This window comes from Momordica charantia, assembly GCF_013281855.1.
Source record: "Momordica charantia cultivar OHB3-1 chromosome 4 unlocalized genomic scaffold, Mcharantia_2.0 BLBB01000004.1, whole genome shotgun sequence".
NCBI lineage: Eukaryota > Viridiplantae > Streptophyta > Magnoliopsida > Cucurbitales > Cucurbitaceae > Momordica > Momordica charantia.
Window position 1 is genome coordinate 4,836,227 of NW_028275162.1, and position 60,948 is coordinate 4,897,174.

Genomic DNA, 60,948 nt, shown 5'->3' on the forward strand with positions numbered 1-60,948 from the left:
CAGAACTTGATGGCTCAACTCTGAACCGTGCCACCACATCGGACGTCCCGCCCATCTTGGCCTCAGGATCGTCCACCCGATTTGCGAAGCTCGCAGGCAAGACCCCACGAGCTCCGACCTCCAAGGGGGAGGTGGTCTTCTTCTTCTTCCTCCTTCGCTTCAGAGAGACTTCCTCCCCCACCTCCTCGCCCAAGGGCGAGACGTCCACCGTCTCGGTCTGATCCCTAGGGCGCTTCTCCCTCGAAGGACCCTCAGAAGACTCCAGCTCGATCACTGGGACTGGATCTTCCGAGGCTGGCCCTACCACAGCAGGAGTGGCAGGTTTCGAACTCTGGGCAGTCTCAAGAGCATTGGCTCGACCCTTGGACTTGCGCTTCACGTTGCTTGCAAATCCGCATACCATAGCTGCAAAATAAAAACAGGGGTCAACACAAGGTTAGAGGAAAAATGGGGGAAGCAAGCTCGGCATACCAAGTTCGGAGTTCGGCCTTGAGGATTCAATGGGACGAACTGCGGGGTTGTAATCTAGCAGCCCGGACTCAAGCAGCAGCTTGTCAGTCACCAAGGTTCCGACCTTCCTACCCCTCGGAAAATGCTCCTTGTAATATTTCAGCGTGTCGAAGGAGGCTTGCGTAAGCTCGGGGACTGGTCGGATTGAAACTGCACAAAGACAAAATTTGAGTCAGACCTGAATAAGAAGAAAGAAAGTTATCACAAGAAGTAAGAACTACTCCGTACCTAGGTTCCCAAACCTAGTGGGAACATCAAAGAAGGAACGACCTGACTCGTCTTTTGCAAGCCATTCCCCAGAAGCGTAGAACCACTTCCTCACCCATCCCTTGATGGAGGTCGACCCCTTAACTATACCGCCTGCGCCTTTCCTTGCGCACATATAGAACCGACCAGGCTTCTTAGCTATCCTTTTCGCTTCGAAGCACGCGAGGAGCTGGTCTATGTCTAACAGCTCGGCCTCTTCACTATCCCGAGCTCGTAGCCAAAAAAGGATGGCCAAAGCGAAAATGACACCCCACCCATTGAGGGCCACTTGAGCCGGAGCCAGCCCAGTTCGGAAAATAAACTCTTGGACGAAAGGGTGAAGGGGAAGTCTAAGGCCGTACTCAAACATTTTGAAGTAGAGAGTGACTCATCCCTCTGGAGGATTGTCAGCTCTCTCACCCTCCTCCGGAATCCTAAGGAGGATGTTCTCAGGGATAGCGAACCCCCTACGAAGGGATCCGAGGTAGTGCTCAGGTATCCTAGAAGGGTATTCCAAACCCTGACCCGAGGTGGAGGCATCACTATCCTCCCCGTCATCGGAGAACCTAAAGTTTTCTATCTCCTCGAGCTCGGACTCTAACCTACGAGCTAAATCCTCATCGGATCCTAAGTTGTTGCTAAAAGAGGACGACATGACAACTACGTTCGAAAGAGAAAGTGAGGGAAGAGACCGACCTAGCAAGGGTTCAAGCTACCTTCAGATCGAACTCCAAGAATTCATGGAACGTAAGGTATGACCTGAAGGATTGGGGGTATTTATAGCTCGTCGGAAAAATTTCCCCACCGTACACGTGTAATCAGCGAGCGGCTAGGATCCTCCCTGAGATCCGAAGCGTCGGAACATTTGAATATTCCGACGATAAATCTACCGCAACGGTTATATTTTCCCACGAATAGGAAGTCGCCACGCGTCCAAATCAAGTCGAATGAACTTCTCTGCCAGGTCGAGATCGGACCAGATAGAGAGGGGGCCAATGTTTGGGGAAGAGAATACCCTGGACACGTGGAGGACCCCTATTGGTGCTCCAAGATGACTCATGAGTCATGCCCAGCTCGGACAGCCGAGATCACCACCACTAGCGTTGACAGATGCTAAGTATGAGGGCCGAGGTGAACCTGGCCGAGGTCCGACCTACCGGGAAGCTCGGTGGGGGCCGATGTGAGCTACTGTCAGCGGCGTGATTATCGGGTATAACCGTCGGTCTCGGGATTACCGGGTGTAACCGACGGTCCCGAGATTACCTGGGTGTAACCGTCGCGAGATTAGCGGGACTACCACCCATAAGTAGAGGACTTCACTCCACGATCAGGTACGATGATTTCTGACCTCGAACTAAATTGGGAATCCGACCTATACTGACTTGATCGTCGAAGTGGTCACCTTTTTGTGCAGGTCCGCCCAAGTATTCAGATCGGTCCGGAGGCCGAGTTCGAGCTGCAATCTGATATACACTGTTGTGCATATCCTTGCATAAACAGAACTTAACATTTTTGTATCATCTAAAAAACGTTGTTAAAAATAAAGTAAGTATCCTCAAAAACTTATATTTCTCAAAAAAACAAAAATAAAAACAAGAAACAAGAAATATCACGTTAGTGAACCAACCTTAAATTTCCTCTTTCAAATTCTTAAAAAGTTGGCACAAATTTTTATTATTTTTTCTTGGGTGACCTAACTCATCATATAAATTTATTTACTAATATCATGTCATCTAAATGTAGAACAATATTTCTCTACATACTTATATTACAGTAAAATGTGATAAAGTAAAATATTTTTTTTAGTACGACATATGGAGAGGAATGAAGATTTGAACTACCGACCAACAAAATAATTTACCACTCAATTCTACGGGGTTTGCAAATAAAAGGCCAATTTAGTCCATCATGTTTGACCTTCAATTTCAAAATTAAAGAGAAGAATTTTTTCAAAAAGATAAAAAAAAAGTTAAAAAGAAAAAAGAATTCTCATAATTTGTGGGGGCCCACATCATGGTTTAAATAACATGGCATGGTTTCCATATTCAATTTTTGACAGAGACATTTTTAGTGATAATATTCAGAGCAGTACGTGTATTTATTTCAGCCCAATCTAACCACCTTCTTTTGCTTACAACTCCCATATTCATTATATTTGGTATCTCTATGACATTGTTTTTTAAGAAAAAAACACTACTTTCATTTGTATTAAATTAGTAAGAATTTGCAAACATGAATTGATTTTATTTTGATAGTAATTGATTTGAGATTAGAAGTTGATTTGGCCAATGGAGATAATTGTTCCTACATTGACTAGGGGAGAACATGATCCATGGTATATAAACGAGGACAATTATCTCATTGGTATGAGACATTTCAAGTGAAACCAAAAGCAAAATCGGACAACATCATACCATCTTTAACAGAACTGTAAATATTAGTTTAGGACTTTTTTTTTATCTTATTAAATCACTATTTGGTGGGAATTCTTTTAAATGAATAAGTTTTTAATTGCAACTCATGGGACATTTTCATATAGCTAACACATTCTTGGATTAGATGCTAAACATGTTTTAATGGTGGGTTTGGTTGCTTAGAATTTATGGATTTCTAAGTAATTTTGTACATTGTCATATTATCATATGAAAAAAGTGATTTAAAATCTTATATGATCTCAAATCATGTGGTCAAGTTAAAAAATATCCTAACCAAAACCATTAAATTTTATAGGAGTTCGTACAATGTAAATTATTTATTTCAACATATCATATTTTAATTCTCAATTAATAAATTAAAGCTAAGATTAAAATCCTATATCAGTAAAATTTCTTATTTTCTTTTTCTTTTCGATCAACATTCAAATAAAAAAATTTAATTACATGTATTTCAAATCATTCTTAACTCAAATAAGACAAAAAGAAAAATTTTAATTATTTTTCGTTCTCTTCTTGAACTTTCAAGATAACCGAACAGAGGGTAAAATACTTGAAAAATAAGATGTACTATAATCAAACTTAAGACAGGTAAAAACGAATAAGATTTAAATAATTAACAGCCATTATATTACATATAATTATGGTGGTTTACGTTCCAATAACTATTAGTGATATATAGATTTCAAATAAATTCCATTATTGTTATTGTTATATGGGTAGAAAAATATAGAACGGACAAAGCGACGAAAAGGGAAGTCGTCGAGGCCAACTCAGATCGACCCATGGTCGGCGTCGAGGTGTTCTTGGCCAAAAGGCCGAGAATCCTAATTCGATTCCCCTGTGCAGTCGAATTCGAAATCCTAGCTGATCTCGACTCTTGATCCGACATTAGGTCCACAACGAAATACATGGACTCAAAAGTCCAGATCTCCTAAAAATAATAGGGTTCGACTTCTGTAAATCCTACGGAGATTAGGATTCAACTTCTATAAATAGGGAAGGAAGACAAACCTTATGATAGGCTCACAAAACTCTACACTTTATACCAAATATCTAACTTAAGCATCGGAGCCTATATGGCAAGAGCCACACCGGTCTTTGATACTATTATATTTTGCAGGTCTCGTCGATCCCTTTATTCTGGAGGATGGGTGCGAATTTTGAAGAATCCCAATAGGCCAAATTTATGCATCAACAATTATTATGCATGAATTTGAATATCTAAAATCTGATGTGATCTCAAATTATATTTTCAAGTAAATAATTTTTTTAACCAAAATGATCCAATATGTTCCATAATAGGTTAAAAAATACTTTTGGTTATGTACTTTCAGTGAAGTAAAGATTTAGTTCCTGAATTTAGCGTGTAACCATTTAGTTCATGTATTTTTAAATTTGTAACAATTTGGTCCTTAAACTATGGTGTGTAACAATTTAATCTCACTAGTTTTAAATTTGTAAAGAGTCCTATCGAGAAAAATTATGTTAAATTTCTTGTAGGTTTAGATCGAAAAACCAATGAAGAACCAAATGTGTTTATAAATTACAAATATTAAATCGTTATAATATAAAAATCGATACTTAATTTTAGCAAATATTTTCATAGTAGGGACTAAATTGTTACAAATTTTAAACTATAGGGACTAAATTGTTACATATTAAAGTTGATAGGCTAAATTGTTACCAATTTAAAAGTAAGATCGTTATAATTAAAGTTTGAGAACTAAATCGTTACTTTAACAAAAGTATAGCGATCAAATATGTTTTTTAACCTATTTTTTAAAAGAAAAATATATTTGTCTGTGTAGCGGTCACAACCCATCTATGCTCACTGTCATTAAATTTTCATGTTAAATTTATTTTTGCATGACCATGATTCAAGCAAAGCAACTTAATAATTCACTAATCATTTCAAATTTGTTCATTCCAACCAAGAAAAAAATAATAATCATTTCTCGAAATTTGACAGATTAAGAAAATACTTAACTCATCCCTCATTGGAACCAATAACCTAACCACTATTAAAAAACTTGACTGATTATTTTCTTTTCTAATGAAAAAGATTTATTTCTCTCCATTATCAAACATTTCAATAACCACTATTGAAAAAAAATTCTGTTAATTTCTTCTTTTATCGAGAAAAATTCATTTATCTCAATTATCAAATATTTAATGGTGATTAGAATAAAATTAGCTTAGGGCAAGGACTAAGTATTTGTCCCGAAACTAAAAACCCACATTAAATTTTATTATTATTTTTTTTCTGCTTTCTTAATTAATATAAAAATTCAATCACTATAGAGCCGACACACAGTACGGAATTAAAGAAAAAGAAAAGAAACCACATTCACATTTAATGCGCTTTAATTGGGGACCAGCGCGGCATAAGTTCTCATCTCCGTCACCTTCCTCGCCGGCGGACGGCGGTGCTCGGCCGGATCTCCGTAGAGGTACGAATTCCCCTTACAGGGAATGTAGCTCACAGACTTCTCATAGGAGCAGTACTGAAGGTTGGAGAAGAAATGGGTGCAGTCGTCCTCCGACCTCTGCTTCGGCAGGCCCAGAATGCAGTTGCCGGAGACGTCGAGAACCTTCTTCCAGATCAAACTCCGGCAGACGGGGCCGACCTGGGTGAAGAAATTGTTGCGGAGGGTCAAGTTTCCGAGGCTGGGCAGCTTGCAGAGCACCTCCGGAACGGCGCCGTAGAGGCGGTTGTCGGCGAAGTTGAGGAGCTCCATTTTGGCGAGGCAGCCGAAGGAGTGGGGGATTGGGCCGGTGAGGTAGTTTTTGCTCGCGTCTAGTAAAATGGCGTTTTCGAGAAGTCCGGCCTCCATTGGTAAGCAGCCGGAGAGATTGTTGCCGGAGAACAGGACCTCGATTAGATTCTTCTTCGTTTTTCCGATTCCGATGCTTTTTGGGATCGGACCGGTGAACTCGTTCCTCGTGAAAGTCAGGAACCTGTTATTTCAAGGACAAAAATGGAAATTGTTATTTATTTTAGAGTTGTTCGAGAAGGACAAGAATACCCAAATATAAGATAGTTCACGATGGTGTGATATTTTTTGCTTTAATCATAACTCTCATAAATTTACTATTGTTTTCATCGAAAAGTCTCATATTAATAGATATAATTGTGTTGATGTATGCATGTTATTCCATAATCGATATAAAATTTTGTTCGTGTTCACTTTACCTATCTAACCCTGAAATAGATTTGAGTGTAGGTATTTAATTTGCAAACATGAGTTTTGAGTAGTGTGAGATTGGATGGATTGGTAAGAAAATGTTTTGTACTGAAATATGATATTTCCAAAGTCTCCTTATAAAAAATAGACATTATCAAAATTTAAAATTTAAAGTAGATCTCCTATGTAAACAATATGAAATAAATATGTATTTTAGAATTTAAAATTATATAAAAATAATATAATCCAAATAATTTGTAATGTGAAAAAAAAGTACATTTATGCTATATTGAAAAAAGAAAAAGAAAAGTTATATATATATATATATATATATTTTATAATACATGTTAAATTGATGCTGTGGAGTGAGATTTATATCTTTTAAAAAAATTGGTTATATTACACTTTTATTTTTTGAATGTTAAATTGACGTAGTGTTTTTTAAAAGTAATGTTTTTGTGTATGTATCTTTTTATGCTCCATGCTGGTTAAAAAAATAGAAAAAAAAAGTACGGAAAAAAGACGTAGTTAAAAAGTTCCGGCTAAATACCGGGCAGGGGTGTTGCCGAGGTTGGCCGGAATCTGCTGGTTAAATTTGTTGTTATTGAGGAAGATGGCGGAGATAATGTCCATATCGAAGAGCCGTGGGGGGACCGGGCCGTAGAAATTGTTGAACCGGAGGTCCAAGAACGTCAGATTGGTGGCGCCGAGGACTTGGCTGGGAAACCCGCAGGCGAATTTGTTGTTGCTAAGATCGAGCTCGTAGAAGTATCTGAGATTGGCGATGAGTTTGGGGACTTCGCCGGAGAAGTTGTTGGAGTTGGCGTGGAAGAAAGCGATGTCCGGCAACCCGTCGATGAACGTATCGAGGATGAGTTTACGACCGCCTAAGTTTTTGTTGTTGAAGCTAACTCCGGCCACCGCCTTGTCCATGAAATCCGGAACTTTGTCGCAGAGGAATCCTTCGTAACCGCAAACATTCGGCCCTTTCCATGTTTTTGTGATATTAAATGGGTCCTCCTCGATTCTGAGTTTGAAGTTCTGGATCGCTTTGTACGCAATTGCGATTCGTTTGCTTTCGAACTTAAGCGGCGGCGGACGTCGCGGGGGTGGCGGCGGAGGCGGCGGTGGTGACGGTGGCGGTGGTGATGGCGGAGGTCGCGGCGGCGGTGGAGGAGATGGGTAGAATACTGGCTGAGGGGGCGACGGTGAAGGTGGCGGTGGTGGTGATGGAGTGGCACAATAAGGCGGAGGAGGCAATGGCGGGGGCGGCGGAGGAGGAATGGTGGTGCAATCGGGAGATTGCAATGGTGGAGGATAGATCGGAGGACTATGCCAATAACCAAAATAGAAAGTATTGGTGTGCTTCACTTGTGGATCGTTTGCGACGACCGTCGCATCGGACGAAAAAGAGAGAAGAAAAAGATTAAAGACAAGCAAAAGAGCAGAAGAGTAGGCCTCGGCCATTTTGATCCTCTTGGCATGCAAACTTTGTGGTACGATTTTTCTAGATGACATGAAAATTATATAAAGGGGAGAAAAAAGAAAGTACTAAACTCCTATTTAAATATAATTTAATGGATTAAAATAATATTAAATTATACTTTGAAAAGTCATAAATTCAATATGGGACCATTTCTAACCCTAGTGTTTTGCTTTACAACAATAAAAACTTTTTGTTATGTACATTTAAAAAGAAAAAAAAAATCCATAGCTTCTAATTAACCCCAACTAAAACGACATGTCAAAGTTTGCATATGAATAGTTTGATAGTTGGGCACATTGAAAATGGAATTAATCATGATTGCATTTAGATAACAAATGGTTGGTTGGACGAAACAATAACGACAGTTATCATAATTTATTGTATACCTATCGCACACGATCTTTCACTAAAAGCAGTCGATTGACACATAAGTGTTTAGATACGTCCCTAAACCAATAATTTAATTACAAGTAAACAACTTTTTGTTAGCATATTTTAACAATTTTTTATGTGTACTTAATTAATTGAAACCTTTTTAACGATAAATGTTATGGATGAGAAAATCCCCATTGGCTTAAGGAATTCAAAATGAGAAGATATCCGCGAGATTCAAGAGAATATATCATGATGGTGTCAAGATTCTCCATAGATTCAGATAAGATCAATACCCTACTCTCTATATTCGATTTCTTCGAGAAGGCCAAATTTCTACATCAACAATAAAGATTAACAATCGAAAAAAATTAGGAATATTTAAAAGTATGGTGGACTATTTTGCCTTTTACGATATTTTTATAATAGACAATTTATGTGGCATGGATGATGTTGGATAAAATATTTAAGAAATATCAGAAGTTGATAGGTCCATAGTGACAATTTCATTTATTGCTTTTACCAACCAAGACAATTCAGTGTCATGGTTTCTACTTTAACCACTTTATTAGAAAAGTAGACAGATCCATGATGAATAAAATGAAAATATTATAAATTTGAATGTTACTCGACTAATAATAATTAAGAAAATATTTAAGTACTAAATATTGATCCTTGTTAAATTGAACAGAAAAGAGAGGCAAACGTAAAAATAGTTTTTTTTTTTTTAAAAAATACAATATACTTACTTTTTTAATGGTGATGAATCTAGAGATAGTACTTATTCGGTCAATACTTAAATAATATTTAAATAATTAACCCTCTTAAAGCTATCTCATGACATTGAAAGGAAAAAAGAAAATTTTAATTTTTTATAAGTTGAAAATTTAAATCTCCTTCCTACCTTTGGAATAATTGATGTAATTGATGTGTGAATGCTTTTTGAAAGAACGTTTTTAGTAAAATTCTTTCTCAAAAGTTACTTAAATGATTTTTCTAAAGGCACTTTGATTTTTTTTTCTATTTTTTATTATGAGAATTAAAAAAAATTATTCAGTGGTAATTTTTGTTACTCTTTAAAATTTTAACTACCGTGGACTTTAAAAGCATGCTAAACCATAGATTAAGTTATGTGGTAAGTTAAGTTTTATTTGATAGTGATTTGGTTTCGATTATTTTAAAATTTTGTAGAAAATGAAATTTACTCACTATTAATACATTTGGTTTAATAAAATTTGGTTTCGATTTTTCTTTTAATAACTTTTCACTTTTTATTAATACATTTGAATTTTTTGTTTAATTCATAAAATATAAAATAGGTTTCATTTTGTTATCACTCATATATTTCTTTGTTTTGCATATGTTTTTGGATACTGTTTTCAAAATCTAAATCAAATTTAGTAATTTTCAAAACTTGTATAAAATTTGTCTAAAAGTTTAAATATATTTTTACTGAGGTGAAAATATAACAAAGAAGTTGTGACCATGAAATCAAATGTCTGAGGCGTCAATTTTTTTATTCTTTTTCGCTTTTTTTTTCTTTTTTTTACTGCTTTTTAATTTCTATTATTAAATCTATTTTTTTTTGTTAATTTAAAATCTACCCAATTGTCATGAATCAAACTTTCCAATCAAATTTACACAACTTTCAAAAACACATTCACTCAAATTATTTTTATTTTCATTTTTTACCTACTTTTCTTTTCAATTTTAAATCTACACAATTTTTAAATATATTTCCATAAGTATCATCACCACTAATATGATTAAATTTTATTTTTCAAGTTTTCTGCGATTATCTCATCTTTTATACTTGATATTTAACATATCTTGTTCAATTAGGTAAATAAAGACTATATTGTATTAGAAATTATCAATAAAACATAATAAAGCAACGTTAAACTTTAATTTACTCATTCAAATAATTTCTATGTATGTATACATGATTTTGTTCGACGTTTTCATCACAACGACATTTCCATAAATACATTACTTATATATTTTGATATGATGGTAAAAAATGATCAATAATAGACTAATTAAGCTACAATTAAAGTTTTATTTACTAATTCAAAAAATTTACATCAATATCCAACATTTCGTGATTTTTCTCCAAATATCACATCGACATGTTCGTAAATCGAAACCTCGATATTTTCCATTCAACCGAATAGAAATGTGCCTTTCAAGACAAGGTGTAAGTGGGTTGGTTCATTTTATTTTTTTATTTTGTCATAATCGACGTTAAACTGAAATTCAGTTCCAGAAAATAAAAAATTAATGTCAAAATTGAGTTTTTGAAATTTGAGACGACGACCGCTCAAAGCAAAATTTGGTGAAACAAAAAAAAAACCTTTAGAAATTTATTTCTAAAAAATATTGTCATATGAATATATAATTACATTTAAATTCAAATTGCTACAAGAATTCAAATAAGTTGTTTAAATATAAAATTTCAGATGTTTTACAACTTAAGTTGAGTTAAAAAATACCTAAATCTAACCAAAAGATTTTTTTTCTAGTACAACAATTTAGGGATATGAGGATCGAACATTTGAACTCGAGGGAAGAAACATATTGAGTTATGTTCATGGAATCTAATTAAAATAATTTTTTTTAAGGAAATCAAACTAAAATATTAAGACTTCAAATCTCCTCCCTCACATATTTTTTTATTAAAAAATTGTATTTTAACATATAATTAACAGCTACATTTGTTGGTACTCATAAATTCTTTAAATAGTAAAATTCTTTAATTATAACAGCACATAAACAAGATTTTGTGAATCTAAAGAGAGTAGTCACGTGGCATCCCACAATGGCTGTCCAACTCCAATATTAATGTGAAAATTAAATGCTATTAGTTTGGTTTTTTTTTTTCTTTTTTTGCCAAATACCTCCAACCAAGGTGTCGTGAGTTCGATCATTCATCCTCACAGATTGTACTAAAAAAAAGTTTGAGGTTTTTTAATTTAAGTTTGTGTTATTTGAAATTTTTAGGCATAAATAACTTTTTGATCTATATTTTATTACTAGAAATAAGTTATTAGGTTTCTCATTTATTAAAGATATTATTATATCAATAAAATTCACCGAATTGTTGCATTCTATCTTAATTTTCCTTACGTTGTATTCACAAAAATTTCAAGTAGGGTAATATTATAGTGCGAAAAAAAAAAGACAGATATTATAGCAAAATTTTTATACCACTACTATTCATTATTGTAAGCTATATTAATTAATTACATGTCTAAATATTAAAGGTAAGAATAAATTATAAGAATAGATTTCAGAAAATATTAGTTCCTTTTTTCCTTTTCTTTTTCATACGAGCTAAAGCTTTCACCATTAAGACGTTAGGTGAAACAACTATTGCAAAATGGATGGCAACCAAAAGCATCATAGAGATCCTCCCATTTCAATGGAAAAGAGAATTCAATACAAAACAACAAAAAGGTAGAAAAATTTTAAATCAATTTTTTTTTAATCACGAGAGTGAATAGATAAAGTACTAATTACTTTTTAATATATATATATTATATTCAAAAACTGACTAACATTGGTTTAAAATTATAAATTAATAAGAAAAAAACTATTTACAAAATATGGTAGAGTAGAATGTAGAGAAATTAAGGAAACATGAAAATAAACCTTCTGAACCCAATAGTAACATTATTTCCTTAAGATAATTTTGTTCTCTGCACAGTGTTGAGGTTTCACAAATAATTGTTTCTCATCAAACACAAGACTCAGTGAACTCTTAATATTTAATAAATAATACAAAGAAAATAGAAAAAGAATTTAGATAGAAGATTTTTGTGTACTTTTCCAAACAAAGAATGAATCTCATATATATATTATTTATGGCCATTAAAATATTAATATATTTTTATATAAAAGTTTTTTTAAAGTACATATTCTTTCTTATTATTCATTTTTATTAAAAATAATTTTATTCATTAATTTCAACAAAGTACTAATTTATATTAACTTTTTATTTATCCCTTCATCGTCCTTTTGGAATTAAAAAAAAAAAAAAACTTAGTAGCTCGCTTAATTAAACTTTCCCTCCTTGATTATTTAGATAAATTAGCATGTCACCTTAATCAACCTAACATTCCATAAATAATTCTCCATCCGTTTATATTATTAATACTTTTTTAAAAGTAACCATAGATTAAACTAAATGAATTTTTAACGAATGGTTCATTCTTAAAAATTTTTATATTTATTTAAATTTGGTTAAGTTATATTTTCATTGTTTTAACTTTTACTTTTAATTATCTTACTATTAGTCTAAATTTTTATGATTCAATCCCCTTTAAAGTTAGTAATTCATGTGTATTATGTACAATTAACCAATGGCTAATTTTTTTTTTTTGAAACAAGACTTCATTAAAAGAATATTAAAACGAAGTAAAGGCCACAGATTTTGCTTTCTCATATTCTACTAATTGGACAACTAACCAACCATCCTGGGTGGTTCATCCTATCTTTTTCTCTTGTCTCATGGATCCTTTCATAATAAGTACTTTTATTGCTTATATATATGCTTGTAATATACATTTATATCATATGTATAAACAATTAAATTACAGCCATGCAATATGAGTACAACTTTGACAACTACTCTCATTTTTATAAGGTCGGAGGTTCAAATCTCTATACCTCAATTTGTTTTAAAAAATAATAATAAAGAAAGAAACATTAAAATTGATTAAAAAAACAAAAAACCAAATTTAGAGAGAGTAGTAGGGAGTAGTTGTGTGCATATAAGATTCTTAAAATTTCTCTTATCTTTGCATTTTTGTAATATTCTTAAGAAAAACATAAGATTCTAAATTACGGAAATTCTGGATATACATAATAATAATAATAGTAAAATCTAAGCAGATATTAAGGCCCAGTGTGCTCAAGATTCTACCAGTACTTCAAGGCTCAAGCCCAGCGTCCATTTCAATCCCTCTTTGGGCCAAAATTACTTCCCTTCTCATCGAAAACTTTGTGAAATTAAAAAATAGATTATTAGATTGATAGCCTATTTAAGAATCATAATTATATAAAAGAATTGAAATATATAAAATTTACGCTTTTTCATCGAACAATACTAATTAGGATGGTACCCATCACACAAATTACTAGTATATTCTTTTAAGGATCCACCTCAATATTAAATAATTTTTTAAATCTAGAAATGGTAAATTGGAAGGTTACAATTTAAATGTGCTTAATTATACTTTCTAAAATAAAAAAAAATCCCAAAACCCCAAAAATTCCCAAAACCATCCATTCTCTAAACCTCTTTCTTCTTCCTCCGACCGTTCATTTTTCTTTTCTTCCTCCGACCGTCCGTTTCTGTCTGCCTTCCTCTCCGATCGGCTCCGTTTTTCTCCGTCGTCTGTCTCCATTTATCCCGTTTGAAAGGAGATTTCCATCCTTCCTTCTTCTCCGGTCGTTTTTGCCTGCCTTTGTCTCCGACCGCCTCCGTTTTTCTCTGTCGTCAAAGTAGTTCGTCTCCGTTTATCCCGATCGAAAGGTTTGCATTCCAATGGTTGTTTTCGATTTCTGATTTCGTGTGAACTATTGTATATATGAGGATATATATTATAATGAGTTTGATTAGCATATATCTTATAACTCAACTTGTATATATGTGGATATATACTATAGTGATTTTGAATGTATATATGCAGATATATAAGTGGATATATCTTATAATTCAATTTGTATATATGCGGATATATACTGTAGTGATTTTGAATGTATATATGCGGATATATAAGTGGATATATACTGTGATTTTGAATATATTTTTTGAATATGTGGATATACGTTTATTGAGATTTCAAAAGATGTTTGTGTGATTTTGAATTGTCGTTGAAGATTGAGCACCAATGTGAGAGTGAATTAAGGAAAAATCAATCTTTTTGAGGGGTAAATTAAGGGATTTGAAGGATTGAATTAAGGGATTTGTGTTGAAAATTATATGGGGCCCACAATAATTAAAAGATTATGATAATAATTTATGGAATTAAATCTTTTATATTTAAATAAACAAATAACTATAATAAATGTAAATGCAATAAATAAGGGTAAAATCGAAATTAAAATAAAATCCTATAAGTAGAAATAAAATTAGAAGATTTTAAATATTTGTGTAAATAAGTTTCTAAAAAAGCGCGGAGACATTATCTCTCAAAAAATTGATTTTAGAAAAGTCTAAAATCAATTTAAATTTATTTTTAGGTACCACGTGCAGGTTTGAAAATTCAATTATACTCAAATCTCTCTTTTTTTTTTTTAAATATTTATTCTACCATCAATCTCAAGTACACCTTCAATTAATTGACAAATTACACTTCTGATGGTAGAAATTTTGATTTAGTTTCTATTTAGTCTCTCAAATTTCAAAAATGAAACTTTTGATTTGTGGAATTTGAAATTTGTTTTTAGTCACTAAAGTTTCAAAAGAATCACCTTGGGTCCATAATATTAGGATTTAATTTCTATTGAATTTTTGGGTTAGACCAAAAGTTTCAAAAGAATCACTTTTTACCGCATAATATTTTGATCTTATTTCTATTAAATTTATGAGTTTGGTTGACAATTAATTGATTTAATGGAAAAATGATGTGACAGCCAATAAGATGAAGAAACTTCTTTCGAGCCGTCTTTAGTGGGTTGAGAATGATAACACCAAATAACATGTCTTTTTTCAGTACACACTAAATACTAGTTACTTCATATGATAGTTCATGTCAGCATATATTAACTACCACATCATCATTTCAAGTCAAATGTCACTTCAAAGCTAATATTATGTTTGGTTTTTTTTTTTTGGTTGAGAGAATTATATTTTTTATTCTATTGCCAAAAAGAAAAGAGAGTTTGATCTCATAATTTGTGGGGGCCCATCATGGGCAAAAATACTAAAAGACATTACATTGGGTTCCACTTTATTTTTTGTCCAGTGGACTTTTGCATAAGACATTAGCAATAAGAACATAATGATTATAATGGGTAAGTAACATTTTTACTGGCCGTCACTAAATTTTTAATAAATAGGAAGGTAGAAAATAAGACATTTTTCTTGTATTCGTAGAAAAATAAAGTGCTCTCAACTTTTTAGTAACTATCAACAAGAAGATATATTGATACTGACTAGTAAAAATCAAAATATTATTCTTAACAATAATATTTAACCTATAACCTATAGACACACATATTAGTTTTTTTTTAATTACTTTTTCTTTTTTTTTTTATTTCAACAATCTGGAAATTCGAACTTGTGACCTATATATACTTTAACTAAGAGCCATACTTGTGTTGTCTTTTTTTTCATTACTTATAGTTCTATTCACCTACAAAACTTACAATTTTTTTTAGTAGAACAACTCTAAGGTACGAGAATTTGAATCTTCTGCCTCAAAGAATAAATGATAAAAAAAAATTTTGAATTTGAGATTCTTTCTTTATATCTTGTTAAATAACTTTCTACTAAAATTTTTCAAGTGAACAAGTTTATTGGAAAAACATTACTTTTGGATACTTTCTGAAACATAGCATTGTTCCTATAAATCTGACATTCATTTAATATAATTTGTTTGAGGTGAAAATCGTACTGGCACGTGGAGGACAGAGAAATGTCTAACTTTGGAGATCTTCTCTTTGGTGGTCGACCTGAAGAGCTCCATTGAGAGCCAACCTGAAGGGCTCCACTGAAGGCCGACCTGAAGGTCTTGCCTTGAAGAGCTCCCTGAAGACCGACCTGAAGGCCTTGCTTGATGGCCGACCTGAAGACCTTCCCTGAAGGCCGATCTGAAAGTCTTCCGTGAAGATCATTCAAGGGAGGAACGACTTTCCATACTTAGCCAAATGCCAGATGACAAGAGTATGAATTGGAATAGCTACTCCCGATAGGCCGACCTTGGTCCCGACATGCTCAACCGCTGGTCAGATTCATTGTCGGGTACCTCAACCTATAAATAGGGCACTTCACTATTCAGTCAGGTATCGTATTTTAGCTCGACCTCCATATTAAGGTCGGACTCAAAATTGATTTGAGCGTCGGAGTGTTTGTTTCCTTGTGAAGGTCTTTCCTCGCCAAGTGGCCTTTCAACTTATTCCTGACACCAGCTCATCCCAGTTAGCCGACCTTGACCCTTTGAGCTGGTCATCCCTTTCCAAGGATACTCAAGCTCTTCTCGCAGTCATACCTGGAGCAGGTCAAGCTCTCCTGACGGTCATACCTAGAGCAGGTCGAGCTCTTCCCCTAGCTGACCTTGACCAGGTCATACCCCATCATATTATTTGTATAAACAGTTGGCGCCGTCTGTGGGAAGAGCTCGACCTCGACAATTTAAACCTAAATCAATAGAGAGTTAAATAATATGTTAATCAACTGATCTATGTATCATTGACGATTAAAGAGAAAACTTGACTTCTTACCCTTAAAGTCACTATTAAATATTTGATAACTCATTATTTTTTTTGTAATTTTTTATTTTTGTATTTATCTCAAATATTTAATGATTAGGTCGAATTTTTTTCCTAAAGGAATTGGACTTATAACGTGACAAAATAATGCCATGTGCATGCAAGTTGATGCTCGTTGGTGCTCACTTGACATGACAATGAAACTAACAAAAAAGACGTCAAAAAACTACAAATAATTGTACGGGATCCTAAAAACAATTTTATTTTCTTAAAATAGTAAGAAGTGATAATTATCCATCCCAACAAGTTCAACTAGAAATTAAAGTAAGAAAAAAAAAAGGTGATAATTCAAACTTACACATAAATAAAAGATAGAACGGAATACAAAGTGTCTTTAATTACTTGACTAAAATCAATTAATGTGGTACCAGAGCGGCATAAGTTCTCATCTCCGTCATCTTCCTCGGCGGCGGAGGGCGGTGGTCGGCCGGATCTCCGTTCAGATACGGATTCCCCTTACAAGGAATGTACCTCATAATCTTCTCATTGGGGCAGTGCTCAATTGTGGAGAAGAAGTGGGTACACTCCTTCGCCGATCTCTGCTCCGGCAGGCCCAGAATGCAGTTGCCGGAGACGTCAAGGATCTTCTTCCACATCAGCTTCCGGCAGACGGGGCCGACCTCGGTGAAGAAATTGTTGCGGAGGGTCAAGTTTCCGAGGTGGGGCAGCTTGCAGAGCACCTCCGGGACGGCGCCGTGGAGGCGGTTGTCGGCGAGGTTGAGGAGCTCCATTTTGGCGAGGCAGGCGAAGGAGTGGGGGATTGGGCCGGTGAGGGAGTTTGTGCTGGCGTCTAGTAAAATGGCGTTTTCGAGAAGTCCGGCCTCCATTGGCAGGCAGCCGGAGAGTTTGTTGCCGGAGAACAGGACTTCGATTAGATTCTTCTTCGTTTTTCCGATGCCGATGCTTCTTGGGATTGGACCAGTGAACTCGTTCCTCGTGAAAGTCAGGAACCTTTTTGGGAGAAGATGTGACGTGTTATTTCATCAATATCATTTTAAATGAGTTCTAAAAGATCAAAATTTTAAATGGAAAATAATTCAAAGTAAAAATTTCTCAACCGTCATCTCACCGATCACGAGTCTAAGTATTTTAATTTTTAGATCTCGTATTTATCCACTCGACATATCTTAATATTAATTTAAGCATTATTAGTTAAAGTATATACGTGGATAAGGAGGTAAAGAGACTAAATCTTGACCTAAAGAAAAGCTAAAGGACACATATCCTAAAAAGATAAAATAAAACTGGATTTTCCATCCCCATATAATTGAACTAAAAATGTAGGAGTTTCTCTCTCCATCTCTCCCTTTCTCTCTCGTAGTTGTCCATGTAGTTTGATGAGGTTGGTCTCCCTCGACAAAGAGTTAAGTATTTAAGCAAAGTATATATTTCGATTAAGAAGTATGAGGTTCAAATGTCGAGTTAAAAAAAAATTAATGGACTAAATTTCAAATAACAAAAGACTAAATCATTACAAGTTAAAATTTAGGGATTAAATTGTTACTGGAACTAAATCGTTAAGACTATAGTGTTATAGGACATATGTGTTTTTTAATTAAAAATTCTCGTTCTCTTCCTGATCCAAATTTATTTTAGATTGTAATCTTACATGTTTTTTCAAAGACCAATTATTATTATTACTTTTCAAAAGTGCAAAAATAGAAGCAGCTTCAAAAATTTCCCAAAAATGAAATAATCCAACATTTGAATGACCAAAGTGGAATGCATAGGAAGAGTCAAACAGGCCGGAGCCACAAGATATACATACCTCGCAGGGGTGTTGCCGAGGTTGGCCGGAATCTGCTGGCTAAATTTGTTGTTGTTGAGGAATATTGCGGAGATAATGTCCATATCGAAGAGCTGCGGCGGGACCGGGCCGGAGAAGCTGTTGAACCGGAGGTCGAGGAAGGTGAGATTAACGGCGGTGAAGACTTGGGCGGGAAAGCCGCCGGCGAAGTTGTTGTTGCTAAGATCGAGCTCGTAGAAGAATTTGACATTTTTGGAGGGTACTGTGGGGACGCCGCCGAAGAAGAAATTGGAGTTGGCGTGGAAGAAAGCGATGTCGGGCAACTTGTCGACGAGCCCAAAGAGGGTGAATTTTTTACCGCTGAAGTTGAAGTTGTTGAAGCTTGCTCCGGCCACGGCTCTCACTCCGAAATCTGGATGTTTGTCGCACGTGAATCCCCTGTAACGGCCGCAAACGTCCGCCCCTTCCCACGTTTTTGTCACGTTTAATGGGTCATTCTCGATTCTGCCCTTGTAATCTTGTATCACTTTCTGCGCAATTCTTATCCTCTCGCTTTCGAATCGTAGCCCCGGCGGCCGCGGCGAGGAACGGGTCGCTGGTCGCTGTTTCTTCGGCCGAGGTGGCGGCGACGGAGGGATTTTCACTGGTGGAGGTGGCGGCGGCGGCTTCGGAGTGATCGCTGGTGAAGATTTCGGCGGCGGCGATGGTGTTGGCGGAGGCGGAGGAGGAGGAGAGGAACAATTGGAAGATTCCGGCGGGGAGGGAGAGCCGCCGCCGCCGATGCCGATGCCGATACCGATATCGAGAGAATGGGAATGGTTGGGGAAGAAAGAGAGGAGGAGGAGATTGAAGAGAAATAAAAAGGCAAAAGCAGAGGCTGAGGCTGAGGCCATTATCTGAATCTGCAATTTTTTTGTGGTATGATGTTTTTGGTTCATATCGTCGGTAGAGATGACTGAAATTATATAGGGAGGAAAAAAAGGGGAAAGAAGACATTGCAACTATGTTGAAAAGTCAGATTATTGTAACTTTAGTATAGGACCAGTTATATTTGGATGTATATAGAGGACTATTTTAATACAGTTAAACTTGGTTCGTCTATGATGTCAAATTTTCAATAGTGGGGAAAACAAGATTTGATCTTCACTGTTGAGGAATAAGTGCTTTCTTTTTAATATGTTTTATAATATTATCAAAACGAGCATAATTCAGTAGTTATTGACGTATATAGAGCTTATAGATTTTGAATGGTGTCTATACAGGGTTGTTTTTAAATTATTACATCCAGGTTTGATTCATTAGAACCGAAAATTTTAAAAATGGTATACATATATATATGGAACAAATCAAACAAGATTCACACAAAAATTGAAAATTATAAAAATATGTATTAAATTTATGATATGTAATGAAATTTCTTTAAATTCTATTTTAGTCTTCAACTTATGTTTTAGTCTATTATTTATAGTTACACAGTTTTCTAAAAAAAGTTGTTTTTGCATTTGATTTTATCTATTTTGGTCCATGTACTCTTAAAATATTTGTTTTGACCTTTATAGTTCTTTAAAAGTAATAATTTTAATCACCATTGTAAAATTCTAACACAAATATTTTCTACACAATTAAAATTTTATATTAAGAAATTTATTGAGCGTAGTTGTGCTAAAATTTTTTTTTAAATGAGATAAACAAATAAAGGGATCAAAATGATCACTTTTAAAAAGTACAAATACTAAAATATGAACTAAAAATATGTAGACCAATTAAAATAGGATTTAAACAAAAAAAAAAAGCAAAGTCTTGCATTTGTTTACTACAACTTTATGTTAGATTTCCGACGTGTTCCTTTCTTTTAGGTATTTCATCGAAGAAATTAATCAAATCATAGTTCAATAGATAAAATACGTATTATCATCTCATCGTGGTTAAATGAAAACTTGAAGCAGTTCCATCAAATTATCTCACTCACGCCAAACAAAAGGAAATTGATCGTGATTATATTTTAACCATCAAGTAGAGATGATGGGTGAGATGAAACATTGATGATGTGGTTTGTCATTGTCCACCCTATATCCTATCATATATGGTAATATTGCACTGAAAATAACAAACAAATACAAATGTTACCAAATCATTTTATTAAAGAGATGAATATTTAATTAGTTGCAATTACTACCCGATGTCGAAGGTCAAAGGTCGTGAAACTCGGAATAGTGAGCCGTTGAATTAGGGACTTACAAATAAGAGTAAGAGCTACGATACTCGAGTAAGTACTTATCTGTATCTATGTTCGAGAGAGTATAGTTTTGCAAACTTGAAAAATGAGGTAGAGATCTCAATTTGTAGAGATGAGCTTCCGACGTGATATCCGACAATGTTATTACGGCTCTTAGACAGACAGCTTCAAGAATTATGATGCGTTGTCTGATATTTTGTAAAAGGTTTGTGCCTGTAGGTGCTCTTTAAGATCATCTTGTCTCCTATAGAAGGTTGGCTGAGGTATGAGATATCGGTCAACTTGGTGTTCAGTAAGGAATATCACACACATTGTGGTCGGTTCAGCTCGACATTTTGGAAGGTCAGAGCTAGTTGTGTCTTTCTCCGAAATTTGCTCTAGTGAACACTTATGTGACTCACTTTGTTGCCGATCTATAGAATGTCGACACATGGTAGATGAGAAATCACCTCCAACAATCCATTTGGACATAAATTAATGGATAAGGTACTTGTTACCTATTCTATATATAAAATAGGTTATAGAGAGAAACTTGTTCTCCCTATTTTACTCTTTAAGTTTAATCATTTTCATATTTATTTTAGGATAATTTTATCGTTCAATATAAAATTTTCCCTCTCATTCTTTCCTCTCTTTCTCTCCCACTCCCCTTCCTTTTTTTTGTAATTTATTTTCATTTCTTTCAAAATATTTTATCTCCGTCCTTACAAATTATAAATTATAATTAAGATATTTTTTAATTATAATCAGAAAAGAATTTCAAAAGTTTTATTTTGAGCAACTATATAAAAAGTTTTTCTTTTATTCTTTCTCCCAACTTTTTCTTCATCAAAACTTGAGCTTCTTTTCTCTTTCAGTATTTTTTTTTAGTCAATGTCCTGTGTTTTCTTATATTTAGTTAGATTAATAATTGTTATTTTAAATAATACTTGATTACCTACAATATATAAGTAATTTATTCAAAAAGTTTAGATGACATACTTGCTATTTTCTTTCTTTTTTATCATTTGTTTTCAATGACTCAAATAACAAATCAAAACAGAGTTTTATTTACTTTTATGCATTGTTATGTTTAGAGAAAGAAAAAGATAAAAAATTTATGAATATGTGTTTTTTTTAAAAAAAAATTTAAGTAATTGAAGGATAATATTTTTAGTCACACTCACCGGATCAGTGGATAATGAGAATTATTGAGACGTCGATTTTATAAGATTAACATAGAAAATACAAAAATACATCAAGACAAAAATTTTTGGTGAAATATGAGAGATAAAAAAGTTAAATTATTTTAAAAATTTTAACTATTTAATTAATTTTTATATCTTAAAGCATTGAAATAAAAACTATGAAATTTTACGTGCACTTTCTCGTCATCTAAAAAGATTGGATGATTCCATTTCCCACCTTGGAAAGTTAGCAGTTTCATAACTAAAATTTGAAGATTTGTGCCACACTATGCATAGCACAATTGAGGTTAAAATTAAAATCTCAAATAATGGAGGAACAAACAGAAAAAAGTTATTAATGAGCTGGAATTTTTGTTTTTATTCCTATTTTTATTTTTATTGAAGACACAAACAAGAGAAAAGCAAAGAAAGAGGGAAAAACAAGAACATCAGACTAAGGGCACATGTGAATTTCAAAATTTGTTTTAAAATGAAAAGAAAGATGAAGACATTAAATGTTCTGCTTTCATTATAGTATCTACAAATATTACCAAAAATCATAAATTTAAGACTAATTATTATTTCTTACTAAGAAAAATATAATTTCTTGCAAAGAACGTATTAATTATTATTCTATATCCTAAAACAGAAGACAAAATATTATTTTATATTAATTTAAAACAATTAAAAAAAATATTAGGTTGCAAAATACACTTAAAGTCTATGTAATTCATACACTTAAATATATTACAATTTAGTGTTCGTAGCTTAAAATGTGTAACAATTTTAATCCATAGATTTTATTGTGTAATGATCCAATCTCTATAGTCTAAACTTTTAAACGTTTTGATACTTGTAATTTAAAGTTTGTAATAATTTAATTCTTATCCTAAAAAATCTTGTTAAGTTGCTATGGGTGTTTATTTGCAATTCAAGACGGTGAAGGATTAAATTATTACATACTAAATATCAGTACTTTCTTGATACAAATTTTAAAATACAAAGTTTATTACATACTAAAATTTAATAATTAAAACATTACAAAATTTAAATTCCAATAGTTAAATGGCTACCGACTAAAGTTTAGAAACTAAATCCTTATTATTTGAATAGAAGTTTTGGTCTAGAATAGTTTGAAACATGAGTCAACCTTTTGCATTATCTTAATAGCATAAATAGATATTTTAGTTCCTAATTAATATTTAGACATGTTTCTTTAATAGAGTTCCTATATGGTTTAATAAGTTTAAATTAGTCCATTTTGTTTTTACATTTCTTTGATTTAGTTCCTCCTTGTCATTAAATATATAAATCGACATATATGATTGATAATACTTATAGTGGATTGGCAAAAATTTAAAAGAGGAAAGATTAAAATCTCCTACAAATTTCTAATAAATTGGTAAATATTTGAGTTTTCTTCTTTGGATCACTTTTAATTTGTTCTCCTCTAAATTTATGTCAATTCACTAAGTATATGCTAGCATGTAAATTTATTATAAATAATTTTAACATTCATAGGGACTAAATTGAAAAATAAGTGACTAAATTGAATTTTTTGTATTAACAATAGGGTACAAAATTGAACTATGTATTAGCAATTAAAACATATAGAAGCGCCAACATTAGCATAGTTAAACTCGTTAAAACATATATCCTCTTACTAAAAGAACATAGACACATTTGGTAACATTCCTATTTCTAGCAAATTTTATTTGTTTTTTATATTTAATTAATTTTTTTTTTGAAAAAATAAACAATAAGGTGTTTAATAACTATTTGTTTTTTGTTCTATAATATATGAAATTAAAAAAGTAAAGGTTTTTAATGAAAATTAGTTTTTAATTGAATACTCACAATTTTTATGTTATATTTATTTGTTTTATTTTTATTATAAAAAATAATACTTCTATTTATATTTAGAAAAAACTAAATACATAAATAAGAAATTTAAAGGCCCTCCACTAACGTTTCTGTTTCTTGTTTATCGTTTTTTTATTAAAATAAATTACCAAAAATTAAAAATAATAGAAAAACAAATAATAATGTAAACGGATAGATTTTTTTAATTCAATATGGAGGGGAGGGTTCAAACTTCAATTAAGGCTGAACAATTATGCGACATGGATGAGATAGGATAAGATATTTTGCAAGAAAGATTGAAAAAAAAAAAAGGATGGATCCAACGTGTCAGACAATTCAAAATTATTGCTTTCATTAAGACGAACCAAGACAATTCTTTTGCATGCATTTTTTAAAATTTGATTTCATTTTAGTGAGGGAATACTTTATGTCACATCAACAGAAATTAAAAAAATTATAATAAAAAAATGTGAAGCAACCTTTTTGTTAAGGCAGAAAGTAATAGTAGAGATTGCAATGTCAAAGGTACATTACTTTTGGAAGAATGGTAAGGTTCCATTATTTTGAAAATAAGTTTCAAATTAGTATTATTAAAAAAAATCAAAAGTTTTTATTTTTAAGGTTTTTTTTTTATTAACTAATATTTTTCTTTTTAACTAATCTATTTTTCTAGATTGTTAAAAATAATTCTTAAACTTTAGATAAAATTTCAAAAATAATTTTAAAAAAATAACAAAGAAAAAATAAAAGAAAAAGAAGCAGAAGAAAACAAAGGAGTTAAAATACTATTATGGTCCCCTAATTTAATTCACTTTATCTCTGTATTTTCAAAAACGATCTAGCACATGTCTGTCATGAACTTTATTTTTCGAAGAGAAGTGGAGGCTCAAAATTAGAATACGTTTGACCGTTTGCATTTTTTTTAATTAGTTTCAAACAAGCATTTTATAAAATAAGTTTAAAAAATAGCATTATTTAAAAAAAAATCTCCGGGTATTTGTTTTTGTCATCCATTATTACTTAATTTTCTGCTAACTTTAAGAATAATATTTAGATGTTTACGAGTAGGTATCATTTTACTTATTATTATTAAAAAAATTAACAGCTATTTATTATGTTATTGCTTGTTATGATTAAAAAATTGTCAGTTATTTATTCTATTTTCTCCCTCTTTATTTCTAAACCATCTTCTTAATTACTTATCAACTTCTAAACGGCAAACTATTTTAAAAATAAAATTTAAGAGTAAAACTTAAGTGTTTACTATGAGTAAATATCTTTTACTTACCCCTATTTTAAAAAATGACAATTAGGAGATAGGAATACATAGAAGAATAACTTTAAATAATTGTCAATTTCCACGAGCACTTTAAAATTTATCTATTTTTAATGATGGTAAATTACAAATGGTAAATTACAAATACCTATGTGTCGGTAAGGGTAAAGAAAAATTTTAAAATGAAAAAAAAAAAAAAAGAGAGAGAGAGAAAAAAGAGAATAAAAAAGTAAAAAGAAGATGACAAGAAAGTAGGGATGACAAGGATTTTGATGGAATTAGAGGTTGCCTTGAAGGTGGGGGAATTCTTGCTTAAAAATGGGGTCCTCAATCCTCATCAAAAAAAAGTTTCTCATCGTTTTCTCTTGGGACAGCCTCGCCCCAGCTCAATTTTTTTTTAATTATTTACATAAGTTTATATAATATTTAAAAAAAAAAAGGAAAAGAAATACAACAGTAAAGTTTTCACGTGAGAATTCTTCGAATCCAATTTTGATTCCCCCTAATTAGAAAATGGGCCATCCTAAATGAAACTTAAAAGTTGGGTACTCTATTTCTCTTTTTGTTTGTATTTGCTATCATTTATTATCACCTTTTTTTCCTCCCTAAAAATTTGTTTTTAAAAAATTCTGTGTCGGAATCAGCTAATTTTCTCTCGCTTTTTTCTTTCTTTCTATATTTAATCTGTCTAGTAACCTAATCCATCAGTTTCATCATCTCTTCTTTCATCGAATTTTGATTATAATATGTGGTATCTATATATTTCATGTGAAATTTTACTAGTTATGAGTTTTATTATAATAACGATGATAATAACAAGTAAATTGGTAATAGTTTATTATCATTATTTTTCTCGAGTAAACTTCCTGTTAAAGAGAATTTTGTCTATGTTACATTTTATTTAATTATATAATGATCATATGACGTAAATTTGTAACTAAGCAACGCAAGCTGGTGGTCCAACAACCCCCAAGCCACGCCACTGTGAAGAAGAAATAGTAAAAAACAACACCGTCTCTGCACATCACCCACTCCATCTCCGCCTTTGCCCATCGCTGCTACCGCAGAGTCTCCATCCTCGGCGATAGAGGTGTCGTCTCTTTGATGTCACCCTTCGACAACATGCCACCCGTTATAACCTTCTGCGACAAGTTGCGTAATTTTGGGGATCGAAGGAAGTAGAAGATGAAATGGTGTCAATTTCTCGATGAAAAGGGCACAATCTCGGACCGAGATTGGATTGTGCAACCCCAGTCTCGCATTAGTGTAATTTTGGGTTTTTTTCCCTTAATTATGTAATTTCGATCATTCATGAAATTTTGACTTTCCTTTAAAATTAAATTAAGGTATCTTGGGTCAAGATTATACAAATTGAATTTTCTATATTGAAAGAGTTTTTGAACCATTCAATCGGCTAATTTCGATTTTTCACAAAAATTCAATTTTTCATTTTAAACAGTTTTCCAAATTAGATTTGTTTGACCTATTGGCGCCCTTGGGGCTTTCTATTTGATTGTATCGAAAGACCCAATGAATTGAGATTTTCCTATTGGGCTAGGTATTTATGATGTAGAGGATGAGTTTCTAGAGGATGATTAGAGTTCTTGCAGAGTAAAACAGTGCACAATCTCGATCTTCTAAAAAGAACAAGGTTTTTTTCGATTTAAAATAGTCAATTACAAATCTTAAAAATAAATCTAATTTTTAAACTTGAAAAATCAATTATGAATCTACTATGGAAAAAGTCTATTTAAAATAAAAATTGGAATCATAGAGAATATAATAGTTTAATATGAAAAGTTTACGAAGAAAGTTAAGATTCTATACCTCTCGTGTAAATAGAAAAACTAAGTGGAATTGTGTGTATTCCGGACCGGGATAGAACCATCTCGGACTGGAGCACTATCCCGGTCTGGGTTATGCAATTCCAGTGCAGGATTGTTCTATCCTGGTCTGGGATACAGATCGTTCCAGTTTTTTTTTTCGCATTTATTGTGGCCCTGTTTGTCAATTAAATATTGAGCATTTAATGCAAGGTTCAACATTACTCTGTTGGATGATTTACGTGAATTTTATTTATTTATTGGAAGATTTTTGTAGATTTGTTGTGAGTTATAATCCCTAAATTAAAATATGATATCTTTTTTCTATTAGATTCAAATTAAAAAGAATCTGTGAGGTTTAAAGTGAGAGAGGGGTGGGGGAATCAACGTGGTGAAGAAGTTTACTTAAAAAAAGGAAAATTTTGGTAATTTTATAAAGACAAAAAAATTAGAAGATGGTCACAAATTATATTTTTTGTGATAGATGGTCAAAAGTCCAAATGGATTATAGAATGAGATTAGAAACCTCAATGTCTCCCAAATTTGTAAAGGGAGGGTCACGTATTAGAACTTTTTGAAATGTGGTTAAAAATCCAAATTGAAGTAAAGGAGGAGTAAATCCCAATTTTTCTTTATAGTATAAAAGAAAACAGCAACAGTGTAAAAAAAGTTAATAATAACAGTAGTTTTTTTTTTCCAGAAATATAACCGTAGTCATTAAAAATGGTACAAATGCGGGGAGACAATCCATAATTAAATTTAATATGTATTTTTTAAAATTGTTATAACATTTCTGTATTTTTTTAAATGACTTTATATATTTTTAAAAGATGTTATAATGTTTCTTTTTTTTCAAATACAACATAAATATTAATTTTCGTAGTATGGATTTGATTTGAATGATGCTATTTTTATAAAATATCAAAATTTCTACGATGTTTAAAAGTAATTATCTATTTTATGTTATTTATGTAAATATCTCAATGTTTTAAACTTTAAATAATTAATATCATTAATTTTTTTAATAAAATTAAATTAATAACTTTGAAATAAAAAATTAAAGTACAGTGTTTATTAGGAAAATGGAAAATCACAAGTTTCTTCCCTTGAAATTTTCTTTTCCTAATTTTAGTTTGAGTGAGGAGTAATTATAAATTAACCATGTAGAATATACATAAATACCATTAGTTTAATTTGTACTCGACTAGTGATTTTTTATTGGCCACAGAGTCCTTCTGGTCCCAAGTCAAATATATTTTCTTCATGTCACTTTACTAATAGATTCTTAAAAGATTAGGAAAATTGAGAAAAATTAACACGATATATCTTAAAAGATCAAATCCATCCTTCAACTTTCTTTAATAGATTCAAGTAAGTTTAATTCTCTTACCTTAAAAATGAATGTGTGGTTCAACTTTATGATTTTTAATTTTTCATACAAAAGTATGTCAGGTAAACAAAACAAAATAGGGTAAATTGCAAAAATCACCCCTAAACTATAATAGTTGTTGCAAATATACCCACAAACTTTTAATTGCAAAAATTAAACCCTCCAACTTAAATAATGGTTTAAATTAAACATCTATGTTAGTTAGTTTCCGTTAAGTCCTCATTTAAAAAAACAAATTCATGTTTTAAAAAATAAAATAAAACCCTTCATTCATTAGGTTACGCATAACAAACGCAATCTTTTCGATAGGGGGAGAAAACGAAGAGTTTTCATGATCTCTAGTAGAAGACAAAGGCAAAATCGATTTTAAACAAGATCACTACTTGAATTCTAGTTTCGATCATAATATATATGCTCGGCTTGAGAGTGTTCACTGGTAAGTAATCAACTTGAACAACAAGAATCGTGCATAAACAATGTTGTGACGTCGATAAACAAAAACTAATTTTGTGAGGTTTCTTCTATAAAAATTAAAAAAAAAATAGTAGTTTCATCTACTTCCACATATGAACCTCCAGTGAACGCACAAAAAAAATTCAGCAACCTTCCATCTCCATTTTTGCTATAATATTATGTGACTTAACAATAAAATTGAGAAGGAAAAGATAAAAACTCGGCCACATTCAAAACTCTACCACCAAACTTATGAAAAGGAGAAAATTTAAGAGGATGATACTCGATTCGATTCTGTATTACTTACCATTGAACACTCCCAAGCGACAATACATATTATGATTGAAACTGGAATCCAAGAAATCTTGAAAAAAAAAGATTTTTGTTTGTTAAGTAGTGATTTTGTAACTGAAGGGCTTTATTTTATTTTTTAAAACATCCGTTTGTTTTTTAAAGGAGAACTTAACGGAAAGTTAACTAACCTACCAGAGAGAGGTTTAATTTAAACCACTATTTAAGTTGGAGGGTTTAATTTTTATCATTAAAAATTCGTGGGTGTATTTGCAACAACTATTATAGTTTAGGGGTGATTTTTGCAATTTACCCAAGAAAATACTATTAATACTAATAAATAAACATTATTTTTAAAATCTACTCAGTTTTAAATTTTTATTTTAAAAATCTATATATGTTTAGTTTTTAACTTTTGCCTATAATTTTAAAGTGTTTTCTACATGTGGATTACAAAAAACTAAAGTCTAAAAAAGAAAAAAAATTGGAGATAAAATGGTTGTTTATAATTATTTTCTTATAAAATGGAATGTCTGCGAGGGTTTTAGATATTTAATTATACATTAACATTGTTAATCCAAACTATTTAAATAAAAGAAATTATCACATATATATATATACACACACCTATCAGAATAAAGGAAAAATTCAAAGTGCTTTGACGGTTGAGCTATCATAGCTAAGGTAAAAAGACATTATTATATATTATCCTTCCAAATATTCTCCATGTTCATCTCACCACACCAGATATTCTCAACCACATTATATTATATATAACTTACTCTATATATATATATATTTTATCAAAGAAACATTGTATTAAAAAGAAACATGACCACTAAGGGTTACATCAAGAAAAGTGGTGACAATGCACCACAAACAAAAGTCACAAAGAATAACAACTATCTAAAAGGATAGACAAACGATTATTATATTTGGCCAATGAAACAGATTGTCTGTTCAAATGACTAGGAATATGAACAAATTTTAGTCCACTAAAACTTTCTCTAAAGTTACAACATTTTCAACCTCATTTAATGATTTCGGGGGAGATTCATCAATTAATTGAGGGATATTGTCCATCTCTATTTAGGACTTGAAGGGAAATAATTGCCTCAAAAGTTGCATTATCCTCTACCATGATAGGTAACGAAAGATTAGGCAAAGAAAACAATTTGGCTAAGAATGAACTTCCTCCTTTAACATCATTAAATGTTTTACAACTAAGAGAAAGAAATGTGAAAATAAAAGAAAATTATAAAAACATAATGAGTTGTCAAACATTTAAAGGCATTAAGGAGAAAGTTTCTCCTTAACTTTAAGAACGAGTTTTTTTCTTAAGCAAATTCCCCAAATCACGCTGGTCATGGATCTCGATACAATTAACACTAATAGCCTCCATAGATTCCAAAACTGGTGTTGAGTAGACGGCTGCCATACCTCCATCGTCACCCACTTTCTGCTCCATCATCTTTGTCTCTGAACCATAGAAGTTCTCTGAAGCAAAATGCAACGAATTGAGATCTCAGGCGGGAGCCCTCTCCAATTTTGTGCCTGGTAACTCTCCAAAATGCATCGGTGATGGAACCATGGACCATACATAATAATGTTGACTTTGATTTTGTCGGCAGCAACAACATTATCAGTATTCAACACGGAGATCCCCAACACCCGACCACCGCCCGCCATCATAGACACTAGCGGGAAAGAATGATCCTCTTCGAAAGTCGCCTCCACAACAACAAGAGAGATCCTTATAATATCTCGATCCATGCTATTTACTACTTGAAAAAAAAACCACGAAAAAACTATAACAAAGCATAGAGGAACACCATTTGAGAAAAGCTCATCAATAGGACTGAGGGAAAACTCACACCCTTCACGGGAGAAGAATGAGAGGAGGGGAGTCGGCCACTAGCCATCCCCTCCCCATTTTTTTCGCTCTCCTTTGAAAGAACTCAGTCTTTGGGATAGGATAATTGTACTCTTGTCTTGGGATTAACTTACCACCAGTGTTCCAAATGTCGGTCGACACTTCGACATGTAGGTCGACGGTTCGACATTGAAACGGACGAAAAAATTGTTTTTCCCCATATCAATGATATATTAAAATATCGCTGAAATGTCACGAAAATATCGACATCTGGACGATATTTACAAATATCGTCTAAAAAAAATTAAACTAAAAGCCACATGGCCTAAACGAAAATAGGAAGGGGAGGTGGTTTTATAGAGGCCCCCGTCCCTTTCCGATGTGGAAGTGGGACGGGAGGGAGGATTTTCTTTTCTTTCTTTTTATTTCTAATTTCTAATATTTCAATTTTCACTATTAAGTATTAACCTATTTTTATTCTAATTGAATTTTTTTTTCAATTTTTCTTTTCAAATTTAATTACAAAATTTTCAAATTCATAATTCAATTTCTAATAATTCAAATATAATCGTGGTAGGTACATAGGTTTATATATATCAATATTTCATGTCTCATTTATGTAATAAAGCACTATATTTGGTTATAAATGGTTACTTATCAATAAAACATAATTAAGCAACATTGAATTTCAATTTACTAATTCAAATTATTTTCATCAGTCTTCGTTATCTTATTCCGACATTTCTATCGACATCGTCATTTTTATAAATAAGTTACTCATATTTTTACATATGATGGTTAGGAGTGATCAATTGTAGCTTAACTAAACTACCATTAAAGTATTATTTACTAATTAAAATAATTTTTATTATTTTCCACAATTTCCATGATTTTTCCCCAAATATCCATCGACATCGACATGTCCATCAATATGTTCCGTAAAATCGGGACCTCGACATTTATATCGACATAGACATTTTGAACCTTGTTTATCACCATATTTGTTAAGCTACAACGCAGAAAGAAATAATAATAAAACTTACCACCACCTTCAATCTTAAAAAAAATCAAAAATCTTACTACCACATTTATTTTATGTCGTTTACTTTTATGGGATATAAAATATATTATATATTTAATTACAAATGTTGCCTATATGATTTTGGGATTAGTTTCAACCTAATTTTTATAGTTTAGTGCGATCACACAAATTGTCATTAATGACACTATTGAATGTTGGATTTAATTTTTTTTTTTTTTTTTTTTTGGCAATGGGATGTTTTATATTTGGTTGAATGTAATAGTTAACTGTAGTTAGGGTCAAAGAAGGAATAAAAAGTGTGAATCTTAAGAGAAAAAAAAAATGGAATGAATTGTGAGGTTTAATAAAACTTCCTATTGGGAATACTATAAACATATACAGCAAATTAACTTTTAAAACCATTTTATCTTAATTGAAATTAAGTTAAAATCATAAAAATTAAATTTGTAATTTAATTCACAATATCAATATAGCTCAACAACAAAAACATATACTTCTAATTTCCTATCAATCCAAATTGAATCTTTGATTCAAGATATTAAGGGCTTGTCTAGTTGGAAACTCAGATTTTTTTCAGATTCACTGAATCAAATGGATTCGTCGTTTTTTAAAATTATTTTCGGATTCTCTTATCCAAACGGTAGAAATTTTGAAAACAACTCCTTTATATTTTAGTGTTTTCATATTCAGAATTTGACAAGATGCAGAATTACATTAAAAAAAGATAAAAACTCATTTTAAGTTTGTTAAAATTAAAATTCTAAATTATATAACCCTTAGGATAATAATTATACAAAATAAATTAATTAATATAAATTTAGATTAAACTAAATATTTAATTTGCAACTACTCCTGATTTATAAATATATTACTAAACACACAGATGTAATTGTAATTTCATGGCTCACAAGCTTGCTGAAGACAGTCCTCTTTTTTCTCGTAGATATGGGGTTTTAGCTTTTGGATTGTGGATGATGTTTTTTAATTCTTTCTTTTTGTGAAATAAACTTTCTTTCCAAATAATAATAATAATATAAAAATAAATAAATAAATAACTCTATACCCCTTTATTTGTCTACTACGTAATTTTAACCTACATTTCTTTATTAAATATATTATAAATAAACGTGAGAAGTTACCTAATAAGTTTTATTTTACATGAATTTGCATACCTATTTTATTATTGTCCACTTTCAAGTATTTTATTTTATGCCTTAAATTTTATATAGAAAACTACCTTTAACCTTGGACGCTTGCAAACTGAAAACCTAAAATTTAAGTTACGTTTAGTATGCAATTTTTATTTTCAAATTCATTAAATCAAAATGAACTCAGTAAATATATTTTTAGCGGATTTATTTATTGAAAAGTATTTTCGAATTCTTTTAGGAGTGTAAGTGGGTCGATTCGACTCGATTTTGAAGCAAAATCGAATCCGAACCGGCTAAAAATGGTAAAATTATAGAATTCGGAATTGAACTAATAGATAATTCGGTTTATCGGTTCAGTTTGACGGGTTAATCGATTAGACTATTTTTATTTACCCTCTTGCTGATGACGATGCCGGCCACTCGAAGTACTGGGGAGACAATGAAGGGAGTTGGAGAGAGACCTTCTTGCGGTTGCCAGTGCCGACTACTTGGAGCCGAGGGAGACGATAGAGGGAGTTAGAGACGGAGAAGCAGTTTTGTTGTTTTCAATTTCTACTATAAAAGGTGTGTTTGTGAGTGATGATAAAATTAATGATTTTAATCAAAGAGATTTAAGCTTAATTGATTTTCCAAACATGATCCATTGGAGTGATTTTGGAATGACAAAAGTGATTTTTAGCAATTTACTCACAAACGAATAAAACCTACTAATACTTTATTAGATACAAAAAGAAAAAAAAAATTTCAAAAACTCTAACCAAAATTTTAAAACTTTCTAATAACTGTTTTTATATGAGTATAATTGAGTTGATTAAGATAACAGTAAATATTAGAAAATTTTTAATGGTGTAAGTTTCAATCATCTCTATGATTTGAACTAGGATTTTTTTTTAATAATTTAGTTCGTTAAGATATCAGTAAATATTATAAAAATTTTAATGGTGTAAGTTTGAACCACCCCTGATTTGAACTAGAAAATTTTTAAGATAATTTAATTGGTTAAAAACTAATGTATATTTGTTTTTTTTAAAAAAGGGAAGCTAAATTTGGTATGGAACTGTTGGAACATTAAATTTCATCCCAAATATTGAGAGGCAGAGAAATGGGTCCAAGGCCTGTGGCCTGTCGTCCACCCCATGACGGCGAAAAGTGGCGTTTCATTTCAAACAGATTCGAACTTCCAAATATTCCCTGCAATTTCGGGGCTTCTTTTGCCAATCCCATCTCTCCTTCTCAAATTCCCCTATTTAATTCACAAATTCCTCTGATTTCTCCAATACCCATCGAACATGGCGATCTTCTCCTCTTTCTCCTTCCCCATTCTCGCTTCTCTTGCCCTCTTCCTCTGTTTCCTCTCGTTTTCTTCGGCTTCCGATTCCTCCAGCTTCTCCATCATCGACGAAAACGCCAAACACCACCTGGGTTTCCCCGACATTGCCGGTTCTGATGCCGGAACTCCCCCTCTGCGAACCCAGGAGCAGGTTGCGGCTTTGTACAAGTCGTGGCTGGTCAAGCATGGCAAGGCTTACAACGCGCTTGGCGAGAGGGAGAGGCGCTTTGAGATCTTCAAGGATAATTTGAGGTTCATCGATGAACATAATCGGGAGCCGCGGAGTTACACGCTTGGATTGACCCGTTTCGCCGATCTCACCAATGAGGAGTATCGGGCCAGGTTTTTGGGCGGCCGATTCTCCCCCAAGCCGCGTCCTTCCGCCGCCAAGAACGGTAGGTATGCGAGTTCGCTCGGCGGTGATCTGCCGGAGCATGTCGATTGGAGGGAGAAGGGCGCTGTTACGGCGGTTAAAGATCAAGGGCAGTGTGGTGAGTTTTTTGTTTTTTGAATTGTTCCGACGAAAACGATGGCTGGATTCTGTGTTTTCTTTTCGTTTTCTAATTTGGTCTTTGGATCCTTTGACTGTTTGGATTGATGCTAATTTTCCCAGAAAATTTATTAGGAGATCCTTATTTATCGGAAAAAAAGGATTGAAATAGACATTGGATATCGTCTTGCCCTGATTATAATCTGTATTCCGTTCGATTAATGCCCTTTTGATCGAAATAGCTTCGGCCAATCTTTGCCGATCAAATCAGAAAACTCATGGGAACTTTTCCGGGAAAATCTTGTTTTCCAAGAAATCTTTTAGATTGGAGGATTGTTTTAAACAATGGCTTTTCTACACCAGAATCTAGTTCTCTATGCATTGCTTGTACAGATTTTCATTGGTGATTAATTTAACTGGATTATTTCTTAAATGAAGGGAGCTGTTGGGCGTTCTCAACGATCGCTGCAGTGGAAGGAATAAACCAAATCGTCACCGGCGAGCTGATCTCTCTTTCGGAGCAGGAACTTGTGGACTGTGATAAATCATATAACATGGGATGCAATGGTGGTCTTATGGACTATGCTTTCCAATTCATCGTAGACAATGGTGGCATTGACACTGAGGAAGATTACCCTTACAAGGGTCGTGATGGTGTTTGTGATCCCAACCGGGTTGGTCTCGAACTGGTTCATTCGATTCATTTATCGTACCTGGTATCCTAATTTGACTTGGTTGCTAATGTTTTTGTCCACAGAGAAATGCTAATGTTGTAACCATAGATGGATATGAAGATGTTCCTGAGAATGATGAGGGCGCCTTGAAAAAGGCTGTGGCAAGTCAACCTGTTAGCGTTGCCATTGAAGCTGGGGGCAGGGCCTTTCAACTTTACCAATCGGTAATAAGAGCTTTGAACAACTTCTGAACTTTGTTTTGGCTAGCTGTTTCGAATGCTTATTCGAGCATATTCTGTTGTGTGCGTGTTTTGAAAGACAATCTGTGTTGTGTTTATCTATGCATCATTCAGGGAGTTTTCACTGGACGATGCGGAACCGACCTGGATCACGGTGTTGTCGCAGTTGGATACGGTACAGAAAATGGTTTAGACTATTGGATTGTGAGGAATTCCTGGGGCAAAAACTGGGGAGAGAATGGTTATATCAGGTTGGAGAGAAATGTGGCCAACATTACCACAGGCAAATGTGGCATAGCAATAGAGCCTTCATACCCCGTCAAGACAGGAAAGAACCCTCCGAAACCTGCTCCCTCGCCGCCATCACCTGTCAAGCCCCCGACCGAATGCGACGATTACTACTCGTGCCCTGAAGGAACTACTTGTTGCTGTATCTATCAGTATGGAAGTACCTGCTTTGGTTGGGGATGCTGCCCGCTCGAGTCTGCAACCTGCTGTGACGATCAGTACAGCTGCTGCCCCCGCGAATATCCCGTCTGCGACCTTGCCGAGGGAACTTGCCGTATGGTAAGTCACTCAAATGTTGTTCTAACCAAATGCTCATGAGATTCAAACTGTTTCTTGTCCAGTAAACTCATCCAAATTCATATCACATGATGTTACATTGAGAATCTGACCATTGTAAATGGATGAAACAGAGTAAGGGCAGCTTGATAGGAGTCAGTCTGCTGAAGCGCCTTCCTGCCAAACATAAGGGGGTTGTCCAGAAGCTCGGAAAGATGATCATCGGTTCTTGAGAGGCCTGCGATTCTCATCGTGGCCATCGGAGGGTTCGACCATTAGAGCACAGGATGGCAATACGGAAAGCTATGGAAGAAGAAGCTCGATGAGACCCCCATGTAGTTATCTCTGCTCTGGTGGGGGATTATATTTACCTTTGACATTATTGAACTCTGATTTGGTGTTATTCCTATTGCTTTTGAACAGTTATAATGACTTTGTACATTAAATCTCCTCCAAGAGATAACTTGTAACAAACTCCTCTCATTTGATTTGAATATAAAGGTTGGAAAAAACACATTTGTTCTCATTAATTCCTAATCTAATGATTTAGAATTTATCGGATAGAAATTTAGTGTTTATAATTTTTAAACACATTTATCTCTCACCGAATCTACTTATATACGAAAAGGACTAAATTATTATATGACCAAATGTGTATTTTAATATAATTTTTTTCAAAGGACATGTTGTTGATCCGTACAAGGGATATCAAGGTTTTTTTTTCCTTCTTTTATTTGTTCTTAAATATCTTTATTGCATCTTGGATTGGCTGGGAAGATTCGAGTTTATTATTTTAAAATATTAGTTTAGATTTAAAAGTGTCGTTAAAATTCAAATAATGAATGAGATCCATTTTTATATGTTTTGAGTTTTAAGTGACCATATTTAAATTTAATAACAACTAAAATCTGTTATATTTTTTCTATATTAATGAGAAATTTGAAATCTGTTATTTTTTTTAGTACAACATTGTGGGGGCGGAGGTTCGAACTCATGACTTTCTGGTTATAGGTGCCTAAATCATTTGAGCTATGCTCGGTTTAACTCGATTTGGTACTTAAATGGTCATTCATGTCTTTAAAATAAAAAAAAAAGATTATTCATGAATGTTAATTTGAACCTAACTTAGTAAATAAATTCAGGTTTCTTAATTTTCATTAAAATAATGATTTAGTCAACTTTAAAAAGTAACCATTTAATCTTTGAATAAAATGGTTAGTTGTATGGGTTGATTTAACCTAAGTTGGGTTCAAATCAATTTAGGGATTTTTTTAAAAAATTAGAAAGAATTGATGGATTCTCTCTTCCTCGCCACCGACCCGTTGCTCTCTTTCGCGTTTCCTTTCTTAAATCTTTGCTGCTTTAATCTCTGTAGTGTCGACCCTTTGTTTGTTTTACTTGCCTTTCACATTCTGTGCTCTTGATTTTCTTCCTTAGGCTCTTGTTCTTGTTCATTTTCAGTTGTATTTAATCTCACACAGTCATTATTTGGACAGAATGTTGGTGTTGCAATTTCGTTATGTTTCGACTAACTATTTTCTGCTACTTCATGTTTCGGAGTAGTTGTTGTTCGTCGCTAGGTCTACTACATGAACTCAATTTGGTTCTAATGCCTTGTTGACTCACTAGCATTACGTTTTTAAAATGATAAGGTAACTATTAGAGGTTTATATTGTTTATTTAGCAAGTTTGTTAATTGGGAGTTATTGTGTTATTCTTGTATTATTTAAATACACTTCTCATGTACAGATATTTGGTGAAATGAATGAGAAGAGATTTTTTACAACTAGTATCAGAGCTTTCTCGCTTTGCATGCCCTTTTCTTTGACATCTGGCCTCCATTTCTTTTCCTTTGAGGACAGCCGTCTCTTTCATCTTCTTTTTCACCTTCGTCTCCATGGCACCTGTAATCCCACCGATTTCGGTTCATTCTGAACCTTCAATTGATCCTCCTTCCACTGATTCACCTGAAATTTTGACTGCTTCACTTCCTTCTGTAATCGAAGCTGTTTCAAACCCATATTATCTGCATCATACTGATAATACTGGTATTGTTCTAGTGAATCAAGTCTTAACGGAGGAAAATTACAATTCGTGGAGCCGATCGATGTTGATTGCCCTTTCAGTCAAGAACAAGTTAGGTTTTATCGATGGAACTATTGTTCGTCCGACGGGTGATCTTCTACTGGCTTGGATCCGCAATAACCATGTGGTTATTGCATGGATTTTGAATTCCGTCTCCAAAGATATTTCGGCTAGTATTTTGTTCTCTGAATCCGCTCGAGATATTTGGCTAGATCTTAAAGAACGTTTTCAGAAGAGTAATGGTCCTTGAATTTTTCAACTCAAGCGTGATCTCGCCACACTCACTCAAGAACAGCAATCTGTAAGTCTCTATTTCACTAAATTGAAGACTTCTTGGGATGAGTTACAACAATTTAGGCCAATTTGTACCTGCAATTGTCTTTGTAGTGGTGCCAAGGAAGCTGCTGCTTTTCTTCAATTGGAATATATGATGACATTTCTCATGGGACTCAATGAATCATATGCTTCAACTCGTGCTCAGATCCTTTTATTGGATCCTCCGCCTTCTGTCAATAAGGCTTTTTCGTTGGTGCGGCAAGAAGAACAACAGCGCGCGATTTCAATTTCTGCTACTCCTGTTGTTCATTCTTCGTTTGCCATGGCAACCCAACATTCTACTACCAATTCTGCTTCGAAGAACAGTTCTTTGAAAACTCGAGGCAAGGATCGCCCTGTTTGTTCTCATTGTGGACTTTATTGGTCATACTGTTGACCGTTGCTATAAGCTGCACGGCTATCCACCGGGCTATCGCAATGGTGCCTCGCGTTCTTCGTCATCTGGAGCACAGTCTGCTACTTCTACTTCCAATTCAAAGAAGGCTATTGATTCCTCTGCCATGGCTGTATCTCACACAACCACTGATGTTGTGAACCAATGTCAGCAGCTTATCCAATTGTTACAATCGCAGATTTCGGTCGGCAAGTTGTCCTCTGATGCTGATGCTTCTGCTTCTCATACAGCAGGTACTCTTATTCAGCCTTGGATAATTTATTTCGGTGCTTCAACACATATATGCTGCTCCAGGAAATTATTTGCTGATTTGCATAAGATCTCTCCTGTTAGTGTGAATCTGCCAAATAAATCTCGATTTGTGGTTGATTATTCGGGTTTCATACGCATATCTGATGATCTTGTGCTTCATGGCGTATTGTACATTCCTGAATTTCATTTCAACCTAGTCTCCGTCAGCATGTTATTGAGAGATATGCCCTCATTATGTGTGGAATTCTCCAACTCTTATTGCATCCTTCAGGACAAGTCCATTTCGAAGATGATTGGCAGGGGTAGTTTGCATCGTGGCCTCTACATTCTTGACTGCCCATCGGTTTGCTCGCCTACTACACATTCTGTTTGTGTATCTGCATCTCTACATAGTTCTTTTGATGTTTGGCATAATCGATTTGGTCATCCATCTCCTAGTAGATTGCATGTTCTTAAGGATGTTTTACCCATTGATGATTGTTCTTTGAAGAATTCTGCTGTTGATTCTTGTAATGTTTGTCCGTTGGCCAAACAAAAACGTTTATCATTCAATTCAAATAATCATGTGTCTGATCACCCTTTTGACCTTATACATGTTGACATTTGGGGGCCTCTTGCTCATGCTACATATTCTGGGTATCATTTCTTTCTGACAATTGTTGATGATTGTAGTCGTTATACGTGGTTGTTTATGTTGCGTCACAAGTCTGATGCTCTCACTGTTATTCCTCGATTTTTCTCCTATGTTGAGACTCAGTTTGGTACTTGTATTAAGGCTTTTAGATCAGACAATGCCCCTGAATTATCATTCAAAGAGTATTTTCTTTCTAAGGGAGTAGTGCATCAGTTTTCTTGTGTAGAGAGACCTCAACAGAATTCGGTTGTTGAGCGCAAGCACCAGCATCTCCTGAATGTTGCTCGGGCTTTGTATTTTCAGTCTCGGGTTCCTATCAAATTTTGGGGGGAATGTGTTCTCACAGCAGCTTATCTTATCAATAGAACTCCTTCTCCTGTCCTTGCGTGACAGTCTCCTTTCCACGTTTTGTTTCAGTTTGCTCCAGATTATTCTCTGCTTCGCGTATTTGGTTCTTTATGCTATGCATCCACTTTGAATGCTCGTCGAACCAAATTTGAACCTCGAGCTCGACCTGCTGTTTTTCTAGGCTATCCCCCTGGCATGAAGGGATACAAGCTATATGATATTCAGGAGAAACGTTTTTTTATATCACGAGATGTGGTGTTTCATGAAACCAAGTTTCCTTTTCTGACCACTCCAGATTGTGATATTGAGTTGGACCCTTTTCCTGATTTGGTTCTTCCTAATGTTGTGGATTTTCATACTGAAATGTCAATTGGTCATCCAGAGTCTTCTGTTGTCACTCAGCATCCTCTTGGTGTAGACTTTGAACATCACTCTTCGGTTTTAGGAGATCATTCCACTATGGTTGAACCACCACAGGTCGGTTCCACTTTGGTTCATAATAATGAGGTTATTTCTATTCCTGTACAGCAGCCTATTGATACATCTTTACAGTCCTCTGTTGATCCATCAAATTTGGTCCCTCGACGTTCTACTCGAACCACAAAACTGCCTTCTTATTTGCGTGACTTTCATTGCAGTCTCTTGGCTCAATAACCTTCACCTATTACATATACTAAGCATCCCTTGGAGCAGTATGTTTCTTACTCCAAGCTTTCATCTGCTTATTCTACCTACATTTTGAATGTTTCTACGTCTTACGAGCCTCAATTTTATCATCAAGCTGTTGAATTTGCTCATTGGCGTGATGCCATGAATGTTGAATTACAAGCTATGAATGATAATAATACTTGGACTGTTGTATCTTTGCCTCAACATCGTCATTCAGTTGGATGTCGTTGGATTTATAAGATTAAACATCGTTCAGATGGTTCCATTGAGCGGTATAAAGCTCGTTTAGTAGCCAAGGGGTATACTCAACAGGAAGGTCTTGATTTTATCGAAACGTTCTCTCCTGTTGCTAAAATGGTTACTGTCAAGGTGCTCCTTACCCTTGCTGTTTCCAAGTCTTGGCCGTTAATACAATTGGACGTTAATAACACATTCTTACATGACGATCTTGTTGAAGAAGTTTATATGGATTTACCGCTTGGCTATCATCCTTCCAATCATATTGTTTGTCCTAAGGGGGAGCGTTTGGTGTGTCGCTTGAACAAGTCCATCTATGGTTTGAAGCAAGCCTCTCGCCAATGGTTTGCTAAGTTCTCCATGGCTTTGATAAGCCTCGGTTTTCAGCAATCAAAGTCTGATTACTCCTTATTTACTCGTGGTACTGGAGTTTCTTTTGTGACTCTTCTAGTTTATGTCGATGACATTGTTATCACAGGTGTTGATATTTCTATTATTCGGTCTTTACAGCTTTTACTTCACGACCGCTTTCGCCTTAAAGACCTTGGATCTTTGAAATATTTTCTTGGTCTTGAGGTTGCTAGAAGTTCTAAAGGGATTTAATTGTCTCAACGACATTACACTTTGACTCTGTTAGAAGAATTTGGTCTCCTTGGGTGCAAGCCAACTGCTGTTCCTATGGACCCTTCTACTACTCTTCGGCTATCTGATTCGGATCTTCTTCATGATCCTACTGTCTATCGCCGGCTTATTGGCAAGTTATTGTATCTCACAATATCTCGTCCTGATATAACTTATGCGGTCCATAAACTCAGTCAGTTTGTTTCTAAACCGTGCAAATCTCATTTGGCTGCTGCTTTCTATTTGCTACGGTATTTAAAAGGCTCCCCGGACAAGGTGTGTTTTTATCTGCTTCTTCTTCCTTTAAACTAAGAGCTTTTGCTGATGCCGACTGGGGTTCTTGCCCCGATACTCGTCGATCTACCACTGGTTTTTGTGTCTTCATGGGCACATCTTTAGCCTCTTGGAAATCGAAGAAGCAGATTACCATCTCGAGGTCCTCTGTTGAGGCCGAATACAGAGCTTTAGCTGCTGTTTCTTGTGAATTGTTATGGTTATCTCATCTACTTACTGATCTTCAATTTGATTTCACATTACCTGCCTTAGTTTTTTGTGACAATCAGGCAGCAATACATCTTGCAACCAATCCCGTCTTTCATGAACGGACAAAACACATTGAGTTGGACTGTTATTTCGTTCGTGATCGAGTCCAAGATGGTTTCCTGCGTTTGCTTCCGATTCGGTCTGCTGCACAACTTGCTGATGGTTTTACAAAACCTCTTTCTTCTGTAATTTTTCGATCTCTTATGTCCAAGATGAGCCTTGTTAATATTTACTGCCCATCTTGAGGGGGAGTATTAGAGGTTTATATTGTTTATTTAGCAAGTTTGTTAATTGGGAGTTATTCTGTTATTCTTGTATTATTTAAATACACTTCTCATGTACAGATATTTGGTGAGATGAATGAGAAGAGATGTTTTACAACTAAAAGTAACGACCTTGTAAAAAAGGCAGACGAAGCCGATAGAGTGCTGAAAGGGTGGGGAGGTGGGGGAATGGATCTAAGGTTTTGGGGTGTTCACAAGAATTGGTCTAACCAAAAATTGCTCCAAGTCAAACACGTTTAATTTTGGAGTTCTGGTTGAGTCATCAAAAAAGAAAGTCTTATAGGTTGTAACTATCGATTCTTTTTAAGTCTTTTCATGTCAGTGGTGTGAAATCCTATCGCTATCGTTGTTCATTCTTTCCCATCACTATATCAATATCTCATTCTTTGTTATCCCTATATTATTTCTCTACTATTACTGTATCCATATCGCTCACGTTATTATCAATCTCACTTTTCATTTTCATTCTTATCGTTCGAATTGAAAGTCAAGCTCAATTCTTATGGAGGAAGGGAAGACATGATTTAGTTATTTGTAAATTCGAAATATTTTGTAATTGTGATTTTTTTTTAATTGAAAAGCCCATGATGCTAATTTCTTCCTAACGAAATCTAACATTTTTTTAAAAAAACTTTCTATTGAACAAAAAATTGGAATTAACTAAAAGAAAATCTTGATGAGGCATCCAATGACTGAACACCTCAAACTATTGTGACCATGGTGACCAGTGAATAAGATGGTTATGATGGCAATTAAAACTAGTGTTTTTCGGGAGAAAAGAAAGGAACGGTTAAATATATAATTTCACATGTGACTGATAGTAACAAAATGTTAGAATAACAAGTTTTTCAAAAAGCGGTAAATCTCATTTAAGCTTTCCAATTTAGGTCATTTAGTACAATTTCCTCTAGATTTTCATTCTTTCTCCTTTTAAAAATAAGCCTGGAATCAATTTGAACCAAATCGACCTATATAACTAGCCATTTAATTTTGGTATATATAGATCCAAGTTGGTAGTCACATCAAAATTTTGTTAACTCTTATCCTATTTTTTAATGGGAGGGACTAAATCATTATCAATTTAAAAGTTTATAGACTAAACTGTTACTTTTGGAAGTTCACAAATTAAATTGCGGTGGAACTAAAGATACTTTTAACTGTAAATTGTTTATTATCATCTAAATAATCGTTTATCAACTCCAACAAGTGTTGTTGAAGTTAAAGAAGGAAGGGAGCAACATTTTGGGAGAAAATAAAAGAAAAAGAAAATGAGGATTCCTTACAAATCTACATGACGATATTAAATTGTAACATAAAAACAATAAATGGAAAATAACTGTAAGAAAATAACTGAAAAGCCTAAAAAAGGACAAAAAAACAAAAGGAAAGAGAAACCGTGAATTGGAATTATAACGCCAAGGCGGGCAGCGGCGAATCTGGGTCAAAGTTATCCATGGCTGAAAATAACAGTCATCTAATCCAACGGTCATAATTGTACGAGCACACGAATCGCCCTGCACCGTCCCATTTCCCGATGATCTACTGGGCCAAATCGTGGCCACACGATCAGTTGACTGAGCGACCATGTCGAAAACGAAATGACGCTTACACCCATACCTTCAAAACCACGGCGATTTTCACCGCTCGAGCTTTCTCTGTTCCCCTTCCCACGTTCGAAACCCTAAATCCTGAGAATTTTCGCTCCCTTTCTCGCTTGGATTATTCAGCTACCGTTGTTTTTCTCTGGGTAAGATTGCGCCCTCTCTGCTGGACTCTAATGGGTTCATTTCAGTATTTACTTATTCACTCCTGAGAGTGTTTTGATTGGTTGGATCTTGAGATGACGTTGTATAATTGATGGGTTCTTGCCGTGTTCTTTATTTCTCTATCAATTCTGTCTCTACTTTTCTGCTCGCTTAGTTTGTGTCCTTGAAGAATTTGCCAGAAATGAAGCAACGGAAGCATGGCCATTGTGGCGAAGGCTGATGCTTAATAATGGTGTCGAGAATTATTTTTCTTCCTGCTGAGAAAAGCAGTGCTTTCTCAGACTTTTTTTCTGAGGGAGCACGGAAATAACTGTTTTTCGATGGGAAATTTCTGTATGTGTAGTTTGGATTTCTTTTGGTCTGTTTGTACTTTTGGATCATGATGATAGCGGTAACATAGCTTAGTCGTGGTATCTCTTTTTCTTTCTGAAAACAATTTAGATAGCTTTATGGCATTTATATGTTTATTGCATATTTCTTTCTCTTTTATTTGTAGGGGATTTTTCCTTTGGCACCATTAAAGTAATCATTTTGAGATGTATCAAACCTTTGAAAACTCAAAATGCTTCTTTTGTCTTCTCTGTTCTTATGCTGATTTTTCAGGCAGCTCCAAGACTTAGATTCTTCTGGGGGATACTGCTTATGTGGGGTTCTTGACGCTATCTTCAGTGTTCATCTGCCACGTCTCTAGTCATATAATGGATCCAAACCCTACTGATTCCCCAACACCACCTACTGCTAATTCCTCAGAAACTAAACCTCTAGATGTGCAGCCTCAGGCTCAGGCTCAGGCTCAGGCTACTGCTACCTCTGGAATGGATAATGTAGCACGTGATGCACCATCTAAGCTATCTCCTACTGGCATAACTTCATGGGCCAAAAGCTTGAAAATTTCTCAACCGCAGTCAGCTTCACAAGATGGCTCGACTGAAAATGCTGGGAAGTCAGCTTTTGCTCGTTTTACAAGTGGCTTAAGCTTCAACTTATCTCCAAAATCTCCTGCACCTAATGATTCCTCTGATGGAACTTCTAAACCTACGCAACCTAGTTTTATGGGATCAATTACAAGAGGGTTGGTTGATTCTTCAAAGAGTGCTGTAAAGGCTGTACAAGTCAAAGCGCGTCATGCTGTCTCCCAAAATAAGCGAAGATACCAGGTTTGTCGTCCATACTATCAGCTTCTTTTTATGTGACCATGCTGTAAGTTGTTACAGCTAAATATATATGTGATGGATTTCACCAAGCTATCATTGAAAGGAAAAATGAAACAATAAAAAAGAGCAGCAGATAATTATGTATTTATATATATATATATATATACTGTTTTCTTGCGTTATGAAAGAGTGAGATTTATACTTCGTTTGGCTAATCCTAATTTTTCTTTTAGAATCAGAGGGAGATAACTTTTATATTTCCAGTCTTTGTGAATTGATGATATGATTGCATAAAGTTCGTCTTTACTTGCATTTTGGCATGTTTAAATTTCTCGATGCCAGCAGTTATGTCTATTGGAATAAGATCAGCTGTTATATGTCAAATAGCATTTATGAAATCAGTATTCAACAACTGTGTATGTAAATTGTAATCTGTAGACTTATTATACATACACATATCTCATTTTTCTGTTTTTTCTATCAGTGAATATGGGTAATGGGATAACTAGCAGCATGCTCTTTTGATACAAAATATGATATAATATGTGGAGATTACCATTAGTTTTGGTTAAACTATTCCCTTCATCGATACGTGTTTGGTTTTTTTTTCCTAATTATATATTATTATTATTTTCTTGCTCTTGTTCCAGGAAGGTGGATTTGATTTAGATATGACTTATATTACCGAAAATATCATTGCTATGGGTTTCCCTGCTGGTGACTTGAGCTCAGGGTTTTTCGGATATGTTGAGGTTGTTCATCTTTATTCATGTTTTTTGACTTGACTTGGATTATTTTCGTTATGATTTATATTCTAATACTCGTGAGTTGTGATGCAGGGTTTCTACAGGAACCATATGGAAGAAGTCATTAAGTTCTTTGAAACACATCACAAAGTATGATGGATTTGTCCCTGATATGAATTTTCACTTTTTTTAATTTTCTTAAAGACATGTCATGCTTTAGTACTGTTTGGAATTCGATTCTGTCATCTGATTTCCATCTTTCCATGATTGACATGTATTGTAGATTTGCACTTTCATGTTCTCATTTCTTGTATTCCCATTTTTATCTACAGGGAAAATACAAAGTATATAATCTTTGTTCCGAGAGGCTATATGATGCGTCATTATTTGAAGGAAAGGTTTGTGACGATTTCTTATTCCCATTAATATTCTGGGTTTTTGGTGGGGGGTGGGGGTTTACGAATTATTTTAACAAGTAAACTTTATGAACAATTATAAGCAGTAGAATAAAGTTTGTTGGAAATGAGGCCTACTAATTGAAGTTCTGGTAGAGGTTCTTAACCAAAAAACAGTTCCCATGATGGTTGAAATTATAATGTATGATTAAAATTGTGTTCTTTGCTTTAACATACATTAAAGTAGTTTGCATGCTGCAAGCTGGTCCAGCCAGTTGTTGGCTTTCAAGAAGACCATTTTTAATATATTTTCAATCAGACACATCTTTGGGGATTTTTTTTAGACTGTTCTCTAGATTATTTGTTTTTTTTTTAGACTAGTTAGGTGAAAAGTTGACATGTATGGTATTCTGAGATCTTTCTTCAGGTGGCTTGTTTTCCATTTGATGACCATAACTGTCCTCCAGTTCAACTGATAATATCATTTTGTCAAAGTGCTTATTCATGGCTGAAGGATGATATTGAAAACGTAGTGGTTGTGCATTGCAAGGCAGGAATGGCCAGAACAGGCTTGATGATTTCCAGTCTTCTTCTATATCTGAAGGTTCGGATTTGTTGTGTATTTCTGAAAATTTGAGGAAGTTTAAAAATTAATTTTCTTCCCTATTTTTTTGTCATTTTTCTTGATTTTCACCCTCTGTTGCAGTTCTTTCCTACTGCTGAAGAATCCATTGAATACTATAACCAGAGAAGGTGTTTTGATGGCAAAGGCCTGATTTTACCAAGTCAGATTGTAAGTGAAACATTACCTTCAGAAGGTTTTGTAGTCTTCTCATTTGTCAAAAGCTTCTAAAATAGAATATTTTCTATCTTTCTAGAGGTATGTCAAATATTTTGAGCGTATTTTAACATACTTCAATGGAGAAAATCCTCCCGGCCGTAGGTATTATTCTTTCTTATAACTCTAATTCCATTTCATTTTCAACTTCTTTTGTATCACTTTATAGTTAGCACGGTTACATTAAATTTTCTGCAGGTGTGTCCTTCGAGGATTTCGTCTCCACAGGTGTCCATATTGGATCAGGCCTTCTATTACTGTATCCGACCATAACGGTATATCTCCAAATTCTCCTTTCAGCCAAGGAGTTTAACGTTCAGATTAATAATTTTTGTTGTCATATTTGTCCTTGACTTATTTTTCTTTTGTTTTGTTTTGCTATGTTTGTCACTTTTATGATTCATTATGATTTTAGATCTCCCTTTTAAGCATAGATTTCAAAGATCACTGGTCTTCAGCATATCTAGTTTCCAAATAATGCTAATAATCTGCTCTAATGCTTTCCCAAATTGGCAGGTGTTCTTTTTTCCACTAAAACACATTCAAGAACCAAGAGTCTCTCGGTAAGTGTTTTATTATTTTTTAAAGTAGGGTTCAAAGGATGTCCTCAGTTGCATAAGTAATTGCTACAGTCTAAGATTTTGTAAGAATATTCAATGTTTTTTCTAGATCTATCTAGCAGTCAAGTTCTATATTTTTAAATACAGATATTCATTGAATTCCCATAACTTCTTTCTTGGGACAATATTTGAATGACTTTTGTGACTTGTAACGTGAGGCCAGGCAGAGACTTAAAATCTTATGTCTCATGGATGTGCGATATATTGACTAGAATAGTAATGTGCATTTATTTCTTTTGTTGTTCTTTTAAGATTTAAAAGACCGGCTGTACTAGATTCTATAAGTGATCATTGTAAGGATGATGATGAAAATGAAATTTTAGAATTTTTATTTAAGGAAGTGAATACTCATGGTTGCGTGCTACTATGTAATAACAATAATTATTGCTGTGGTGGTAATACATTGTTCTCTATTTTTGTGTTTTTATGAAAATCATTTTTATATTTTACATGAGATGGATGCCTCACATTGTCTCGAGACTTACACTTCGCCTCTTCAGAAGAAAGTCTCAATATCTAATGATTTCATTTCACTAACGTAGTTTATATCTGTAGCCAGAAGATTTTTGGTTTACTGCACCAAAGAAGGGGATAATGGTCTTCGCCTTGCCTGGGGAGCCTGGTCTTGCTGAGTTGTGTGGGGACTTCAAGGTTCATTTCCACGACCGCCAAGGCGATTTCTATTGGTATATGATCTGAATTCCGATCCCTGGAACTCAGCTTCTTGGTTTATTATTTTTTTATTTTTCTATTATTATTATTTTTTAAATGTAATTATGTAGTGTATTGACATTAGTTGGGTTTACCTGATCTATTTTATTTTCAGTTGGCTAAACACAACCATGACCGAAAACCGAAAAATGCTCTACACCAATGATCTTGATGGGTTTGACAAGGTGAGTACTGAAGATTTTGTCCCCGATCAATGTTTTGGTTGTAGATGTTTAAAACTGTTTGTTTCCTTGTGCACGAGATACAGCGACCCCCTCCCAATATTTACATTTGTTTGGAGTCATGGCTGCTTGTTCAACATTCTAAAGAATATCTCACTTGGCTTTCTGTAGAGGAAACTGCCTTCCCCTGGATTTCAGGTGGAGGTTGTTCTAGTAGATACATCACCCAATGTCGACAACACCACGAAGAAGTCGGATGAAAGCTCAGGCTCGAAACCTTCTGCAGTTGACGGGAGCGAAGTTTCTCAGAACCAAAACAGAAAATCAGGTACTCATGATAAAGATGATGTATTTTCTGATAGTGAATCAGAAGGTGGCTCTTCAAAGAGCAAGAAGGAGGCAGTTGAAGGTTCAGGGACCGAAGGATCTGCTGTCAAGACGGCATCTAAATCTCAAACAAGTGGGAGTTCATCGAACGATGTTGCAAGTTTATCACACGCAACGAAGCAAGTTTCCCTGGGAGATGGTGGAGTCAAACAGACTGCTCCTGCCAGCGACCGAAAAGGAGATGGTATTGGAAGATCTGATTCCCTCCAAGATGTTCCAAACTCAGAAAGTGAATTCAAGGCAATGGCAGCTGATGCTTCTGTATTTACATTTGGCGATGATGAAGACTACGAGAGTGAGTAAATGGTAAGGCGGTACGGTATCATCGCCTTGAGCCACAGGCCGCCCTCTGTACATAAAAACCGTGTGTGGCTTCTGAAGCTGCAGGTCGAACCTTAAGATTCATTCATTTGGGTTGTAAATTCAAAGTCTGTCTCAGTGTCTGGTTTATTAATGAATTGAGATAGCATGAAAGTGGAAAGCATCTCAAGAAAAAGAAAGAAAAACAAAAAGAAGAATATTAAGTTGGTTTTGAAGATAATACTGTTCTATAATGTTCAATAAATGTTGGTTCAGAATACTATTTGTGGCATTGTTTCTCGAGTCGTCCATTTGCTTGAAATTTGCTGAATCAGTCTGGCTTTTCTTGTAGAGTTCATTTGGCCATGGTGGGTCTTAGAAAGTGGATTAATTGTTTTTGCCATTTGTTATTTGTTCGAAAGTTTTAATGGGTGATGTATTTCATTTTAGTTTTTGGTCCTAGTTTCAATTTGGTTTTTTTATTATTAGAAAGAATTAGGCCACATAAAAAAGAAAAATGAGCCATAGTTCAAGGACAAGGAACTATCACTATCTCAAAGGAGGATGGTTACCTTATTACCATAATTGTATAACTCAAAAAAAAAAAAAATCTCAATGTAGAAATTTGGAAGAGAATTTAGAATATTTCCTCTATTATGAAATCTAACTTCGTTAGTTATTGTATTCAATTAGTTGCTATAATTACAAGTTTTTTTTTGGTACTGCTATAATTACAACAAACTATATATAATTTAGGGTTTAATTGTTACCATTTTAATAATTAAAGGATAAAGTTATATCATAAAATTTATTTCGGTAAAATTTAATTGCCACCCCTATATAAATTTGGAGTAATGATTCAAATTAAATGTTTGTAATTGTCAATGGTAACAATCCCACTGGCTTATTTTTGTATTTTACCAACAAAAATATGAAAAAAGGAAGAAAATACCCTCTTCCTAAAAGATCAAAACTATTATTTTGCGTCCACCTAAGCTTATTTCAACGGTTAAAACATTTACTTCGTTCCTTGAATTTGAAGTCTCGAATCCTCACTTTATATTTGTTGTATTAAAAAATAATTAATAAAATTATTATGTCATAGAATTGTTGCTGCAATGCAATTTTTCGATGATATTTTTTCTTCCCTGTCTGTCGAGCTCTGTGTGATTCTTGAAGGTGTTCATCAAGAGAGACATTTGGTATATTTGGTTTAAAGAACCAAAAGTCAGCCAATGGTTTTGGTTATTAAATTTATTGAAACTATTAATTGTACAAGTCAACTTGTTCATCCTATTCCTGTCTAATTATTGAAGTTTCATATTAATTTTATAATTAAAAAATATAAATATCCGATTTGATTTGGTCTTGGTAATGTGACATTAAAAAATAATATTCATTGAATTGGGTAACATCAGCATCGAGTTTGACTTTCTCAAATATATATACATATATACAAACATATATATAATATATATCGAGTTTGATACTATCTTTTTCCTTTTTTTTAATGCATAAAATACAACAATGCCACAAGAAGTCAATTCCAATTTAATTAAATTAAGGTCACACATTTTAAAATTCAACTTGCAAGATTTTTAAAACGTATGGTGGAAAATAGTATTGTTGTAAAATTCTTTTTAGTTTCGTAACGTTAGTCTTGATAGCAACCAACCAAACATAAATCCCAATCAAATCCTATAAATAGCTAAGGATCAGTACAAATGTTATATTTGTTAAATAGTTAAATATTCAATATATGAATTAAATCTACCAAACCTATTAATTTAAGTTTTTAGGTTGTGTGGTGATTTATTCATCCTTAATATGATATTAAAATGGGAGGTGCTAACTCATTAGCTTAAGCGTTTGGGTTGAGTATTGATTTATTAATCCTTAATAAGCACAAACATACACATTGTTCTAAACAAGATGTAATATAATCGTAGTTGAACGATAAGCATCCTTATGATAGAGGCGGCCTAGACAGTCTTTCATGTACTCTACGTTATGACATCTTCATTGAAATTCTGTATCCCATTGATAAATACAATGCAAATTATTAAATAAATTACTAGTATTTTAACTAGTTATGTTAAAGCTAAATTTTTATAATAACTTTATATACCCTAAATTTCAAATAGATATTTTTTTTGGTGGGTCAAGCAAGCAAAGGAAGTATCCAAGGAGAAAAACTCCATGTACCAAGTCCAAGTGAGATTTTGAACTAAAAAAATGGCTACGTAAGATTTCAAACCACTTAGAAAACACAAAAACACACGTATCTTTGTTGGAAAAAGTAAGAATGACTCTTTATTATACTAATTTAATTAGATTTTATGTGTAATACACGTAATATATATAGTATTAATTATCGACTTAAGTATGAAAGATATGTATTTTAATAGTCATGAGTTCGAATTCTCATCCAAACATGTTGTTATACTAAGAAAAATATATAATCTTAATAATTAAATTTTAATACCCCCAACGGTTAATTTAAAAAATAAAATAAAGTAATATATTTTAACCTAAAATTATATAGAAGCATGATTATTAATTTGATTTTTTTTAATTCAAACGACGGGATGAGGAGAAAAATAAGGAAGGTTATAGGTATTTTACCGATTGGATTCACACTATTGAATTGAATTCTGAAAAAGATAGAAGTTGAATGGAAATGTATAAGGTAAAAGTTAGAACCCTTTTAACTTCGAAGAATTATTGATCAAATAAGAACTTTCTAACATTTAGAAAATAAAAAGGAAAAAAGGAATTTCTAAATGGGAAGATGGAAGCAAAATTGGGAACATGCCTTGAAGGGAAGACGCGGCAATATATAATAGCAAACGGGTTTCACCCGGGCGCAATTTTCCTTCTCAGGGTCTCTCTCTATTTCGTCGAAGAACCCAGAACGCGGGGGTCTTCAATCTTCATTGATTTTCCTTGAACCGCCTCATACGCCGCCTTCTTTTCCTTAAATAGAGTAAAATCCTCTTTTTTCCTTTACTTGTGTTTCTTTTTTTTCCTTCTTCGTTGTGGGTATCTCGATTTTTTTGTTGATGTACCAGAAGGAAGCTTCAGGAATTCGATTTGGTTGTTTCTGGTTCGTGGGTTAGAGGACTCTTGTGAATATTCGATTCTGGTTCTGTGAATTTGATCGGTTTTTGTTTTGTGGGTTTGAAGATTCCTGTGAATATTCTGTTCTGGGTCTGTGAAGAAAAGGGTAAAAGCTTTTCAGGAAACAAAGTCAATTTTAGAAAACCCAGCTCTTTTATCTCCTATTGATTCTTCTATGTCGACATATGCCATTCAGGGTCAGCCTCTTGAAGTCACCGGTATGCAATTTTTCCTCTCCCTCCAAAATAATCTGTCTCTTTAGTTCTGTTTTGACATTGGTTGTGCTTCTCAAATATTTCTCCAAAAAAAAGAGGAAAAGTAAGAAGTTGATTTCGCCTCTGGATATGGTTTTTGTTGTTTTGGGTCAGTTATTGGATGCACAAAGTTGAAAGATACGGAATGGATTTCAAGGCAGGATCCCTACGTGTTACTTGAATATGGTAGCACAAAGTTCCGCACGACCACCTGCACAGGTTTGATTCTGGATGTTCCTTGTTCTGTTTTTGTCTTGTTGGTTTTGTAATTTGTTCAGATCTGAGAAGATGATCTTAAACTGAATGTGGATTTGATTGACAATGTATAGATGGTGGCAGAAATCCCACATTCCAAGAGAAATTTGTGTTCTCTCTGATTGAAGGGCTAAGAGAGATTAATGTTGCAGTTTGGAACAGCAATACAGTTACTTATGATGATTTCATTGGCAATGGAAAGTAAGATTCAGGTCCTCTCTTCCTCTTTGGTTTTTGATGTGTGGCTGGTCAATCTTAGCATCTGTTTAGCTAACCTTTTGTCAAGATTTTCCATATGTGGTACTGAGTTTTGAAATTTCTGTTCTGTAGAATCCAATTGGCAAAAGTTCTATCAGAAGGATATGATGACAGTGCATGGTCACTTCAAACTAAAACTGGCAGGTATGATATGACCGATAATTTTTTTGAGAAAATTTTCCCCTTTAAAACCATGTTAGAAGCTTTGACTTGCAAGCAATTGGATTTTAGGTTCGATCTTTTGTTTATTTCTTGTTACTATTCATATAATGGTTTCTGCTTAATGTTTTGTTCTCTTTCTTAGTTTGTTTGTGCGTATGGCTTGTTTGAGAACAACTTAACTTTTAATTCCTACTAAAATCTATATGCTTATCAGCTTATGAATAGATTTGAACTGTATGATAGTGTTAGCAAATCCTTAAATCATAGTTTTGAAGAAAAGATTTAAGAGTAAAACCAGAAAATTGTCTTGAAAACAATCTCCCATGTGAGCCCTTAATTTCTTGCCCTTAAAGAGTTCAAGTCTATCATTTGTCATGATCCTAGGTTAATTATTAACATCGTGGAGTTGATCACAGGTATGTAATTGTTCTCCACCTTAATTCTTGATGTGGTTTCTGAGTAAGAGGATTTGTGTGTCCTGATGGCATTGCTTTGCAAAGATTTCTATAGGCGTTGTGTATCAAGGTTAGGATGTAAGTAGAAGAGTTTGGTTTAGCCATCACCCCTTCCCTACCCACCTCCCTATGTTATGGAGGAATTGCTCTCATATGACACTAATACGTTGCAACTTTCGAGTGGATATATGTTTCGATAACTGTCATTTGACGACAACACCCCTAACAGGTTGATTTCTTTTAGTGTTGAATCATAATAACTCTTTTATCAACTTGCAAGAGTTGGCTTGCACAGCACTATGCTCGCTTCTTCTGCTCGAGATTCACATTATATTTTATTCTTTGTGCTTTAACACGCAATTCATATGGAAAAAGGTTCATGGTTATTTGTGATTTGTCGGATCATCTAGGAAGTTAGACGTTTCGATTTCATTATTATTTAACGTGATATCTTGACAAGCAATGCAGAAAACATCATTTCCCATAGTCCAAAATCTAAAATTCTAACCTTCACCTTTACCTCCTGCAGACATGCTGGGGAAGTACGGCTGATTTTACATTTTGCTACTGCCACTGTAAGTGAAACTACATATTTTATTGTCTGTTTCTTGACCAAAGATAATTTGCTATATTTTTGTATAAGATAAGATTCATCAGCCAAGAGATGATTTGTCTATTTCGATTGCAGAAACCGTCGTCAAGTTTTACACCCTCAGCACCACCATTCCAAGCACCCGCTCCACCCCATGTCCCCGTGTACGCTACGATGCCACCCCCACCATCCCACACAACAGCCTACCCTCCTCCTACTTCTACACCCTATTCATTTCCTCCATCTCCCTTTCCTTCTTACCCGCCCAGCTCAGTAGCATATCAAACATCCATGTACTCCCCATATCCATCTGGGTATCCTCCCTCTTCGTACCCACCACCCCCCTTGGCCTATCCTCCCACTCCTTACCCTCCGCCTCCACAAGCCTCGCCCTTCTATCCTCCAGGTAGATTCACGCCCACCTCGACGCTTTGTTATATGATCAATTCACAATGCAAACTGAAACTTTATTCTGTGTCTGTTTTCTTGGTCAGGTCCTTACCCTGGAGTTTACCCCCCACCACAGTATTGAAATCTAAAGGTTGGCTTTGAAAGACATCATCATAAGTTGTATAGAGAGAGCTTCACCTTCTAATAGTCTGCCTGTAGACTAATGCTAGTGGACCTTTTTTGTTTCCTTCTTTTTTGAACTTTTATTTTGGTGTAAAGACTGATTTGACAGTAATATTTTGAAGTTGCTGTATTCTTTTTTGGTTTAGTTCAGCTTATTATGAAAACAAGACAACAGATATCAATTGGTTTATACAATTAGAAAAAGTTCTCAAAGTTGGGTATATGGTAAAGAAAAAGCAGGAGAAGTATAATTGCAAAGTGTGAAGAAGGGGAGGATTGACATTGATATAAAGCAAGGCTATTGATGGAGTAGTTTGAGATTGTACAGAAAGAGAGAGCTGTGGGCAGAGCTTTGAAACTTCTCCTCAAAATTTCTTTTCTTTTGTTTGTAGTGAAACTAAAGGATGCAGGAGGAAGAAGATGTTGAGTGTGTATTATTGGACAAATATTTGGTAAATCATTTGTTAATATCTGATTAGACATCTCAAAAAGTGCTTTCATTCTGTCATTTGCAGATATAGGTATGAAAGTGTAAACAAACAAAAAAAATGATAACAGCAGTTTGTATTAAAGTTTCATTCGGCAGTGAGATGTTTTATTTCATTTTGAGACGGTGAAAGATTTATTTGTTGATTTAAATAAATTTTATGAATTTTTTAAAAAATATTTATCAATATTCACATTTTATTGATAATCGAGATATTAGCATTTCCATCATAATTACATTTAAAATCTTGACGACAACTTTAAAGAAAAGTTCAAAAAGTTCAAAATTTTATTTTTATCGTGTGGTTATTGAATTTTGATTGTTAGGGTATTGTTTAATGATGATTTGATTTTTTGTTTTTAAAAATTAAGCTTGTAAACCCGACCTACTTTTTAAAATTATTTTTGAAATCTAAGGAGAAATTTGAAAACTAAAATTAAATTTTTTTTTAAAAGGTGAGAAAAAATATCAATAAATTTGTGAAGAAACAAATATAATTTTTAAAAATATATAAACATGACCTAATGTTTTAAATTTTAATATCTTGCTATGATTCCTAAACTTCATAGAAAAGAGCTTAGTTCAGCGGTATCGACATCTATCAACAATCATGAGGCTACGAAAATGTTGTAGTTAAAAAAATAATAATAATAGAACTTCATATAACAAAGTAATTTTCGTCGTATTGTTAACTGATTTGATTAACAAAAGATAGATTATAAAATTAAAGTAGCTTTTTAAACCAAACTTTGAAAATTTTAGTTACTGAATGAATGTTTCAGTGTTATAAACTGAATCAGAATGTAGAACTTTACTTTTCGGTCAGGAAAAAAAAAAGGAAAAAAAAAACCTCTTCCTCTGATTTCTTTACATATTGGCCATCATGTTTGAAATTCAAATAATCAATTTGAATGGGTCTTTTTTCATTCTCTGTCTGATAAAAAATTTGAATTAGTCACATGAAACATAATCAAATAAACTAGGTTTAAATACATTTTTGGTCATTGTATTTTCATCACAGTAACAACTTAGTTCCCAAATTTTAGTTTGTAACAATTTAGTTCTTGTAGTTTAAAATTTGTAATGATATAGTTCATAACATGAAAAATATTGTTAATTTTGAATAGAGTTTCTTATATATATATATATATAAATTGATAAATTGATGAGGATTAAATGTGTTTTTGTATTACATCAATTTATCAATTACAAAAACTAAATCATTATATAATAAAAATCGACACTCAATTTGATGAGATTGGCTAAGTTTTGTTACCAATTTGAAAATACATTAACCAACTGATATCCTCACTTGAATTTGCACATGATACATGCAAAAATTTCAATGCCTTCGAGATCAGATGCTGTTTGAGAAACATAAGATAACAAAGTTTTATTATTAAATGACTCTAATTATACTATCCCTATCATTTTTATTTTTTAAGCCTTGAAATCACCTAGAATAAATTAAAAGATGGGACTTTTTTTTTTTTTTTTCTCTAAATAATTTCATCTGTTTTTGGCAGCTTTGAGAGTTGAGACCCTATTATCAGACATCTTAGCTAAAAATACAGACACCATCAGAATCTCTCAGTCTATAATTAATTACAAAATTCCAACAAAGAATTGACAACCTAATTATAATTGAAATTAATTAATTTGTTCACAATTACAAAGAATCTCTGTTCATATTCCCTTTCCATTAGCTTCACTCCAATAACTTCAATTAAATAACTCTAATCTGATTTCATAATTTTATATCAACCCGTAATTGACACCAAAATTAGGGTTTGGCTCCTACCCATTGTTGGAGAGTTATTCCCTTATGATCTGTATGTTTCATTCAAATAGGAAAAGAAAAAAGAAGAAGAGAAGAATATGGTTTGGTTATTGATGTTCTCTAATTATAGGAAGAGCTTTGGAGGGGAGATTTTGGTGTGTGACAACCATTTATTTTGAAACAGACAGGTCGGTTTAGAGAAAAAGGAATGAAAGTTTCTAGTGCTACCGTCTTTGTAAATAATTATTTAATGTTGGTAGATCTCACATCATTCTCAAATGACGATGACGTGGATGACAATGGAAATTTCGTGTAGTATTAAAATTTTTTTTCTTAAATAAAAGTTCTTTTTAAGTTTATTTTTAAAAGTAAACTTAAGAATGGAGAACCGATTAACTGATCTATCCAAAAACTTAACCGCACCGATCAAACCAAACTAAAATTGAATTAAATTGAAAGTACAATAATATGTGCAGGTGAGGATTTGAATTCACTACCTAGCTACCTTTGATCAGGATAGGTACCTTAATTTACAATTTAAGTAGGCAAATCAAATCGAACTGAGTGAATTTTCTTGATTTTATTTTTGAATTTCAATTAAACACACCTACATATATTGTAGCGATAGTAATATATTGGAAGACAACTTGGATTAGGTGATTAGGTAATAGCATTTGACATTAGAACAAATTTTTAGAAATTTTCTGCAGTTTTTGGCATATGATTTCACAGTTTAATCACTGTACACTAACCTGTTCTTAGTGGGACTTTTTTTTTTCTTTTTTTTTTCCAAATTTAATTTCAGACGATGCATAACTTTCATATATTTTTTTACAGCTGTTTCCATAGATTTTCTTTTCCTAGATTTTAAAATCCTGAAATAAAAAAATAAGTCTCCATACTTATTTCTAGTACAATAAGTATGGATGAGGATCCTACTTGTTTTAATTTGAGTTATTTTCACGTTAGCAAAATAAAGACTCTCTAGATCGAATAATAATAATAAGCTATAACTTAACATTTCAACACGATCATATCTCAATGGTTAAGACACCTTATAATTATTTATTTTAAAATCAAAAGTTCGATCTCCATACTTATATTTGATGTACTAAAAAAGTTAATATTTACCAATCATTTTAAAAACGATCTCCCAAATAATCCTTAGTTTTTGCTTTTAACTTGAATCTTGAATCTTGAAATGGGTGGAGATCGCTCCAAAGGAAATATTTCAATCATTAAAAGAAATGATAGATGTTAATATACATTATTTATCTTTCCATATTAAAGAAACAGTCCTTTAATGTCAAAGCAAGCTCAGAGCAGAGGACTATGCCATATCCTACGTACACAGAAAGAAGATCTTCCTATCTATTACCTTTTCCCCTTTTTTTCAGGTCTTCAATCATAGGAGTAGGGTGTTAAAAAAAAACTCCGATGATTCAAAATCTCGATCAATCCAATTCAAACCTTTAGAAGGCGGATGGACGACGAGAGGGTGGTCGGGTGGTGGTGAATGCATGTGGGGCAAGGGGAAGGTAGACAAGAATGGGAGCAGTGCGGGGAAGATGGAAGGCGGGTGGAGAAGACTTTTAATCTAAAATAATAATGCTCCTTCACCTTAGAGATGCTATAAAATTATTGTCAACATGAACATAGTTCAACAATTAAGACATTTATTTCTTTCCTTGAAGCCTGTTTATACAAAAAAAAAAAAAAAAAAAACGGCGGGATAGAATAAGGTTCGAGCTGGACCTGGATAAAGATGTATGTCCTCCACGTGGCATTACGATTTTCACCCCAACCAAAGTCTTCCTAACCTCACTCAAAAAAAAAAAGTTATTATTTTTTCCATGGATCAACGTTAAAAACTAATTAAAAATAATGCATCACATAAGTTATTTATATATAAAAAAAAAAACTAACATTATAGAGGCATTTTGGAAATCACATGAGTTAAATCATAAGATTTTGAAAGGAATAAATAGAAATTGAGCTCAAATTTCAAAAATCAAAATGCAATATTTATTCTGTTAATATTTTAAGTTACTATTGTGTTACACTATATTAACTTGTTTATTATTTATCAATGGAGTATGGTAACATATTTAATTTAATATTTGTGTATATAAATTCATAAGAAATATGGTATGAAAATTATATAGAGACGAAATTCATAATTTAAAATAAGAAAATTGAAAAATAGTCCAACTTAATGACTTTCCGTGGCTACTTTTAGAGGCGGGAAAGGTTTTTCCCCATTCGCCCTCGCTTCGCGTGTCATACACTTCACTATTTTTTCCCCTCTTTTAAAACGTAGTTTCAAAATATTGATATAATTTCTAAGGCTTCGTTGATAAAGGTTTTATTATTATTTTTTTTTTCCGAAAATTATGTTGGTTTACTCGTGATTTATTTGATATGTTTTTCAAATTTCTTATAAGCCACATTTAAAAAACAAGAATAAATTAAAAAAACTTTGTTTGTTTTAGTTTTAAAATTCTTGTTTAGATTTTAAAAATGTTAGTAAAAGGAGATGATGGAATAAAATAATACGTACATGAAATTAGTGTTATAAAATTTATTTTAAAAAACATAAAACTAAAAAATAAATTGGTTATCAAACCAACCCATGATGATTTACTTTATTCATGCTTCACTTTTACTTTTACTTATTGATTTAATTTTCCTTTCATTTCAAGACAATATCTCAATGGATGGTATGAAGCTTTTTGATTATTAATTTTTTTAAATAAAATTCAACAGAGAATCTCTACATACTTAAACCAAAGTAAAGAATATCATGTAAATAATATTAAAACTGAAAAGAAAGAATATAAGGTCATTATTGTAAAAGTATAGGTCAATGAAAGATAGATTAAATTAACTATTTTTACTAATGTCAAAATCACAATTATTTGAAAATGACTTGTCAATAATTTTCAAGTGAAATGATTTCCAGGTGATTTTCGCTAAAAAAAAACTAATACAAAATTAGTTTTTAAAATGGTTATTGATTTAAATTTCAAATTTATCTTTTGATTTCATCTTAAAATTTGAGATTTTTTTTTTCATTTCTAAAATTTTGTAATATCTCCCAAATTATTGGTTTTAATCTATTTTCTAAGTTTATTTCTCTTTTTAATTTTTTTTTCTCACCCTCTCAAATTTC

The 60,948-nt window shown here is 33.3% G+C and overlaps 5 protein-coding genes across 7 annotated transcripts; 3 read left to right on the plus strand and 2 right to left on the minus strand.

Moving 5' to 3' along the window:
- Nucleotides 1-5,405: 5,405 nt before the first annotated feature.
- On the minus strand, nucleotides 5,406-7,888 carry LOC111016647 (uncharacterized protein At4g06744). Its single transcript, XM_022292105.2, has 2 exons — nucleotides 6,927-7,888; nucleotides 5,406-6,149 (listed from the first exon to the last, which is right to left on the minus strand). The coding sequence occupies exons 1-2, from the start codon at nucleotides 7,841-7,843 to the stop codon at nucleotides 5,555-5,557; spliced, it is 1,512 nt and encodes a 503-aa protein (XP_022147797.2). The 5' UTR covers nucleotides 7,844-7,888; the 3' UTR covers nucleotides 5,406-5,554.
- Nucleotides 7,889-16,906: 9,018 nt separating this feature from the next.
- Nucleotides 16,907-19,429, minus strand: LOC111016646 (uncharacterized protein At4g06744-like). The gene is made up of 2 exons (XM_088123432.1): nucleotides 18,499-19,429; nucleotides 16,907-17,681 (listed from the first exon to the last, which is right to left on the minus strand). The coding sequence occupies exons 1-2, from the start codon at nucleotides 19,413-19,415 to the stop codon at nucleotides 17,087-17,089; spliced, it is 1,512 nt and encodes a 503-aa protein (XP_087979558.1). The 5' UTR covers nucleotides 19,416-19,429; the 3' UTR covers nucleotides 16,907-17,086.
- Nucleotides 19,430-34,167: 14,738 nt separating this feature from the next.
- On the plus strand, nucleotides 34,168-36,868 carry LOC111016644 (low-temperature-induced cysteine proteinase). Its single transcript, XM_022292103.2, has 5 exons — nucleotides 34,168-34,862; nucleotides 35,300-35,535; nucleotides 35,619-35,759; nucleotides 35,889-36,341; nucleotides 36,473-36,868. The coding sequence occupies exons 1-5, from the start codon at nucleotides 34,331-34,333 to the stop codon at nucleotides 36,569-36,571; spliced, it is 1,461 nt and encodes a 486-aa protein (XP_022147795.1). The 5' UTR covers nucleotides 34,168-34,330; the 3' UTR covers nucleotides 36,572-36,868.
- A 7,462-nt stretch (nucleotides 36,869-44,330) lies between these two features.
- PEN2 (PTEN 2) lies at nucleotides 44,331-50,120 on the plus strand. Of its 3 annotated transcripts, none has more exons than XM_022292067.2 (13): nucleotides 44,331-44,488; nucleotides 45,111-45,664; nucleotides 46,312-46,413; nucleotides 46,501-46,557; nucleotides 46,740-46,805; nucleotides 47,230-47,406; nucleotides 47,509-47,595; nucleotides 47,681-47,745; nucleotides 47,839-47,915; nucleotides 48,157-48,203; nucleotides 48,816-48,946; nucleotides 49,087-49,156; nucleotides 49,325-50,120. In XM_022292067.2, exons 2-13 carry the CDS (start codon nucleotides 45,206-45,208, stop codon nucleotides 49,841-49,843), a joined length of 1,857 nt encoding a protein of 618 aa, XP_022147759.1. In that variant the 5' UTR covers nucleotides 44,331-44,488; nucleotides 45,111-45,205; the 3' UTR covers nucleotides 49,844-50,120. The 3 variants fall into 3 exon arrangements, with proteins under 3 accessions (XP_022147759.1, XP_022147760.1, XP_087979329.1); XM_022292068.2 differs by having other exon boundaries at nucleotides 44,349-44,488; nucleotides 45,115-45,664; XM_088123203.1 differs by lacking the exon at nucleotides 44,331-44,488 and adding an exon at nucleotides 44,605-44,840.
- Nucleotides 50,121-52,649: 2,529 nt separating this feature from the next.
- On the plus strand, nucleotides 52,650-55,704 carry LOC111016635 (Calcium-dependent lipid-binding (CaLB domain) family protein). The gene is made up of 7 exons (XM_088123331.1): nucleotides 52,650-53,178; nucleotides 53,329-53,433; nucleotides 53,544-53,670; nucleotides 53,800-53,871; nucleotides 54,874-54,919; nucleotides 55,033-55,342; nucleotides 55,431-55,704. Exons 1-7 carry the CDS (start codon nucleotides 53,136-53,138, stop codon nucleotides 55,466-55,468), a joined length of 741 nt encoding a protein of 246 aa, XP_087979457.1. The 5' UTR covers nucleotides 52,650-53,135; the 3' UTR covers nucleotides 55,469-55,704.
- Nucleotides 55,705-60,948: the final 5,244 nt, after the last annotated feature.

Bases quoted from the DNA above. Each gene is read 5' to 3' on its own strand.
- LOC111016647 (XM_022292105.2), bottom strand. From the start codon at position 7,843: ATGGCCGAGGCCTACTCTTCTGCTCTTTTGCTTGTCTTTAATCTTTTT. The intron at 6,150-6,926 runs GTATTTAGCCGG...TTGAAATAACAG, and splicing joins CTCGGCAACACCCCTGCCCG to GTTCCTGACTTTCACGAGGA.
- LOC111016646 (XM_088123432.1), bottom strand. From the start codon at position 19,415: ATGAACCAAAAACATCATACCACAAAAAAATTGCAGATTCAGATAATG. The intron at 17,682-18,498 runs GTATGTATATCT...TCTCCCAAAAAG, and splicing joins CTCGGCAACACCCCTGCGAG to GTTCCTGACTTTCACGAGGA.
- LOC111016644 (XM_022292103.2), top strand. From the start codon at position 34,331: ATGGCGATCTTCTCCTCTTTCTCCTTCCCCATTCTCGCTTCTCTTGCC. The intron at 34,863-35,299 runs GTGAGTTTTTTG...TCTTAAATGAAG, and splicing joins TAAAGATCAAGGGCAGTGTG to GGAGCTGTTGGGCGTTCTCA. The intron at 35,536-35,618 runs GTTGGTCTCGAA...TTTTGTCCACAG, and splicing joins GTGTTTGTGATCCCAACCGG to AGAAATGCTAATGTTGTAAC.
- PEN2 (XM_022292067.2), top strand. From the start codon at position 45,206: ATGGATCCAAACCCTACTGATTCCCCAACACCACCTACTGCTAATTCC. The intron at 48,204-48,815 runs GTAAGTGTTTTA...TTATATCTGTAG, and splicing joins CAAGAACCAAGAGTCTCTCG to CCAGAAGATTTTTGGTTTAC. The intron at 49,157-49,324 runs GTGAGTACTGAA...GGCTTTCTGTAG, and splicing joins ATCTTGATGGGTTTGACAAG to AGGAAACTGCCTTCCCCTGG.
- LOC111016635 (XM_088123331.1), top strand. From the start codon at position 53,136: ATGTCGACATATGCCATTCAGGGTCAGCCTCTTGAAGTCACCG. The intron at 53,179-53,328 runs GTATGCAATTTT...GTTTTGGGTCAG, and splicing joins TCAGCCTCTTGAAGTCACCG to TTATTGGATGCACAAAGTTG. The intron at 53,872-54,873 runs GTATGATATGAC...TACCTCCTGCAG, and splicing joins CTTCAAACTAAAACTGGCAG to ACATGCTGGGGAAGTACGGC.